The 59,629-nt window shown below is 33.6% G+C and overlaps 8 protein-coding genes across 13 annotated transcripts; 7 read left to right on the top strand and 1 right to left on the bottom strand.

Moving 5' to 3' along the window:
• Positions 1-9,211: 9,211 nt before the first annotated feature.
• On the top strand, positions 9,212-13,912 carry LOC108202542 (RNA-binding KH domain-containing protein RCF3). 2 transcript variants are annotated; one of them, XM_017370991.2, is made up of 8 exons: positions 9,212-9,381; positions 10,652-11,238; positions 11,798-12,190; positions 12,280-12,534; positions 12,655-12,912; positions 13,082-13,140; positions 13,306-13,379; positions 13,546-13,912. In XM_017370991.2, the coding sequence occupies exons 2-7, from the start codon at positions 10,657-10,659 to the stop codon at positions 13,352-13,354; spliced, it is 1,596 nt and encodes a 531-aa protein (XP_017226480.1). In that variant the 5' UTR covers positions 9,212-9,381; positions 10,652-10,656; the 3' UTR covers positions 13,355-13,379; positions 13,546-13,912. The 2 variants fall into 2 exon arrangements, with proteins under 2 accessions (XP_017226480.1, XP_017226481.1); XM_017370992.2 differs by having other exon boundaries at positions 9,230-9,381; positions 10,642-11,238.
• Positions 13,913-16,664: 2,752 nt separating this feature from the next.
• On the top strand, positions 16,665-17,855 carry LOC108202543 (casparian strip membrane protein 1-like). The gene is made up of 3 exons (XM_017370994.2): positions 16,665-16,975; positions 17,162-17,285; positions 17,460-17,855. Exons 1-3 carry the CDS (start codon positions 16,755-16,757, stop codon positions 17,673-17,675), a joined length of 561 nt encoding a protein of 186 aa, XP_017226483.1. The 5' UTR covers positions 16,665-16,754; the 3' UTR covers positions 17,676-17,855.
• Positions 17,856-19,473: 1,618 nt separating this feature from the next.
• On the top strand, positions 19,474-20,614 carry LOC108202392 (casparian strip membrane protein 1-like). Its single transcript, XM_017370768.2, has 3 exons — positions 19,474-19,782; positions 19,880-20,003; positions 20,219-20,614. The coding sequence occupies exons 1-3, from the start codon at positions 19,559-19,561 to the stop codon at positions 20,432-20,434; spliced, it is 564 nt and encodes a 187-aa protein (XP_017226257.1). The 5' UTR covers positions 19,474-19,558; the 3' UTR covers positions 20,435-20,614.
• A 1,694-nt stretch (positions 20,615-22,308) lies between these two features.
• On the top strand, positions 22,309-23,530 carry LOC108202337 (casparian strip membrane protein 1). Its single transcript, XM_017370725.2, has 3 exons — positions 22,309-22,609; positions 22,704-22,827; positions 23,073-23,530. The coding sequence occupies exons 1-3, from the start codon at positions 22,389-22,391 to the stop codon at positions 23,289-23,291; spliced, it is 564 nt and encodes a 187-aa protein (XP_017226214.1). The 5' UTR covers positions 22,309-22,388; the 3' UTR covers positions 23,292-23,530.
• Positions 23,531-28,073: 4,543 nt separating this feature from the next.
• On the bottom strand, positions 28,074-29,544 carry LOC108200699 (NAC domain-containing protein 2). The gene is made up of 3 exons (XM_017368941.2): positions 29,272-29,544; positions 28,798-29,081; positions 28,074-28,715 (listed from the first exon to the last, which is right to left on the bottom strand). The coding sequence occupies exons 1-3, from the start codon at positions 29,435-29,437 to the stop codon at positions 28,305-28,307; spliced, it is 861 nt and encodes a 286-aa protein (XP_017224430.1). The 5' UTR covers positions 29,438-29,544; the 3' UTR covers positions 28,074-28,304.
• A 6,497-nt stretch (positions 29,545-36,041) lies between these two features.
• On the top strand, positions 36,042-39,314 carry LOC108200381 (mitochondrial uncoupling protein 3). The gene is made up of 3 exons (XM_017368506.2): positions 36,042-36,190; positions 36,739-37,152; positions 38,529-39,314. Exons 2-3 carry the CDS (start codon positions 36,763-36,765, stop codon positions 39,069-39,071), a joined length of 933 nt encoding a protein of 310 aa, XP_017223995.1. The 5' UTR covers positions 36,042-36,190; positions 36,739-36,762; the 3' UTR covers positions 39,072-39,314.
• Positions 39,315-40,705: 1,391 nt separating this feature from the next.
• On the top strand, positions 40,706-48,442 carry LOC108200297 (phosphate transporter PHO1 homolog 10). 4 transcript variants are annotated; one of them, XR_001802650.2, is made up of 15 exons: positions 40,717-40,945; positions 41,961-42,533; positions 43,519-43,843; positions 43,942-43,990; positions 44,135-44,206; positions 44,463-44,592; positions 44,865-44,985; positions 45,094-45,352; positions 45,429-45,533; positions 45,611-45,655; positions 45,756-45,905; positions 46,480-46,758; positions 46,849-46,985; positions 47,600-47,917; positions 47,995-48,442. XR_001802650.2 is itself a non-coding variant. In XM_017368404.2 (14 exons), the coding sequence occupies exons 2-14, from the start codon at positions 41,996-41,998 to the stop codon at positions 47,694-47,696; spliced, it is 2,289 nt and encodes a 762-aa protein (XP_017223893.1). In that variant the 5' UTR covers positions 40,710-40,945; positions 41,961-41,995; the 3' UTR covers positions 47,697-48,442. The 4 variants fall into 4 exon arrangements, 3 of the variants coding, with proteins under 3 accessions (XP_017223894.1, XP_017223893.1, XP_017223891.1); XM_017368404.2 differs by having other exon boundaries at positions 40,710-40,945; positions 41,961-42,515; positions 47,600-48,442; XM_017368402.2 differs by having other exon boundaries at positions 47,600-48,442.
• Positions 48,443-55,334: 6,892 nt separating this feature from the next.
• Positions 55,335-59,216, top strand: LOC108200299 (uncharacterized). 2 transcript variants are annotated; one of them, XM_017368407.2, is made up of 4 exons: positions 55,338-56,771; positions 56,866-57,273; positions 57,365-57,924; positions 58,402-59,216. In XM_017368407.2, exons 2-4 carry the CDS (start codon positions 57,015-57,017, stop codon positions 59,029-59,031), a joined length of 1,449 nt encoding a protein of 482 aa, XP_017223896.2. In that variant the 5' UTR covers positions 55,338-56,771; positions 56,866-57,014; the 3' UTR covers positions 59,032-59,216. The 2 variants fall into 2 exon arrangements, with proteins under 2 accessions (XP_017223895.2, XP_017223896.2); XM_017368406.2 differs by having other exon boundaries at positions 55,335-57,273.
• The last annotated feature ends 413 nt before the right edge of the window (positions 59,217-59,629 follow it).

Raw genomic sequence — 59,629 nt, 5'->3', positions numbered from 1 at the left:
CACAATTACACCACTTAAACCACTTGAGCTACACAATCAATTAGTTTTTTTATTCAAAAGCATTAATCACATACATTAAAAATGTTGTGTTTATATTATTTTCAATGTCTTATTTATTTGAGATAGGTTATTATTTGAGTTAAGTCTCATATGTTGTTTGCATGATAGATTAATATCTTCAAATTAATTATTTACGTAAATAAATTTAAAATTTAAAAGAATCTGAACAATTGGGCTCGAACTGTGATTCAGATTTCTAAACATAAATATAATTTATATTCAAATAAAATTGAGATTTCAGTGAGCATCTTTAAAAAGAAAAATTGGTTGACTTTCAACATGGACTATGTCATATTAATTTTTTTTTTAAATTATAGATATAAAAATAGTGACAAAGACATCAAATTTGGTGTTAGAAAATATATCTAAATGGTGTACTTTTGATGATATATGAATTTGAAATATTATGACTTGTGATATAAAGGTTAATTTAGGGTAATTCTATATTTTTAATCAAAAGTCAACCAAATTATAATAAAAAAAACATTTTTGTGACCTACTAAAAATAATTGAGTTATAAATTTTACTTGGTTAAAATAAAATAATGCAGAGATCCAGGTTAAATAAAATGATTCAAACTACAATTAAATTAATTAATCATCTACAAATTAAACTAATAAAATATTATTAATTCCGAACCGGATAATCCGACGTGATATGGTGAAAACTAACATCTGACTAAACGGGACTAAAAAAAGAATAATTTTCCTATAATCCAGAATATCAAGTACCTGATTTGGTCTTTAACAATTGAATATGATATGCTACATTACTCACCTTAAGAAATACGAGTATCAACATATTTAAAAATGTGAGTTTGCGCAAAGCTATAAACGTATGTTATTATGAACTTTATGGGTATCTACTCTCTTTTTTTTATTTGAAATTCCAGCATTTTGAGATCTAAGACATTAAATTAGTATATAATTGATATGAAAATTAAAAGGGTAAGCCACATCAAAGGTGTCAAAATTTTTGTGGGTAAAATTATAAGGTTAGTAGTTCAATCGATGCTTTTATAATAAAATAAGGTATGGGTGCTTTTTCATAAAACACATGTTACAATTTCTATTTATATGTATGCAAAATATGCTAAAAGAGAATGTGTTTGATGATTTGCCCTATCATGTATCACTTAACTATTACACATACCCGCGCTCAAGAAAGAAGAAATAATATTAAAACAACGCGGACCACACATCTTCATCTAATCATGATTTTGGATATCATAATTCACATATCAAGAATAAGTTTTCATCAAAATCATGTTTTTTTTGTCAGGTCAAATCATGTTATATTAGATGAAATGATCTAATAATTTTCAACAATAAATTACATATTCTATTGATGAGGTATAATATAGTTAAAATCTACAAGTACAATCAATTTGAGATCTAAGACATTGAAGTACTATATAATTGATAAAAAAAATTAAAAGGGTAAAGCCACATCAAAGGTGTCAGAATTTTTTTTGGGTACAATTATAAGGTTCGTAGTTCAATTGATGCTTTTATAATAAAATATGGTATGAGTCTTTTACATAAAACATATGTTTCAATTTCTATTTGTACAAAGTGTGTGCAACATATGTTGTAAAATAATGTGTTGATGATCTGCCTCATCATGTATCACTTAACTATTACGCAAACCTACGATAAAAAAGAAGAAATAAAATTAAAACAACGCGGACCACACATCTTCATTTAATCATGATTTAGGATATTATAATTCACATATTAAGAACAAGTTTTCATCAAAATCATGTTAAAATAGATGAAATGATTTAATAATTTTCAACAATAAATTACAGATACTTTTAATGAGGTATAATATATTTAGAATCTAAATGTTCAACATTAATTTCAAATATAATTTTGAACATGTAGATAATATGATAGTGGACTCTATATCCTAACGAATCTGAATATAGAAAAATCAGTTCAAATGGAGTTTTTGATCCATTTTCTTTTAATAATATGGTACTTATTGTTACTATGAACATTATTAGGGTGCAAATAAAAAAAAAGATGTTATTCATGAGGCTTGAACTCGGGACCTCTCCAATACAAATACATCACTCAAACCACTTGAGCTACACAAACAATTAGTTTATTATTCAAAAGCATTAATCACATACTTTAAAATTTTTGTATTTATATTCGTCTCAATATCTTATTTATTTGAGATGAGTTATTATTTCAGTTAAGTCTCATATGTTGTTTACATGATAGATTAATATCTATAAATTAATTATTTACATAAATATTTATTTAAAATTAAAAAAAATGAATAATCGGGTTCGTGCCATGATTCAGATTTCAAAAAATAGATATAATTCGTATTCGAATTCAAATCTAACTTAATAGTTTAAACGAGCACCGATACAATATTATAGAAATTTTAAGTCACGAATGTGAGAAATAAGCACAAAAACTGAGGTTTAAGCGAGCATCTTTGAAAGGAAAAATTGAAGAGCTTTCAACATGGACTATGTCATATTAATTTCTTTTATTATAAAAGGCAATTTATAAAGAGATCACATTATTTTGGAGAACACGAAATAAGATGACTGAAAGAATATTCCTATGTAGAATATTTTTTTATTTTAAACTTATGAATTCAGAATTTGATGTGTAACTAAATCTTTTTTAAAAAAAATTATAGATATAAGGATAGTGACAATACATCAAATTTGGTGTCGGAAAATATATCTAAATGATATAATTTTGATGATATATGTATTTGAAATACTATAACTTGTGATATGAAGGTGAATTTAAGGAAATTTTATATTGTTAATCAAAAGTCAACCACATTATAATAAAACGCGTTTACGAGAACTACTAAAAAGATTTGAGTTATAAATTTTACTTTGTTAAATAAAATAACACAGAGAAATAAGTTATATATATTAAAGTCTTAAAACTATAATTTTTAATATGCCATCATCCAATATATAACATACCAGTTAAATAAAATGATTCAAACTACAGTTAAATTAATCATTTACAAATTAAACTAATAAAATATAATTAATTCTGAACCGGATAATCTGACGCGATACGGTGAAACTAATATCTGATTAAACGGGACTAGAACAAGAATAGTTTTTTATGATTCAAAATATCGAATATATAACTTGATCTTTAACAATTGAACATGATATGCCACATTGATCACTCCTAATAAATACGAGTATCAAAATATTAAAAATGTGAGTTTGCACAAAGCTAAAAAAGTAACTACACGACTAATTGAACTAAATATTTTATGGTCTTATGAACTTCATGATGCCTAACTCATATCTACTCTCTTTTTGCTATTTGAAATTCCATAAAATCATTTGTTTGACATCTGTTTTATAACGATTACATGAAAAATCATTAAAAGTCTTAACAGACAAGCTCAAAAAACTAATTATAGAAAATTAAAATTTTATAACGAGATAATGTTATAACATACTGTATCAAAGTAATATTCATCTAATATTTTTAAATTAACAATAAAAATATAATACATTGAAGTACTATATAATTGATATGAAAAATAAAAGGATAAGACACATCAAAGGTGTCAGAAATTTGTGGGGTGCAATTATACGGTTAGTAGTTCAATTGATACTTTTATAATAAAATAAGGTACGTGTCTTTTTACGTGCAACATATGTTTCAATTTTTATTTATACAAAATGTGTGCAACATATGCTAAAAAGAATGTGTTGATGATCTGCTCCATCATGTATCACTTTAACAATTATGCAAACGTACGCTCAAAAAAGAAGAAATAAATGTAGGGCAACGCGGACCACACATCTTCATTTATTCATGATTTAGGATATCGTAATTCACATATCAAAAACAGGTTTTCATCAAAATCATGGTATATTGGTTGAAATAATTTAATAATTTCAACAATAAATTAAAGATACTTTTAATGAGGTATAATATATTTAAAATTTAAAATTTCAGTATTAATTTCGAATATAATTTTGAACATAGATAATATGATAATGGTCTCTATATCCTAACGAATTTGAATATAGAAATATCAGTTCAAATGTAGTTTTTGATCTATAATTTTTTTTAAAAATATACTCCCTTCGTCCTATTTTAAGTGACCTTATTTGACTTTAACGGAGATTAAGAAAAAAGTAGTAAAAAAGAGTAAATTTAGTTGGAAAGTGGGTAAAGTGGTGGAATATATCAAAATTTAATAATAGATTTGAGATAGTGGTGGTAAGTAGTGAGTGTAATAGTGTTTATTTAATATAAAAGAGTATAAAATAGAGAAGTAGTGTGTGTAATAGTGATAAGTAGTGTTTAAAAATAGTAAGTATAGTAAGTTCATTATTTTAGAGATGTCTCAAAAAGGAATAAGGGTCATATAAAATGGAATGAAGGGAATAGTACTTATTATTACTATTAATGCTATTAGGTTGCATATATTACATATTTCATGTTTACATATTTTGTCAAAAAATAAAACGTAATAGTTACGCTCGAAACAATATGATGACACACGGATATTATTTAAAGCATAATACAAACTCAAGGTCCGTACAAGAACAATATAATGATATATGAATATTATTTACAATACAGCAAAAACTAGAGCCCCGTGCCTCGCACGGGCTTTTATGCTAGTTTACAATAATTAAGGATGAAGTGGGTTTACAACTTCTTACAAATCATGATATTCATACTTTCATATAAATTGTTCTTTCCGTAATAAGTTGTTCAACCAAACAACTTCGTCTACAACGAACACCAAAGTGTCGACAAGCATATCTAAACAGAGACATTAGTTAGTTGCAGAGATTCCGTCACTCAAATGATAGCTGAAATTTAATCCCCGTAATCAGTGGAATACTTGCCTCCGCGCGAAAATGTAAAAGTATAAATTTCCTAATATACCTTATGTAGGTAACCTAATTACCTAATTTTACTAATCTACATGTAATTGGATGCTTTTTCTCTCCCTTTTAGTTTTCCACTTTTTGATTAATTATTTTTATTTTCCTTATCGTTTCAAAAGCATGTTAATTCATTGACAATTAATTATGATGATTAATTATGTCTTGATCATCAATTAATTTAATTTTCAGAATTTATAGAAAACGATTAAATCTTGGATTTATTAATTTTTATTAATTTAATTATTCAGTTGATCTCTAAATAATACTTCAACTAACTAATTGGATTTGTAGGCAGCTTTTATAAAGTGTTGAAGATTCACTAGTAACCTATGGACTATGGAGTATTCTAAATTTCCATGGAGAAAAAATAAAGGAGTTACTTTTCTATATTTTATCACAAGGAGACAAAGTATAATTAAAGTTGTTTGGATAATTTAGTGATAATTGTGTGATTAGAATCCACTTATTAGCCGATGCTTCCAAATGAAACGACTTTTGACCGTCATCTCACTAGTGATTTTACGCTTTTTGATTTTTAAATTTGTGCGTTGTTAAAGCAAGCTTGCTCACAAAGTGCTTTTTGATTTTATTTCCTGACAATATATCTTTTTTTTTTCCGGTGAAATTGTATATTGAGCTGCCTCGTATCATGTTGTACTATACATTTCGATTTCATTTTATATATTATTTCCATTTATGACATGTATGTCAAAATTGAATTAACTTATATTAAAAGGTATTCTAAAAAAAAAACTTATATTAAAAGGTAAGGAGAGTAATTAATATAACTAGAAAATTTGTTGATGAAATCATAAATCAAGCATGACATTATCTTTTTTGGGATACTGCTACGTAGCCAAATTTTGTTATATTTTTTTTTTCATGAAATTAACGTGACGAACACTTATATGATTTTAATTGAATTATTTTATGTATATTGTGGATCTTATTATTATCGTTGTTTTTAATAATAATAATGTGAGTGGAACTGATCAACTATAATCAATTAGGATTTATGATGAGTTTGAAAAAAAAAATTGGATATGAGTCGAATCAGGATCTGGGCAAAAACAAATAAGCCCTTAATCATTGGATCTACATGTTTTTGTTTTAATAGTGACGGAATCAAAATCTCTCTTTACGTTTAATGAGCCCGATACATGTTTTTGTTTTAGTAGTGACGGAATCAAAATCTCTCTTTACGTTTAATGAGCCCGATAAATTGAAATTGTTATATTTCTAATGAAAAGACTTATTTGTCCTCGCACTATATATAACACATGTTAAATCCTGATATATAAATTTTTTCTTTAATATAAAGTTAAGTTGATCAATGATGATGACCAGAGCGTGAAAAATCATTTCAGTATTTCACCGCAAAATCAAATTCGTGAAAGTTTAATTTTCAACTTCCCTTTCAGCGCTTGTCAATCAATGTGATCATGATCGATTACAAGATCGTCGTCTTTTAGTACACCCAATGCATGCTTTTCGTCTTTAACCTGGATTTACATTGAATGCTTCTTTAATTTCTCGTAGTCGTGTTTGAATTGGATTTGAGTTCATCGATAGAGTGGAGCTCGCATGTGTGTGAACAGGGCGTCCGGGACTTTTTTGAGGCTCTTTTTCTATTCCCATCAGACAGCTGACATATATTAGAATAAATTATAAAATGATTACTGAATTTTATCTATTTTCATATTTTGGTAGCCGAAATTCAAATTCATATATAATAATCAAATATTGGTTTAATTCTTTGAAAAGATGACTATGAAGCATTTTTATTTATTGTGCACTAAGCCGAGGGTTTTCACGAAAACAGCCTCTCTATTTTAAAGGTAGAGCATGATCTGCGGACATCTTACCCTCTTCAGATCCTGCTCTAAGCGAGATATACCGAGTATGTTTGGTTTGGTTTAATTTTTCTTAAAAATGATTTTTAATTAGCACCTTTTTGAAATATAAAAGATATATTCAGTTAATATATTAAAATTTTAAAATTTCGGTCATCAAAATAAAAAAATCAATATAATTTAGTTACAGTTTTATAATATATTCTGTATATTTATCCACATTTTTAATACTGAGAAAATGAAAGAAAGAGGGGGAACAACCTCACATGGCAGGCCCAACAACAACATGTTTAGGTACCTGGCCTCAGTTTCAAATATGATGGGCGTGTCCCCTTCTCCATATCTTACTATTACAATGAAAGCAACCTTATATTTGGTCCCATCTCACATGCAAACCTAGTTTAGCAGACAACACTAGCCACACAGGAGACTGTTGCTCAATGTTCCTGTTTCTCCACACTATTGCACCACGTTGGTGAGTTTCGGAATCCTATCTTGTTATGGTTAGCAGGCAAAGCAAAGAGGTCGGATGTTTGAGTTTCGCAAAATGTAAACAAACAGTGATGCTGAATGTTTAAAGTTTGGTAAATGAATGGAGAGGCAAAGAGGTTGAGTGTTGAAGTTTCGTTTGGAATACATGTCAAAACGTTGAAGTTTTTATCCATCACATTAAAAAAATTGTTATATCGGAGGGCTGAGTGTTCGGTGCTACTTATACGTAACTCGACTAATTCTAAAAAATAATTAGAATAATATTTCATTGTCATGATTATTCATTTAAATTTTTATCACGTCTGTACAAACAAATTTACACATAACTTGATTAATTCTAAGAAAATAACTAGAACAACATTCCATTCCACCATCATCACCATCTACTTAAATTTGTATCACGGGTGTTAGAATCAGTTTACACGTAACTCGACTAATTTTAAAAGGTGATTAGTACAACAATCCATCGTCATGACCACCCACTTAAATTCGTATCGAGTTTACGAACCTGTTAATTATTTTCCAAGTTCATGCACTAGATTAGGGCACTTTGGTATTTGAATGGACCATGAAATGCTATGTTTTAGATAAGTGGGCATCTTGTCTATGGATAGTTAAGTTGGCAAGTTGATTAAGGATAGATACATGGATAATCTTTGTGTGATGTTTCTAGTGCCCCCTTCTCATTACACGCTTTTAAGACACATACAATTGGGATATCTACAAAGATATTTACCAGCTTTTTTGTGAGACCACACAAGTAATTAACAGGAAAATGGAAAATGACAAAAGTTAAAATTAAGGGCTTGGGTTCCTGGAAATATGAATTTGTGTAGATTCATGTCGACCCATTTGGTAGGCTTTTTTAAGGATGACCGGCCCAACAATTATAAACTGAAGTACAGGCCTGCAATTCTAGATTGATTTATGCATTCTTAAGGAGGACACTTCTTCACGCAGTGACAGCCTCAAGCCCAGGCCCAGAATGATATTGTTAGGACTTGTTAGCCCAATGTGATGCTTAGTATTCATTTCTTTCTTTTAAGAATTACCCGTAAGAATAAAGATCAGAAAATAATCTCAACGTCATAACTCATAACCCTTGACCATACTTCACAGAACAAATTTTGTGAACAAGTGGAATTAACTATAAAAATATTGGGGCCGTTTGGGTAAACTTAACAGAAGTGACTTCTTGCTTAAACTAGAGAAGTGGAGCAGAAGTGAGAAGTAAATAAGTTAATAAAGTGTTTGAAAAAGAAGCAGAAGCTGTGAGACAAAAGCTAGCATTCTCAGCTTTTTAAAAGTGCTTCTACTTTTTTACGCAAACGGGTCAAAAGAAGCAGAAGCCAGAAGCAGCTTCTGTTAAACAAACATGCCCAATTTACGAGGGTTTGCAGTTTCGAGAGCCGACCCTCAAGATTCCAACCGTCGCTTCTCCGCTCTTCAACTTTCATCATCTCTAATGATTAATCAATTTCGCTCTTCTATTTTCTCTCATATTTATCAGTTTTATCAATAAAAACAAGATCGAATCTTTTTGGAACGTTCACGTCATATATAAAATCAGGAACTCAATTATTATTTTAATTTATCATATCATTCATATATTTCATATATTAACTTTTTTTTTGAAACAAATTTCATATATTAACTTATGATATGTATCATGCGCAAATATGTTTAAAATATATTATACTATTTTTATTTTTGAAAAGCTATCTTATATTCAATTTATTATATAAAATACCGATATTGTAATTTTTTTTCATATTTCGACTCACTTTAGCGAAAAATTATCATAAAAAATATCTCGGTTCAACCCTTTTTTTTTTTTTCCCGAAATAATGTCGGTTCAACCTTAAAAATCTGATAACGCACAGCACAACCTAAGCCCAACCGACTTAAGCCAAACAGCCCATCTACACATTTCAAGCTCTATCATTTCCAGATATTGTTAACTATATAAGCACCTATACTTACACAGTCACATGTACCATTCATAGGTGTAAGTCTGTCTCAGCGCACTCACAAAGACTATCTGATAATCAGCAACACAAGGTAGTTTATTTTTACCCCTTTTGGACACCCCCCACTAATACCCAACTGCTTATATCTATGTTTTTGTGTATGATTGTGTCTAAATGTTCAAGATTCTTGCTTTTTTGTGTTAAAGTTTGTATCTTTAGTAGATCTGTTTGTGTTTCTTGAGTTTTTAATTTCTGGGCTGTTTTTGAATTGTTTGAGCTTGATTAAAGTTTGTGTGATTGTTGTTTGGTCAGAGTGATTTACCCAGATAGGTTAAGTGTTGTAAAGATTGGATTTTTACTGTAAAGAAGTGAGATTTTAAGTGGGATTTGTTAGTGTGTATTTAGTAGGAGTGGGATGAGTGATATATGGGTTTGTTATAGCTGTTTATGCTTTATTGTGGGCTATGAGTTATAGATTTTTTGAAAATTTTGGTTATTTGAAAGATTGGTTTTATTGTAAGGTGTGTACAGTAGGCTTTGTGTGTGTGTGTTAAAAAAGATTGAAGTAAACAATTGAGATTTTGAGTGGGGTTTGTTGTGATAGTGTGTGTTTAGTACTAGTGCAATGAGTAGAGTATGGATTTGTTTTAGCCGTTTCTTGGTTTATTGTATGAGGTATGGGTTTTTCGAGAATTGAGGTATTTTGTTGAGGCCATTTAGGGCAGAATAATTAATATGCAAGCTGGTCAATGAAGGGGTTTGGTTTCTTACAAGATGTTGCTAGTCGTTGATTTTGAGTTTTTAAAGAATAGAAATTTAGCATTTGCTGATAAAGATTGCATGTTTTGGTTGAAAGCTTGTATGTGTTAGAGTTTTAAGTGGGGAGTTTTAAGTGGGGAAGACTGCGGAGTGCGGAATCTAGAAACCGTAGTAGATTTCTCTTGAAGTGGGTTTTAAATTTTTAGGTTAAGAGAATAATGGGTAAATTTGTTTAAGTTTGCTATTTCAATGATATATACAATAATTTTTGCCGTCTACTTTTGCCTGTTATTGTGAAACTGAACTAATTGCTTACCCTTTTCAAGTATCTTATTATCTTTTTCATAAAAGTATTCTTTTTGTTGTTTGCAATTAAGTGCCAGTAACTTTGGACAGTTTAAAATTTAAATTGTTATTTTCTAGTGTTTCTGCAACACTTGCCGGATCTGGACACTGTTCCCTGACTTATTTTGTATTAATATTTGTCATTGTGATTACTTCATTTTCTCATGAAAACCTTGCCAAAAGATCATATCACATATTATATTTGTTGTGTGAGCCTTTCATTTGCCTTATATTATTTTCTTTGAAGCAATATATAGATAGCATGGCGGGTCAGAAAAATGACTATGGGAAAAGGTCCCATTATCAATCAGACTATTCTGGAAATGGTGGAAGCAAGAGAAGAAATCCTACTGATGATCGAGAGTCGCATGCTATTGGACCTGACGATACAGTGTATCGCTACTTATGCCCTGTTAGGAAGATCGGAAGTATAATTGGGAGGGGAGGCGATATTGCAAAGCAGTTAAGGCAAGAAACTCGGGCAAAAATAAGAATTAATGAGACCGTGCCAGGTTGTGAAGAGCGTGTTGTCATAATTTATAGTTCTAGTGAGGAAACTAATAGCTTCGGAGATAGTGGAGATCTTGTTTCACCTGCTCAGGATGCTCTTTTCAAGGTTCATGATCGAATTGTCGCTGAGGACGCACCTGCTGATGATGAATTTGAGGAACCTCACCAAGTCACTGTGCGAATGCTGGTTCCATCAGATCAGATTGGTTGTGTGATCGGAAAGGGTGGACAAGTAATTCAAACTATTCGTAGTGAAACTCGTGCACAGATACGGGTCCTTAGCAGTGAACAACATCTTCCAACTTGTGCTTCAAACTCAGACGAGCTTCTTCAGGTAATGCAGCAGCTTCATGAGAAATTCTGGCCTTGGTTACCCTGTTTTTTTTGACATTGCACTAGGACAGTGTATGACGATATGATATACTCTCTCATTCTATTTGTAAAGTTCAATTACATAAATATAGATCCATAACCACCTGCCACCATTGGGCTTTAAACCCTTAACCTCTTATTACCAAGAGGAGAGGGGTATTCGCAAGATTAAGCCTGGGTTCAGTAAACTATACTTCTAAAGTTTTTTTCGTGATTATATAGTTTTGTATTAATTATTTGCCTCTTTGAACTAGTAATTCTTAATATTTCATGCTAAATACATAACTAAGAAATCTTTAATATTAGAAGTTTTCTTAGGCTTATGTTAGTTGGATCTTGCAACAGTGCATTATTGTAAACATACAGTCTGTTTTTGACTTGTAATCATTTAGTAGTACTAAATTAGCAAGCACAATAATCAGATTCTGATTCTGGAATGTCAATATGCTATATTTTTTTTCTGATGTACATTGTTATATTTTATAGTTGATTGGTTATAGTGTATAAAAATATGGTTTCAGATATCTGGAGAAGGTCCAGTAGTCAAGAAGGCCCTTTATCAGCTGGCATGTCGTCTTCATGATAATCCCTCACGGTCCCAACACCTACTCTTGTCCTCAGCAACTATCCAAAGATCTGAAGGAGCATATATTCCAAGTGCTGGTGCCCCAATCATGGGCGTAGGTTCATTAATGGGACCTTATGGAGGTTACAGGAGTGATGCAAGAGATTGGCCAGCTTCTGTGAAGGAATTCTCACTTCGTTTGGTTTGTCCTACTGAAAATATTGGAGCTGTCATAGGGAAAGGCGGTTCTATTATCAAGCAGATCAGGCAGGAATCAGGAGCATCCATTAAAGTTGATAGTTCGGCTGCTGAAGGCGATGATTGCATTATATCTGTATCAGCTAAAGAGGTGTGCAAAGTTCTCATAACTGTTTTGTGTTTGGATCCTATCTAGATGCTAAACTCTGATATTCAAGGTTTTAATGTGTTATATTTCAGGCATTTGAAGAATCATCTCCCACCATTGATGCAACAATGCGCTTGCAACCTCGTTGCAGTGAGAAAACTGAAAAGGATTCTGGCGATTCTGTAATCACAACTCGCCTTTTAGTTCCAAGCTCTCGAATTGGATGCCTCCTTGGTAAAGGCGGGTCTATAATTAGTGAGATGAGAAATGCCACGAGGGCAAGCATTCGAATTCTTTCAAAGGAAGATCTTCCCAAAGTTGCACATGAAGATGATGAAATGGTTCAGGTAAAGCCTGTTAATAGATAGCAAGTATAAATATATTAAATCAAATTATAAGGTCACTGCTTACTAAAGAGAAACAGCTGTACAGTGCAACCTATTAATTGTCATATCCTTATTGGCCAGATTACGGGTGACCTTGATGTTGCCACCAATGCTCTCTTGCAAGTAATGATGCGCTTAAGATCCAATACATTTGAGATGGAGGGAGCTCTCTTGGCCCCTGCTGTCCCCTACCTTCCGATGCCAGTGGACATGTCAGACAGCCCGAGATATGAGAGCCGTGATAGTAAATCACGTGGGCGTGGATATTCATCGTCTAGCAGATATGAATCTAATGATTATCCCCCGAACGATGCCTATGGTAGTTATGGTGGTTCACAGGTAATCTGGATGCATATCAAATAACCTTACAACATATTCACACTGTTATCTACACTTCCATATACTTCTCTGAACTTCTGAAGGAGATGTTGGAACAGCTTTTATAATTATAAATCAGATGGCCAACTGCTATGCCAATATCCTAACAGTTTTTTTTAAACTTCATCAGGGAGGAGGAAGTGGCTATGGGGCATACGGTGTCTACTCTGGACGTTCTGGAGGTTCTGGGTAAAGCTTTACGGCCTTCAATTCATTTCCCACGCGGCTAGATTCAATATTTACTGCATGCTATTACCTGATATTCATTAATTTGTATATTCCCATGTGAATTCTTTTGTTTGTCTGTTCGTTAAGTGAAACCCCTCAAGTCTGATCATATATCCGTGTTACCAGGTTGTATGGTGAATCCCCTGTTTCCTATGGGAAACATCATGGTTATTAGAGACCCTGATCCCTAGAGCCTGCAGGTAGATAATGTCTCTTTTGTATCAGATATTAGTTAGCAAGGTGCTTTAAATTCATAAGTAGTCAGATCTGAGATAGTTATGGAGAATTTTTGTTCTAACACCGAACATTCTCTATCTTGATTTCTAATCTTTTTTGTCTGTTTCCTTCCCTCTTCCATCAAAACAGCTTGTGATCCATGATGCCTGAAGCCAGCCCATTATACCTTTGATGATGCCTTCAGCCTAAACCAGAAGACCAGAAGACCTGAATATGAGAAACTATGTTCAATTTTGGCCCACCTTTGTTATTTAGTTTCATGTGGAACTAGAACTTATCAATAGAAATCTATGGCCTTGCACCTAGTCAAACTAAGATCACAAGTATCAAGACCATCTGCTGTCATGTTTTTCTAAAATGATTATTGTTATTTTATTTTCAACTAAGTTTCCTTTTATGCTGTACAATTAATGATGCTGTCCAATCATTTTTTTTCCCCTTAGATGACATTACGTTTTCGTAAAGAATTAAGGATATGGTAGTTTCATTTGATTTTTGTTGTCTGTGTTGTTTTAGTTATTAGTTACTATTTTAAATCTGCAATTTTGTAGCTTGCATGATGCTTTGTTCGTTCTTTTTATATGATAGAATATTATAGAGGTTTTTTCTTTTCCAGTTCTTTTTGTTGAAAAACGGATATCGGTATTTGAGATAATTGTGAGAGAGACTTTTCCTAGAGAGCAATAGTAGTTCCAGTGTTGTCAGTTGTGGTTAGTACTATTCATCTTTCATCATCATACAAATTTGGTTCTGAAATTTTGGTTCTGTATACCAAGTCAGGCATATATGGTCAACTCGTGAACTTTGATATACAGCAACATGTCTATACTAGTATACTATGATGCCACCCTTGGTCAGATTGGATGAAAGTATTTCTTAATCATTATCTGGTAAGTCTTTTTTGGTTCGATTACGGTACGAATCTTGTCATTGACATGTATCACTTATCACTTATCACTTATCAGCTTGGCTTTGGATGATGATTCGAGTTGTCAGATAGTAGCATGTTTTATTTTTTTACATAATAAACAAAAAATTCTTATTATTGCAGGTGCATCATGTAAAAAACTAGGGTAATGACTACCTACTTTTTTGAGTGGTTGGATTAATAGAAACTATGTTTCCGGCAACAAAAAAGAACTTGTATTTGACTGCTTCATTGCCAATAAATCTGATTATATGGATATGTATGAACTATCAACACAAGTTTTCGTAGTCTAAAATTGCATATTTGATCATTGGTTACGAAATATAGGCAAGTCATAAATGTTATTGATCCTTAGATGGCCATGTGCAAATATATCACATAAGTCTGTTATATGATATGTGCAAGAGTCTGGGGAAGTTATGGAAAGTCCATGTTTTTTGTTTTGTCTTTTCTTTGTCACTCTGAATAGGGATCACTAAATATACCCGCATCCTTATTAATAAATTCAATAGGTTATCTGTCGTATATGCAACTTGTGCTTTTGTTGACAATTATCTATTTTGATATGTCAGAGGTTTATAACCGTCTGTTATTTCTTACTATTTTGATCTGTAAAAAGTTTATAACTGTCCGTTAATTCTTTCTATTTTGATATGTTGAAAGTTTTTAGCTGTCGGTTAATTTCTTGGTAGATGCATATTGCTATACTGTCTTTGCAAGCACCTCCAGATGCTAGTGTTTGCCAAGACTTTTGTTTCACATATTGACAATGTATATGGACTAGCCTTAAACTTGAAAAGGCTAGTAGTATTGGAGTTGGAGCATTGTAAATCGTTCAGTCGCATCAGGGGGATAGGTGTATCACTTGCAAGTTCAACATTAGCCTTTATGTCGATAATATTGTCTTCTAGACCTATTACAGGAGGTTCTCTGAGCAGTTTCCATTGATGAAGTCTGGAAGTTTCCGGACTACAAATTCCTGCTGCGGCTACTAGTGGCCCTGTAGTCCAACAATATGCTTAACTTCTAAATATTAGGTATTAGAATAAGTGGATATCGTTTACTGTAATTGGCACTGTATTGGGTGTAACGAGGAGGTTTTCATCTTTAGTGAACCCGGATATAGGTTCAAGCAATTGAATCTATTTTGTGATCAACTCGGGCAGTGGATGCAAGGTTTAACTTGCTACTTCTGCTTGTTTATTTGTTTCTAGAGAACTAGTGCTTGGTTTGGTTAATAGAGACCAAATTGCGGGTTGGTTGCTGGATGAAATGTATTTTATGCAATTTTTTCCATGAATTATGCGGAACTATTCCCACAAATGTAATAAGAGCTCGGCTCGGCGAGTTTGGAGATGAATGCCATATTTTTCTCTAACCTGTCTTGGAGTATTTGCAGTCTTGTAATCCACCTGCTTTAGATTTTCAGTTGACTTGTTTACTTGCCCATTCTGCTCTCGATTAAGAAGGGGGTCATAAAGATTTTGTATAGTTCACTTGTTTGCATGATTATAGAAACCGGGAATCGGAACCAATCAGTTTGCTCTAGCTAATTGTCCGCCCTTTACACGTGACAGGATTTATTGAAGATTTTTAATGCAATCGGTAAATTGGTGAAATTGTTTTCAAGGACTAATCTGGATTTTCAGCAATATCAAAAAAGAAAGAATGTTTGGGATTGATTTGCAAAATTTACAATATTAAAAAGAAAAAAAATATCTTGTTATTCGGATAGCGGAAACATTTCATCAAATATACTAAACAAAATTATACTAAAGATTAACACCATAAAATGAATGAGTGCACTAAAAATAATAGAGAGAATGGACTTTCAAAGACTTGATAGGCGGACAATATTAAAGTAATTAGGGTTTATCCTTGTCGTCTCGGATTCTAAATTTGATTTTCGCTCATTCCAGTATTTATTATTATTATAAATTCATCCAGGTATTTGTTTGAACAGATACATGGTTTATATTTTGTCGTTTCGGATTCCGGATTGGGATTCTCGCTCGTCTCGAGATTTATTATTATAATAAAATAAGTTCATCCGATATTTGTTAAAACAGATACACAACATTCTTCTACATGCCATATTTTGAAATCTGTTGCACTAGGATTAGGTTTGTGATTAAATTATGAAAACTTAAGCAATTCATTTCAGGCTTTTCAACATGGTGTTCTAGGTTACATTTCTACTATTATATATTCATAAGAACCTTATCCACTACATCTGCATTGATGATGTTTCAGTTAATAATCTCTGAAAACCTAACTCACCAAGATTAATTAGCACTCTAATCTTTATATATAAATGTGCTCACATCCATGCATTTGATAAGCAGAAAGCACAACTTAAACTGCTCTGGAAACTAAGAACAGAGGTGCAGAGGCCAGCATTGTGTCGAAAATGAAGGTATCCCACATTGAGACCGGAGAATCTTCCAAGACTCCAGCTCCGGCAGCTGGAATTAACAGAGGTATGGCGATCCTCGATGTCATTCTCAGAATTGTTGCAGTTGCTTCGACGCTAGCAAGTGCTGTGGTCATGGCAACTAGTGACCAGCAGCTCCAGTTCTTCACTCAAGTCGCGGTCTTCAATGTAGAATACGAGGATTTTTCCACTCTCAGGTAACTGCTTCTTTTTGTTTATGTTTGTTTTAACTCTGAGGGTGTATTCGATTGAGATTTTAAAGGTTTTTTTTTTTTTTTTTTTATCATTTATGAAACCTTGGTGTATTCAACTTGGATTTTGAAAAAATATGTCAGAATCTTGAGGTATTCAATTAGGATTTACACGGGATTTTGTCTGTACAGGTACTTCGTGGTGATAAATTCGATAGCATGTGCATATTTCGCGCTCTCTATTCCACTCGCAATCTTGAACATTGCCAGGAGTGCAGCAAAACAGAGTAGAGCTCTCTTGATCATTATGGACATGGTAAATGCATATAATCGAATACTAATGTGTTCGGGTTCGTTTAATCAGATAAGGGCTCATTTCAATCAAAACTTAACAAATGTCATGTTGTGAAAGATTTTGTGCCCAATTTTGTGCCTGAAATATTTTCCGTGGTTTTATAAATGCTAATAATGTTCGATTTTTTGATGCAAGGTAACACTGGCGTTGCTCATGTCTGCAGCATCCGCAGCAGCTGCAATACTGTTTCTGGCGCATAATGGGAATAATTCGGCTAACTGGAACTCCATCTGCAACCAGTTCACTGATTTTTGCCATCGAGCTTCGGGTTCCTTAATTGGCTCGTTCATTGCCATTGTCATTCTCATACTCCTCATTTTCATGTCCACCGCGGCATTGGCACGAAACTAGTGCCTCAAAATTTGCTGCGGGATGTTTGTGCATTAAACTCTTTGTTAGTAGATGGCACTGTATTTACTTTTTTAGAGTTATGTTTGAATCAAGCAAGGCCATTTTTGGCATGCAAGTGAATCTGTTTGTTGTTTGTGAATATTATACAGAAGAGATATTGGCCCAAGAATTGTTACTAAATTTTTTTGCGAGAATTTTTAACAGACGACGAGTCGATATTCTTAGTTCGAAAGTATAAAACCATTAACAAAAAATTTCCGTTGTCCTAAGAATGTAACAGAGTGGATGTGACTCTCTAGCTAACAAGAAGATTGCGGTTTCGAGTCTCTAGATTAAAATCAGCATTATGCGAGAAGGTTATTCTCGATCGTATGGTTCAAATGTTTAAGTGTTTCACAATAAATGGGTTCGAGTCTCCCGGTATCACACCCCCTCGTCAAGTGTCCGAGAGGATGATCAGCCACACTAGGACTGAGACATGGCCCGGACTCCTACGGGAGCGATAAAAATGAGAGTGACGGAGGAAGTTCAAATATTTAACGAATACGCTGCATTGTTACATTTTACTCTTGACTGGAAGATTTTAAGGCCTTTCTATTGACAGAACAGAAAGATCAACTATCTAAAGACCTACTATAAGATCAACAAAGAAGAGAACTGAGATCAGGAGTAGTATGCTTTTTAAATAAACGATGGAGTTAAATACTACTAAAATACTTGATTGTAGGAATCGGGAACCATAACTAATTGGTTGATCCACCGATTTAGGATTTACATGGAATTTATCGGAAATTTTTAGAATACTGCTAAGATATATGGGTTTGTCTAGTGTGTGCCCATGGGCACATGCTAAGCACTAACATTTATAAAATTGAAGGGATTTGATTGGTGTGGTTGTTGTAAATGCAAGGAGGCATCATTATTAAAGAGTGTAAACCAATCAAAATCTCCCAAATTTATAAGTTTTAGTGCTTAGTGTGTGCCTTTGGGCACACCATAGAAAAACCGAAGATATATTATTGACATACACTGGTCCCTTGGACGATGATTTAAAATTTCAGAAGGATAGTGCATCCGATTTATTAAGAAATAACTCCGGGCAATGATGAAAGAAACTCTTTTTTCTTATATTATTGAAGGAACCTGCATGAAAAAACTCGAATTTTTTTAATTAATGAAGCTAAACAATTTGTGCCATTGCTTTACTACTTCCAAAATATATAACCTCTGCACAACAACCACTCTGTACCATTTTTATACCTTTGTTCATGTGTATGGTGTCGTAGGTTTAAGAATGTCTGCATCTAATCCATTTGCCTTTAGTTGCTGTCTTCGCACTTGATGCGGAATTTACATCAACTTCGTATAATCCCGACGGATCTAGGATGTTTTTCTCGGAGGCACCAAGCTATTTTTGTAAAATTTCGTTAAATTTTCAAATTTTATGAGAGCACTTCTATAATTTAGTAAAATTTATCACGATAAAAAAATGTCAAAAAAATCTTACAGAAATACGTGTTATGTCCTTTTATTAGATCCGCCCCGACTTCTGATCCGCTGCATGCATGGCATAAGGTTAACCCCTTTGACTTGAATAAAAAACTCAATGAATATTTTGGCAGTGAGATTAGGTCAATGATTAAACTACCAAAAACCTAACTCATTCCTTTCTGAATTTACAATACAAAGTCCCAGAACTTTATTTCCATGCCACCACATCCAGATTGACAGTGTTTCAGTTGAGAATTTCTCAACAACTCAGCACTCTGACATAGTATATAAATGTTGCACATTCTGGTACATACCATAAACAGCAATCGCAACTTTAATTCCATAAAAGGAAATCAAGAGTATTCGAAAAACAGGCCAAGGTAATATCAGGTATGAAGGCATCAGAGATTGAAACCGGAGAAGCTTCCATGATTCAAAAGTCACCAGCAGCAGGAATCAACAGAGGAATGACGATACTCGATGTCATTCTTAGACTTGTTGCCATTGCTTCGACAGTGGCAGGTGCTGTGGTGATGGCGACCAGTGATCAGCAACTGCAGTTTTTCACACAAGTCGCTGTTTTCAACGTCGAATATGATGATTTTTCTACTCTACGGTATCTGAGATTTTCTGTTTATGTCTTTAGAAACAGAACAAAAAAAAAAAAAAAAAAAATTAAGTCAGCAAAATTAACAATGGTTTTGTTTATGCAGCTATTTTGTTGTTATTAATTCGCTAGCAGCTGCGTACTTTGCTCTCTCTATACCGCTTGCCCTCATGCAAATCGCCAGAAGTGCAGCTAAACAGAGCAGAGCCCTCTTGATCATCATGGATACGGTAAATGCATAATAGTACATCCGCGTTCATTAATTCTCATTAGTACTATCTTTTTTAATGCGCGACAAATTTTCTAAGCAAGATAGGATGCCATGTCAATAGAAATTATTAGTACTAAAATCAGAAACTGAGTGAGGCCCTTTTCATCCACTGGTTCCGCCTCTGATTGCGCGGGGAAGTATTTGTACTAATATTGTTCAAGTTTTGGATGGTAGGTGACACTGGGGCTACTCATGTCAGCAGCATCAGCAGCTGCTGCAATATTATTTCTGGCGCATAATGGGAATAATTCGGCTAACTGGAACTCCATCTGCAACCAGTTTACTGATTTTTGCCATCGAGCCTCGGGTTCCTTAATTGGCTCTTTCATTGCCATTGTCATCCTCATGCTCCTCATTTTCATGTCCACTGCAGCATTGGCACGAAGCTAATATATACGTTTGATTAATTGCAGAGCGCGTGTGCCTATCCTGTACTTTAATAGTCGACGATGTATTAGGTTTGGTGTGTCATGTATGTATTTCACTATTTTTTATAATTACAATCAATCAAGCAAGGCCAAATTTGTACTGCTTTCAGAAAGATTATGAATACCATCGTTCTCTTTCGTATTTATGAATTACTTATTGGTGCATTGTTGATTATTTGATTTCGCCAAATCAGAACAGAGTGAATAGTTCAAACATAAGTGACTACAGGGAGTGATGAACTAAATCAAAGTAAAACAACTTTTGCTGTTAGCACAGCGTCGTAAAAGTATCAGTCAGATGAGCGTATATAAAAACTTGAGATGAACTAATTGATTGCACAACCAAAAATAAACTCTACCTCAGTATGTAATGTTTGCACATAAAAGCCATGGTACTTATGCCGCTGTTATTCATCTGCTACGCATAAAACCATTTATTCTTTATCTTTACGACGTGAGTCTTGAGTTGACACTCACTCAAATATTCAGCCTCATTTCCTGGATTGTCCAACAAAATAGTTTCTGGTACGCCCTCTTGTTTTAGAAGAATAGTTCACTTAACATGGTATCCAAGCTTAGAGCAAGTCCAATACTATGCTAAGAGGTTCCCTAAAAATATTATAAAATAATATGTCTTAGTGATTTAGCACAAGATTTAGCACATGAGCTCCAATAGTACTCTCTATATCCATTCCCTATTATTATAATAATATTAAAAAAGAGGGAAAGAGGAAAAAAAGAGAGAGGGAAATGATGTGGAGGAGAGAGGGAAATGAATATTTTAATGATAAAAATAGTTTAGAAGTGGCTAGCATATTCTAAAAATAGGGAAGGGGAGGCTTGTGCTAGTGATTTAGCACATCACTAGCATAGTGTTGGAGTCCAATTTCATCCCATATTCCCTATTTTTGGATTTAAGACTTGATTTAGCACACCTATTGGACTTGCTCTTATGGACCAAAGACACATTTATGCATGGAGTGTTAGAATATACGATATGATCCTCGTATAGGATAATTGGTCACTTAACAAAATCATAAGCCGCTTAGTTTACAATTCATGTTTGTCATTAGTAGTACTCCACTTTGTAAGAATGACATTTTTCATATCGTCTTCAATATTGGCTCTAGCACATAACCATCTTTATTAAGAAAAGATTATGCACGATTCAATTCAAATGAATAAACTTGTAATTAAAATTATCTATGACACAAATATACATTTATCAGAAAATTTTCATTATAACTCATACTGACAGGGACGGATGTGCACTATGAGTTTTGGGGGCAGTTGCCCCTAGTGGTTTCAAAACTTTGATATATTTTGGAGGTTTTTGGATTTTTAGTGGGAATAAGAATCGGGAATGAGAATGAGAGGTGCGAGAATGGATATCCCATGGACTTTGAAAGGGAATGATATGCACACTAAATGCCATACAATGAATTTGCTAATCCAAACACGAACACATGGGTTTAAGGTTCCGATTCTGATTAACCGGGCTAAGTATGATACTGAGATATTCAGTGGTGACTAACTTGTTTCTTTCCTTCGAGAGTTTAAGGAATCTTCACTTCAACATATAACTTGCACATAAGTTAAGCCGCCATAATCAATATTAGGCATCGATTAATGGAGTTGGATGAGTAATTTTATACACAACTTAAAGCAACTGCAGAGCAGTTAGAATCTCATTAACAATTCAAACCAGCTACTACTCTTGATTTATTAGTATCACTTGTACGAACGTCAACTCAGATACCATAATCATGTACCCTCTCCACATTAATCGCGCCTCGCTGCTGAACTGCAGATTAGTATATAAACATACAGACCTCCTCACATTTCATAACCAACTTGAAGCATAAACACAACAGCTTAACTAACTCATATTTCCTAGAGCTTTTCAAGAATTCAATATGATGAAGGCATCTCAATACGAAGCTGTTGAATCATCCAAGCTCTCGCCTCCTCCTCGGAGTAACAGAGGCATTTCCATATTAGACCTCATTTTCCGAGGTATTGCACTGTGTGCAACTTTAGCAGCTGCAGTGGCCATGGCCACAAGTGAACAACAACTCCCATTTTTCACACGGTTCTTGAAATTCGATGCTCAGTATGATGATTTTCCAACTTTCTCGTAAGTTTCCTCACGTTTTACCTAGTAAATTTTGCTGCATCAGTCTGATATATTAGAACATTTATGAAGAAGCCTGAAATTTGTCTCTGTACAGGTTCTTTGTGCTGGTAAACGCGCTAGCCTGCGGATATTTTGCTTTCTCTATTCCTCTGTCAATCTTGAACATTGCCAGAAAAGGAGCTCAGAGAAGCAGAACCATCTTGATTATCTTGGATTCTGTCAGTAAATTTCAATTGTTTATTCTTTTTACTTAGATCGTGTTTGTGTACTAAGCCAAAATTGACTTGAACTCAGAAATAAGTCAGAAACTGAATTAATAACCCATAAGGTCATTAATAAGTCAAAATTATCCAAACAGACATTTTAAACTCTCAGCTTATCATATTAAGTCACATTAAGTCATAAGTCACAATTTTAAACTCAGTCAAACGGGCTCTTAGTCAAATTTAATAATCTTTGCCAGGTAATGCTGGGACTACTTACTTCTGCAGCTTCTGCAACAGCATCCATTTTGTACTTGGCGCATTCAGGAAGTGGTTCGGCTAACTGGCTTGCAGTTTGCCAACAATTTAACGACTTCTGCCACCAAGCCTCTGGATCATTGATCGGTTCTTTTGGCGCAGTGGTCATTCTTATCCTGCTCATAATTATTCAAGGCACAGCATTAGCGCGACGACACTAGTACCTTCTTCTGCAGATTATACACATAATGTGTGTTTTAAGGCAGGTTCAGAGTTACCAATTGTTGTGACAACCATGTTACCTGAGTGTGTGCTTATTTGTTTCAAGTTGTTATGTTTGTAATTGTGCATTATGTTTCAGTAGCTGTTGTTTTTCGATTCCTGGACAAGTTATCAGACTGTGTTATTGTAATTTGTAAAGTGTATCCACTGTTTTATTGAACTGTGATTGAAGCTCAAATGTCGAATAACTTATAAACTACAATCACAATACTTATTCGAGATTAGTCGGTACTAAAATAAGAAATATTGAAAAAATTTAAAATTAGTTACAAAGGTATACTTTATAAAAGTAATATAGTCCATGCTGAGCCGTGAAAAAACGTATAGAAATGGTGTGTGACTTGTGCATACGAGTTTTGTACTGTTCACAATGTATATATGGTTCAATCTATATTACATAATACCTTCATTAGTTGAAAAAAATGCTAGTTTTGTCAAAAAAAAGTTCTCAAATTTTTTCTTCCAAATCTTAATTGACAATTTACGGTTGGTTTCACTCACATTAATAATTAATAATAAATTTTGTATATACATAGATCACTTAACTAAAATTAGTCATTTATTTTCATTGAAATCTATACTATACTATAATAAGCCAACATGAGTATAATTTGTAGTCCAAGGTTTTAGTTATATTTTTTGGTTTGGTACTCTCCTTTTGGTACTACAAGTCTTCAAATGTGGAGTCTATTAGTATTATAAACAGTTTCAAATACTAAAAAAACTCATAACAATACATTATCATATAATATTTCATTAAAAAAGTTATAATGATGTTATAAATAAAATTATAAATGTACAATTTTGAAATTTTTTTAAAAAAGAACCTTCGTATAACTCCTTTAAACTTTGACGTGTTCAATTTCAATATAACCATTACATAATCCTTTCTAATTCTAATCTTAAAAGTTACATGTTGTCAAAAAAAACCAAGATTACAAAATTACGTTGAAATTCGATTGATTAGATTACTGAATCTTTCAAAAGGTATTACACAATCGGCAATGTTTGGAAAAGATTAGAATTTTATATTTTTTTATTTTTTAAATCTACGTGTACTAAATTCGGATTAAATTAGGATTTCTCCATTTTTAAGTAATCGGGAGAAAATATAGTCAGTTGAATAATATAATTTAATTAAAATTCAATTCATTAATACTAAAATACTAATAAAATGATTTTAAAATTTAAATTATAAATAATAAATTACGAACTATATACCCGCCCGTGCTTCGCACGGGTTAAAGGCTAGTAAAATATATATACGTGAAGTAATGGGCTGTTGGTCCAAACTACCACGGTATCCATCATTAATGCCCTAAATATCAAGATTCGGAAAAATGATCCCCAAATACCGATACCATTTAGTGTAGCGTTTAATTAAGTTAATCCTAATAGAACGTTACACAACGTTTCGCTCAGGTTAAAACAGCAAAACTTCGCCTAATGTAGCATCTCAAATTGAAAATGTTAGATTATCCGGCGTCACTAACTAATATTTGGGGTATTGTTTTTAATTTTGTTGTTCTCGACATTACTTCCAGAATATATGAGAACTCGAGCCATTTTTCGGAATAATGAGTGGCAAAGTTTTCCTCTATCATCATTTTTGCTACTTTCACGGGAGATCGATAAAAATAAACTTTCCTACATATATACAGACAGAAGTAAAGACAAATGTTCGCAGCCGCAGAATCAGTCATCGCAATAATTATATCCATAAAATTTGACTGCTCAGTAGTTAATTGAACCAATAGTTGTAACAATCGCTGGATGATTCGTTATCCTCAGTTTAACTTGCGTATTAACTTCGCTGCATTAGATTACACAAGAAAGCACCAGAAGTCTTGATTATTAAACCTTTTGGTCATTTTCACTTACCTATACGCACATTTGTGTACACACCCAGACATTTACATGTCTATAGGTGAGGAATCACAATTTCGAAGTAACTAGATTAGGATTTGTTAAGTGAATTTAAAATTATGATTTATGATTTAAACGTGACATGTGTGATAAATTAAGAGTTTTAACGTTTATTTAGATAATTGACAATAACAATATAAATAATTTTTGAGTAATTTTTGACTTGCTGATAACTTTCATTAAAAAAGTTCAAAAAGTCAACTCACTGAAAAAATTATCTCAAATTACTTCTGGTTTAAGTGACTTTTTGACTTATTCTGACTTTAATGAATTTCGAACTTATGACATAAACCAAATTTTCAGCTTTAAGCTTCAGACTTGGATTCGGACAAACATGCTCTTGAAAATGAATGAAAATTAAACTTTGTAAGTATAATCTAAAATCCATAAATTAGAAAATCTAGAAACATCAGATACGATATCAAATATCAGTTAATTTAAAATTTTGAAAAGTTAGAAGAATAACTCAACAAAAATATGTATTTTTAAAAATTTTAACTAACAAAATCGGATTCAAGAGAAAAAATCTTTACTAATTTTTTATGTTATGTTCCCTTTATCCCAACAGATTCTTTATGTTATTTTTTGATACTCATTTTAAGACTCCTATAAGATATAGCTTAATAATATGTTTTCCTAAACAAAAGTTTGACAATCAACTTTTATTAAAAAAATTAAAATTATTATAAAATTATGTTGTATAAAATCTCAAATACGTGTAAACAATCTATACTATACTATAATAAGCCAACATGGGTATAATTTGTATTCCAAGGTTTAGTTATATTTTTTGGTTTGGTACTCTCCTTTTGGTACTACAAATCTACAAATGTGGAGTCTATTAGTATTATATTGTTAAACAATTTCAAATCCTAAAAACACTCATAACAATCCATTATCATATAATATTTCATTAAAAAAATTATAATAATGTTATAAATAAAATTATAAATATACAATTTTGAATATTTTCTTTTACCAAGAACCTTCATATAACTCTTTTTAACTTTCACGTGTTCTATCTCAATATAAACATGAACCATTATATAACTCTTTCAACTCTAATATTAAAAGTTATTGTTGTCAAAAAATAAAAATTACAAAATTATGTTGAAATTCGATTGATTTACTAAATCTTTCAAAGGTATTACACGATCGGCTATGTTTGGAAAAAAGATTTGAATTTTCTGATTTTTTTATTTTTAAATCTACATTACTAAATTCGGATTAAATGTACTAAAATCCTGTGTGTGTATTAGGGTTTGTTTATTTTCAAGTAATCGGGTGAAAATATAGTCAGTTGAATAATATAATTTAACTAAAATTCAATCCGTTAATACTAAAATGCTAATAAAATGATGTTAAAATTTAAATTATAAATAATAAATTATGAACTATATACCCGCCTGTGCTTCGCACGGGTAGAGGCTAGTAAACATAAGTCGACAGACGGGTAATGAAAATTTAAATTAGTATACAACCATGGCCATACGGTATTGAACGACCCATGCATGCACCAACGGCTTTGAGACAATCCACAGCCATCTTCAACTGGTCCACGCGGGCAATGCATCATATGATACAACCTTGTCTATTTTCTGATGTTCTTGTCTATCTATTTGACCTTACTATTTATGACCACAACACGACAAAACTCACTAACCTCCCTCCAATCCCTTTGCAGCTCTCTGCCACGTGTACTAGATTCCAAATTTCGTTTTGCAACTTACATACTCTATCCTCTCCATTATTTACGAATACGAAAACAGAATAAACATTCCATTTTTTTCTTCGATCATGCGAATATGGGCTTAAGGAATATATATCTGTACAAGCCTTGAATACGTGTTGATCTTTTCTGGTAGGGGCTGGAACCAAGTACTCGGCAGCTAGTCACGTCCACCCGGACCGGCTAAGACTTAAGAGCTCCGAGCTCGGATTTAAAACTGTTTCAGACTTTCGACTGAGAAATGTCTATTTGTATAATAAATAAGTAATCGATTTAAAGTTAAAAGTAAATCAAAGGTTAGTTTGAGATTTTTTTCTAATATATCAATTTTCTATACTTTTTTTCAAAAAAATTAATAATAAATCATAAATTATCGATAAAATTACTTTTTTTTGCCAGAGATAAAATTAATTTTATTTTTATTATTAGATTGTTAATAATTCACAAGTCATTATAAGTCTAAATTATTTAAACATACATCTTAAATTCTCAAACTATCACTTTAAGTCATGTTAAGTCACAATTTTACCATCAGCCAAACGCACTCGAATTTCAATCCCGACTAACTATCCTTATATACTAGAAATTCTATTATAATAACTCTACAAATAATTTGAAACCATCTAGTCTAGTATTTTCTCGTTCTTTTGATACTAAAATCTGCTTCCTGATTCCAATCTAATCAGGTACTTTCTTTTTTGTCTTATACTAAAATATTAATTTCGCTTTGATCTCGTCGTTACAAGTACATATTATCTTAAGATCTTGTAATTATAAAAAATTATTAACTATTACATTATATTAATGTTTTAAAATTTATATACTCATAATTTAAGGGAGAACTGATAACTTAATATTACGAAATCCAGCTTCCATATATGGATATTGTAGATGTATTCAACGCCCTTCTTGGACTTTCTTGACATTATGCTTTTGTTTAATTTTCGTCAGCATGGCTGCAGTTGTTTATGCACTGAGCTCGTGACTTCAAAATTAGGCCAATTATATGTGTGAATTCACTTCCACAGGACAGGAAAATCACCAAAAGGTTAAGATAAGATGAATCTTAAAAAAGGGTGCATTACATGTACTGTTTGCTTCATTTGAAACCAATTTTACAAATTTCTAGCAGCAACTAAGGCACATTTGTTTTTTTTTTCTAATTGATTAGAGACGCACACGTGGGGAGTCGAATTCCCGACCTCCGCAAGGGGATACAAGAGCTCTACCACCACACCAACACCTTGTTGGCAACTGAGGCACATTTGTTGCCTCTGAATGAATCAAACCTAGCCCTTTAGAACTCGAAAATCGAATTCACGAAAACTGACTGCTGGTTCAACATGCTACTTTCATTGTTCACTTGAAACTTGACTGAATCTGCATAGGCCTGCGACATTTCTCCCATCTCAGTTGTCCGCGAAGGCGCCATAGTCATTATGTTGTGGGCATCGTAGCTCGTGGTTTCGTTTAATAGCTGAGAAATCGAACCGAAGTAGTCCATTTCCCAGAGATGAGACAATGAGCTAGTCCTGGGAAATTCCAGTTTTGGTAGATCATTAGGACAAGCCATTTTTGGCAGCTCATTAGCACAAACATTTTCGACAGAGTAATTATTGGTCCGAAAATCGTCTACTCTAGGCTCATCTTCGCAGACTCTTGCTGTGTTTTTCTTCTTGTAGATCCTACAGAGCACCCAATCATCCAGCTGCAGAAACAGAACCACTGTCAGAGATCAAGAAACGAGGTATTTATCGTGTAAAAGATAAAAATCGAGAAAATCAACTCACCCTCATGCTCGAACCGTGCTGTTTGTTAGGAGACGATCTGGATTCATTAAGTCTGTACTCGTGCATGATCCAGTCAGTTTTTGTACCTTTTGGCGGCTTCCCCTGGTAAAAAACCAGAGCTTTCTTCACACCAACGTACTTCCCTCCACTATATATCGCCTTATCCGTGCCCGTGGCCTTCCAGTAACCCGAAACAGCCGCCCTGTTAGGCCGCGCCCCGTTCGGATACTTCCTGTCACGGGGGCTGAAAAAATACCATTCATTTTCTCCAAATTCCGCCTTCTCTGCACATTTCAAAACATTATCAGACAATCTAGTCTTAAAAACGTAACAGAGCACCTATTCGCACATTTCAAAACATTATCAGACAAATTAGTCTTAAAAACGTAACAGAGCACCTATTCGAACCAATACTTAACTATCACGGGATAACCTAGTCATAAAAACGTAACAGAGCGGATTTTCAAAAATTACCCGGTAATTCCCACGGATCGAACTTATAAATGTCGACTTCTGGGATAATCGAAACAGGGCAGGGCCTCGACGAGGCCTGATTTCGAAGATAAAACATGATCAACTCCTCATCTGTCGGATGAAATCTGAACCCAGGAGGAAGATTCGAGCTAGAACTGATTGTCATATTTAAAACACAAAAAATAAAAATCAAAATCAAAATCAGGCTAATCACAAGAACCAGAGGAGATAGTATATAAGAGAATTTAGAAAGATGAGTGTTTGAAATGTTTGAAAGGAGGAATGCAGCCAATTTATTGAGAAACAAGCTTGTCGTTTTGCATGATTACATCATCGTTTGATGGATTCGATTTGATTGGTTAGTTTATTGACTTGTTGCATTACCTCGTATGATAAGATGTGTCCTGTATGAATGTGGGAAGAGATTTAATAAATTCGATATTTTATGATTCGGATAAAATTGTTTATATTTGTTTAAATCATGCATGTTACATTGCACACTTGCTGGAGTTGCTGCCAAATTAATAGACATCATCTATTTTATCCTTTAGGAGGAAAAGGAATATCCCTTTGTTTATCTTCTTCTTTGCTTTCTTGTGGCTTTTACATATTGTTGTTTCATCTTTGCTTAGCTAGCTTCCATGCTTTATCTCTTTATCTAACTCCTCTTTGGACTTATTATATCTACTCGAGAACTCGGTTCGACTCGATTTGCGATTTTAATATAATAATTTTGAATTGATTTACTTTTATTGAATCATTATGAACCCGATTTATTATTAAATATGATGATTAATATTAGTGAAATACGAATGAGTGGAGAATGAAAATTGTTTCAAGATGAAAAGTAATTCAAATTGGTAGATTTTGATACTAATTTTCATACTTTACAATAATTTAAAAATTGGTGATAATTTGGAAAATTGTTATTAAATTAAAATAACTAAAATCTTATTCACGAGTTATATTTGATATGATTTTGTTAATATTTATATTAATATTATAATGCGATTTGGAGTTATATGCATACCACTTCAACAGTCAAAAGATTCATGCGCCCATGAATCCATATAATAAAATAAATTTAGTCAAAAATTCAATCGGTTAAACCAAGTGTATGTGAATGTTTTCTTTCACCCGAGAGGGGAACAAAACTGTAAATATTAAAAAAGTAGATATTATTAAATATAAATTACCAAAACTTCAAGCACTCCGACGAACAAGTCAATAAAACAAAGAGTGTGGCTTGCTTAAATAAAAAAGACTTTCCCACTAAGGAAAGCCCATCTGTCCTATTATATTATTTTATGGATCCTGTCGTTGTATATGTATCTTAGTAGCATATATTTAACGAAATAAGATTATTATAGTTCAATTCGAAGTTTTTGACGTCGATTGATCGGATTTTATGATATCATTTTGCGGAAAATTATTTCATTTTAGGCTTTCCATGTACATGGTGTTTTTTTATTAGACTTATTCTACTATCATTCGTGTGTTGAGGACATGCCGTCTTATTTTATTATAATAATATAAACTCCAAGCTTTTAGCAGCTGTCAGCTGCTATTAGAAAGTCGACACGTGTAATTCACTAAAAAAAAAATTTTAATTAACAAGATAAACATGAGAAAAAGATTTAGGTTGAGTTGCTTGTGGTACTTATCGAGCCACATCATGTGTAAATATTTCGAATATTGTTACTGGCTTGTGAGTTTCAAAGATTTAAAAGGATAATTAATTGGGTTCGAGCACGTGTAATCAACTTTAAGATTAGGATTAGATGAGTTCACGTGGCGTGGTCAAATCCCCTAATTAGAATTTCACATTCATTAAGCTTAATTAATGTACTGTTTGGGGTTGCTGTTGCAGACAGCAACAACAGCTTTTTGCTGAAAAGCAGGTGAAAAACTGTTTGGTAAATCGAAAAACAGCTTTTCCGAACAGCAGCTTTTAGCTGAAAAGCTGCTGTTAGAAAAAGCAGGTCCTCCCATGCTTTTGGAAAAAGCTGCTTTTCAGCTTTTGCATAATGCTGTTATAGATTTCATTATAAAACCTCACCAAAAACATTATTATTTTTTATATTATAACTCAAAATAAGTAAATATCAAAAAATTACCAAACAGTTATCTGATTTCTACAACAGCACTTATTTTACCAGCACTTATTCTGACAGCACAGCAATTTTTAACAGCACTCCCAAACAGACCCTTAAGTCTGAATTAAGCTCGCGCCGTCTTTCGTCATCATTTTTTCATCTTAAAGTTTTTCATTACAGATAAAGGACCTCTTGCATAAAATAGGTGGTGTTTGGCTGATCACATTAAGCCGATTTATGAATTTATAAGTTATAAATATTTATTTGTACCGTTTGTGTAAAAAGTCAAAAAACATTTAAAAGATGTTAGAATTATTAGCTTTTGTTTTAGTACCTCTGCTTATTTCCCAAACAGTTTAATCACTTATAAGTCACTTCTACTTCACTTTTTTATTTTAAGCAAAAAATATTTATTTTAACCTCAAGTCTTAACCTGACTTCTACTTCACTTTTTTATTTTAAGCAAAAAATATTTATTTTAACTTCACCCAAACGGTCCCACACTCTGTTACTCGATTTCTTCCACATATGTTGAATAAGTAAAATTAATATCCTTTAATATATTTTACTTTTTTTTTTTGAGTAAATATATATTTTACTTTAATTATTAGTTGGTCAGGATTTCCGAAATACGTGAAATTTTCAAAATTTCTTATGACCGGAGGGAGATAAAATAGCCATATATACCTTACGATTTGATTATACTTTAATAAATAAATCTCCATCGCATTTATTTTTATATAACTTTTTTACATCACTTAAGACGTATTTTAAAAAATTTATAAATTTATTTTTTAAAATATTTTTTGAATAAATCTTACAATTAAAAAAATTAAAATACGCGCCGAGCCTACTAAATATATATACCGGTTAGGATAACAGGAGTATCATTTTAATTATATCATATGTGAGGTGGTTTTAATTATTGACCAAAATTATACCCATGATCCATTTTTCGAAGAGGAAATAAACTTTATATAAAATGCATAATATTTCAAAAAATTTAAGCAAGGAAGTACCGAGTAGTCTAATAATTGTGTTTATCGAGCAAATAACAAATTAAAGTGTGTTGAGTGTATAAAACTACGTATACATTGTATCTGAATCGGCACCTTTATTGACCCTATCAACTTTCCCTTCTGTTTATTTTCATCTTTACCTCTTTTGTCTTTTTCATGCACCAATTCATCAATCATCATCTCACCATTTATCACCACTGAGTGCTGTCCAAGCGTTGTCAAATTAATTTTATTTTATGTATAAATAATGCAACAATTATTGTTATCGTTTTTTAGTCGACGGAAAAAAAAGTGTTTATTGTTTATAAATGATAATATTTTTTGATAATTGTTTATAAATAATAATTAATTTATAATTAAAAGTTAATTTTTAATTTACTGTCCAACAGGCTCTATAATTATATTATCGTTGTTAATATTAGTAAATATATATTTTTTCAATTTACTTAACATAAATAAGTTAAGTGATTTTCAAACAAACCCTATAATTATATTATCCTTGCTAAAATTTAATATTATCCCCATAATCTCATAATATAATGAGATTTCAGTAGAATTGATCATCTGATTATCCACGACGCAACTATAGATACTTTCATCAAATAAATAAAATTTTTGATATCTTGTTTATCCAAACAGTACGAATAAATTATTTTTTATTTACAAGCCACAAATCGATAAAATCATTGATTATTAAACATACTTCATAATTATATTATCCAAATAATCTCATAATATACTGAAGTTCTAGTAAATTTTTATCATATATACAAATTAAATCGAATACAAATTTATATGAAATAGTCCTACACAATTATTTTCCGTCTCAACGAGAGGTTTTAGTCTACAGACTCTACACTAACCTAATCTGTACTCGTGATCGGCTAATTATCTTATATTTAAATTTAAATAATATTATGTACTTCTATCTTTCCCACGTGCGATATAACATGTGACTGCGGCATGAGCAAAACTTCTAAAGTCGCACACTAAAAAAACTGAAAGAATCAGTAAAAGTAAGTTCCTTATCTATCATTTTTTTCGAGGATACGACCTCAAATATTATTAATAGAAGACATCAAATATTATTAACAGAAGAGATAATCTCGAACATCATTTTATAATCTATCACGCTAGATCTTGCAACGTTATTCTCTTCTTAATTTTTTTAATATCGGATCGTGTAGCGTTTTAAAATCTTAAAAACTATTTCATATTATAACATTTCGTATTAAAACATTAAATCGTGTTATGTTTCGTATAATTTTTCAAACATAAACATAACATCATATAGCGTGTCTTTCCAAAAATCAAAATATCGAATTATTCAGCGTTAATAATTGATATTCCAAACTTTTTTTTGCCAACCCTAATATTTTGAATATTATTTATAAAATTTGTGAATAGATGTTCTCTCTTCTGCCTATCTTATACATATATTACACGACTTTATAATGATTTCAACGTGTTAGCTGTTAGTTGTGGATAATTTCAACAAAGTTGGTTTAGCAACCTTTGTCTTATCCAAGCATGGGAATTATTTGGAGGCGAGTGAGTATAATAAACAAGAAATTTAATTTTGTTGGATAGAATTCAATTTTGCAACTATAAATTTCGGAATGACGTTTGGCTCGGTTTGTTAATACATCAGCAACAAATGGACTCAACTTAATTACCCATTTGGAATTTTGGATAATGATTTTGGTCATCACTTTATGGATAATTTTCTTTGGTCGTTATTTGCAAGTCTTGGGTGGAATGAGTTGGGATGATCAAGTATGGTCACACACTTGCACGCTTGTAATATAAAAAATTATTTTAAAACATCAGTGATTTTAGCAATGAAAGTCTAAGATTATCTACTCATTTTTATATTTCTTCCTTACACTCGACACATATTTTAATATTGATGAAATATAATTTATAATTAATTTTTAATTCTTTTTTGAACGAACATTTATATATTAAATTTTTATTCAAGAAAAGATATCCAAAAAAGGAATAAAAAATTATTTTAAAACATCAGTGATTTTAGCTGGGTAGATGAAGGTCTAAGGTTATCTACTCATTTTTATACTTCTTCTTTACACTACTCGACAAGTATTTTAATATTGGTAAAATACTGTTTATAATTAATTTTTAATTCTTTTTTGAACGAACATTTAAATATCAAATTTTTATTAAAAAAAAATCTTAAAAAGGAATTATAGAAGTATATCTTACAGAAACATTAAAATGCGTGTCATGTCCGCGTCCATAATGTATACAGTTGAGGGGCTTTTTTCGTAATGTTTATGATTAGTTTAGAGGGTTTTTTCTTATTTATCTTGTAAATTAGTACTCCTTTCGCTCCTCCCATTTGTTAACATTTTTTCTACATTATTATGTATTTTAGAATATACATAAAATATAGTTTTATATCATAATTTTGAATTCTTGTTTTCTAAATATAAGAACAAACGTGAACTTGTAAAATTTTTTAGGTCAAAATATTTTTGCATCTTCCTAAAAGGTTTGCTGGACTTTGACAGCCGTAAAGGGTAAAGACTGCTCAACGCCTATTTCAAGTTTCAACAACTTGAAAGGCAAGTAGTAGTATTGGAATGTTGATTACACATGCAAAAGGCCCAAACTTAGAATTTTATCAATCAGTGAGCAGGAGATATGACAATCCAATCCGAGAATACAATACTGAGGTTAAAAATATTAAGGACAGAGGAAACTGCTTCTGTAAGAATCTTAGTAGTACAAGTTAGGTCAAAGCACTTCTAAAAATAAAAAAATAAAAAAATATAAATACATGTCATAAATACTATATAACTATATAACATGGCTTTTTTTTTTATAGAAATATATAACATGACTTAGTCAGGAAATTCGAACTGTAACATAATTTATCAGTCATGAAATTCAAGTATATCCGAGATCCTTGAAGATACAATTCAACTTGACTTCGATTTAAGAAAACAAATATGAATCTTAGTTTGAGTTTAAGCACGCTTAATCTAAATAGTTCAGATAAATATGTACTGTGTTTATATTCGACTCAAGTTTGAAGTCAAATCATTTATAATTATAAATAAGTTATATTTAGAATTTTTTATAACTGCATATAATTGTAAGCCAATAACAATTTTTTTTTGGTTTTACAAACCTTAATTGTAAGTTTGCGAGCACACCCATTAGGTTTGGGTGTAAATTTTGTTTGGTTTAGTGAACGTTTTTTATTTTATTTTTTCAAAAAGGTGAATGTTTTTAATTAATTGCTTTATTGATACGACTTGAATTACATTTTTGCTCTGCAAACTGCATTTTTTATTTTGTATAAATAATTTTATATTTGTTTATATAAACTATTAATTTTCTATATTATATCTCAAAAGATATAAATATCAAAAGTATATGTTTTTCTAAAATTATATGATTTTCTAGTTGAACAAAATTAGATGTAACCTTCACTTTTCACAAAAGAAATTTAGAGTATTTAGCTATATTAATTATTCAACACGACACACATATATACTAAAATATCGGAAAAACTATCTTTTGATATATCTATGATTATTTAGATATTAAGAAAATATCAAAAATATTTAATAATTTTTGAGGTTAACGGATTTTAGCAAATATTTTGATAGCAAAATTAAAACAAAATTTAAAACTCAGGTATTTTCGATATTTTCTTTTTTCACGAATAGTTTAACCTGGTCGTGACACGGACAGTCTGACACAGAGAAGCTGAGCACTTGGGCATCTCTCGCTCTCTCCAATTCCACCCTCAAATCTCAGATACCCAACTGATCTGTAAGTATTGTGTGTATTGTTCTTTCTTCTTTTACTGGGCTTCTTAAATTGTAATTTTTATGTTCTTTTTTACCCATTTGTATGTTTAATTATATATGCAAGATTTTTGATAATGTTCTTTTCTTTGTGTATTTGTGCTAAAGTTTGAATCTTGTTGTAGCCCAGGTCCAATATATTGGTGGGTTTTTAGTATTTTGATCTGGGTTTTTTGTAATGTTAATTTATTTTCCGGTTTGACATGTAATCCGAAGCAAACCGAACCGCGATACAAGCTAATTGGAAAGTTTAAAGTTTATAAATTTGTTGACTTTCATTGTTGTTTGTTGGGATGAGGTTAGAATTTGGAAATGTAGGGTTCTTATGAATACGGTTTTGTCGAAAGATTTTGGATTTTTGGTTATTTCGTAATCATACTATTGAATTGTTGCACGATGGGAACTTGTATCGATGGATTTGAGTCATTTAACAATGATAATATGATGTGAATGATAAACTTTTTGAATTGATATATGTGCTAAGTAATGTGATGGTTTTACACTTGTAAACAGGCTGTTTGAGGTGTGGTGATCGTAATGAAACCTCAAGAAAATGATCAGAAACGTGATAAGAACAACAATGTAATGAAGCTAACAGTAACATCTCTATCAGCAATGGTAGCAGAAACCTCGACTTTCCCCTTAGACATAACCAAAACAAGGCTTCAACTTCACGGTGAGTCTCTGTCCCATTCTGCTGCTCGGCGGACGTCCGCATTCCAGATTGCAGCGAAAATAGTTCGGAATGAAGGTCTAGTTGGGCTGTACAAAGGCTTATCGCCGGCGATTATGCGGCATCTTTTTTATACGCCTACAAGGATTGTTGGATATGAACATTTTCGAAATGCATTTGTCTCGAGCTATGATCAGGAACTTTCGTTTTTGAATAAAGCACTTATTGGTGGATCTTCTGGTGCTGTTGCTCAGGTATTTTTTTATTCTTCATCAATTAGCAAATTATATAGTCATATAACTGCCGCTATATGCGTAAATCCTTGAGCATATATCTGCTTTAGATGATTTATTAAACACTGATTCACATATACCTAATATATAATGTCAGTATCCTCTCAAAATTAAGTCATGGTAATTAATCAACCCTCCCCCTCCCTCCCTCTCCCTTCTCGCTGCTAGCTTTTTCAATCAACTTGACTAGAGCTTTTCTATTTATCATCGATTTTGCGCCTGAATGGTTGCTCTTGCTCTGGCTTTCCCTTGCCTTCTTCTCCCTCGGCTTCCTTCCCAGAATCCGGAAAACAACGTAAAAAAATTCCACATGGACATGATGTTATTAACAGCAGATAATGATAATGCAGGAGAAGTAACACATATTTTCACATAACACAGGTATTGATTGTATGTCCGATCTAATAACTTCCTGTGTTATCTAAAAAGATACATTTCTTCTCCTGCATTATCGTCATAATCTGTTGTTAATAGCATTATGTCTGTAATTTTTTTACATCGTTCTCCAGAGGTTGAGAGAGACGTAAAGGGAGAGCTCACTCAAAAGCCAATAACTATGCTCACACAAGTAACATTATGTTAAATCATGTTGGATCATGTCTCGAATTCCTGTAATACTCTGTTTGGTTGGAGGGAATGGATTGAAAAATTGTGAACTAAGTATAAAGAACACAGCAAAAGATGTCAGAGGAAAGAGCGGGAAGATTTAGTGGTGCAAAATTTGTACGAAGAGGATTATTGACAAAAAGAGTAGGAAGGAGATTTAGGAATAGAATGGAGAAAAGAATGAAATCATTCAAAAAATACTACAAATATCATTTCAATCCACAATTTCATTTGCCCAAACCAAGCAACATAGACTTACTATCACAATTTGAGTCAAATTTATGTGTATCATTATCAAGGCATGTTACTCATTCGTGCTTATTATTATCATTAGTAGATGTGATTTTAATTGAACAAAGATTAATTGTAATATGTAAGTTGTAACTATGGCCACTTCTGAACTTCCGATCTTTCTCTTTGAACTTGGGAATTCAATTAATAGAAGAAAAAACACAATTACAAATAAAAGAAATCTAGTCCCACGCTAGTTGATTGATTATTATCTGCACATATTTTGGGTATTTTGCACTACATTAGATTTGTATGTGCACGTGGAATAAAGATTCGGACGCATACCTTAGTTTAAGGGAAGAACATTATCACTAGCTAAATAGCTATAAGCAAATTGATTTCCTTTTATCTGAAGTTTCCATGCATAGATAATGTTTGGTTTTACAGAAGTATATGGACGGTACCAGATTCTGACTTGGCACTAAGCACTAACAGAACAGGTATTCGCTAGCCCTGCTGATCTTGTGAAAGTGAGGATGCAAGCAGATGGTCGGTTGGCTAGCCAAGGTCAACAACCGAGGTACTCTGGCCCATATGATGCTTTAAGCAAGATAATCCGGGCAGAAGGTGTAAGAGGACTTTGGAAAGGGGTCTTTCCAAATGTTCAAAGAGCATTCTTGGTCAACATGGGAGAACTAGCATGCTACGATCACGCAAAACGGTTTATCATCGGCCACCAAATCGCCAATGATAACATTTACGCCCACACTTTAGCTTCTATCATGTCAGGCCTTTCAGCGACCACACTGAGTTGTCCTGCTGATGTTGTGAAGACAAGAATGATGAATCAGGTTGTAGGTGAAGGAGGAAAGATTAAATATAAAAACTCTTATGATTGTCTTGTGAAGACAGTGAAAGTTGAAGGATTGAGAGCACTCTGGAAGGGGTTCCTTCCAACATGGGCAAGGCTTGGTCCATGGCAGTTTGTGTTCTGGGTTTCCTACGAGAAGTTCAGACAAATTGCCGGGCTTTCTTCCTTCTAGTGGATACTGTGATACATCCCACTTATATAGTTCTAATCCTACCATCAGTAAAAAGAGCACTCCATCAGAGATTTCAACTCTTCTATAAGGGTAATTAATTTTTTGCAGTTTTGCTCTCTTTATAGAGTAAAGGCATTTTAGTGTGCTAAGAGTATTTTCTCCCTTATTTCCCTGCTTTTGTGCCCGTAACTGACTAGAACTATGCTAGAGTAATGAATTCCTATATTTCCCATTTCTAACTGAGATTCAGCTGCCTGTGAAGGTTATTGCTTTTGTAGCAAATCCAGATCTCACTGTTTTGATTCGGTAACAGCATCCTCTCATTTAGTACAATACGTACTATTCTTTTCCCCGGACTTGGAATTTTCACAGAACTAATTCAGTTTAATTATCTGAGAACCGTATTAGGCCTCCGTAAAATCTATCCTCGGTCTACCTTAGCTCCAGTAAGTATTTTATGCTGCCATGACCGTATGTTATGCTGCCATGACCGACTTCTTGTTTTTTGTAAATATATATTTCAGTTTCGGAATTAGCAGGAAAATTATTGTAGTAATGATGCAAGTACAGAGTCAGGGCCTGAGGTGCTTGCATCTTCTGAAGTTAGATAAGTAAAAGAAGTCAAATTATTGGTATGGAAACACAAGGATTTTGTTGATAGTCCATCAGCAGAGGTAGAAATATGAAAATGACAATTATACATGCAGTGCTGCTCTTCTCTTTTTCTTCCTAAGCTAAACAGGTTGGTACCGAACATGTTGAATAATTGTCAATTATGCGTGTATTCTTTAAAATCTGTGTACATATCTAAAATGAACCAAAATAGTATTCAGACTAAACACTCGAAATAAACATTTACGCAAGAAACCAAAATTCGGGTTTTGATTAATTCTGAGATACTGCCTACTGGTGTAAAGGGGGAGTCGAGAGGTCAGCATAGATGACAAATCTCGATCGATATTTAAAAATTAATTACAATATGCTGTTTAAGTTGTAGTTTTTTAGTTCAAGATTCATGATGGCGGAACCTGAGATTCAGAATTAATAAGTTAATCTACCGATTCAGGATTTATTGAAAATTTATCGTAGTTTTATTTTATAAATCTGAGAATTTTAGTTAAATTCGAATATAATTGATAAAATAATTTTTGAAAATTAAAATTATTTTAATCATGATTAACTAACAAATCCCAAAGAACTTTAAAATCGATTACTAAGAAGTTCTAACTTCAGATTTTAGTGAAATTAGTGAACAATCATCTCGAAATTCATTTAATTTCAAAAATCACCCTATCAATAAATTTCAAAACCCGGCTATCTTACAATAATTTTAAATCTCGACTATTTTAAAATCCCGAATCCAGAACTTCTCACCTTATTGACATTAAAAAACGCGGCAGCAGAAAACAGGAGAAATCAGTTAGCATTAAGCACGCCCAGCTGCAATGCACAGAGGAACGGGACACGTGTCAGGAATGTGTGCACTGAAATTGCACCGGCGAATCAGATAAACACTCCACGTAAATCCCTCTTCTTTTCAACTGCACGCTACCGCCTTTCCTCATCTAATATTAATTTCATGCCCAACGATATTTCAATTATTTAAAACGACTTCCTTTTAAATAAGTTTGTATACAGAATTTCACGAATTTATAAAATAATTATTCTCACGTGTTCTCGTGCCAGCGGAAATTAGATTTTTGGTGCGGCAGGGAGTAAGCACTTAACAGAGCTCTGCTGCCTACAGCTGTTTTGTCGCGGTAAAATTAGATCAAGTCTATAAATAGCGAACTTTTCGAGCCTTTTTCATTCTTCGCACAGCAGATTAAAGCAGCTTCTTCAAGCTCATTTTCTCCCTCCTCTCCTGTAACAAGGTTCTCTCTCTCTCTCTCTCTCTCTCCCTCTCTCATCTCTCTCTCAACACACACACTCTCTCATTCTCTCAATACTCTCTCTCTCTCTCTCTCTCAATACTCTCTCTCTCTCTCGCTCTCTCTCGGTCTCTCTTCTCGAACTTGAATTAATTCGTAGTTGCTTTGATATATGTGCGTGTGTATATATGTTCTGAATTGTTGCTGCTATAGTGCTATACGTAGTTGTTGTATACATACTGTTCAGATGTTGAAGTTTATGCAGGCGATTCGAGTACACGCAGTACTGTTTACTGTTAAGTTTCTTATATTGTTAATGTAGATGACTAGCAAACAGTAATGTAGAGTTCAATTCGTTGAATAAGAGACATACAGATGTGATTAATGTGCGAGAGTGTACATTTTAATACGCGAAAACACGTGAAGGTGAAGGATATGAGTGAGTGTGTAGTGAATCGAATAATTTATTGTTAATGAAGAGTAACAGAATTCTAGTGTAATTTTATATATATGGAAATGTTTGTGAATTGGTGAATGGTACGAGAGAGTGTGTGAATCAAAAAATTGTGCGATTATGTGTGTGTGAAGAATAACGGAATTCTGTTAGCATTATTTGAACTTATGGAATGAAATGGAAGATTATAGGAATATTCTGCATAAATGTTGTACAAAAATTGTTTTAGTTTGATTGCATTCTCCTCGCGGTCTGTTTAACTAAACACATTATAGGTGAATTGCTCTTTAGGAACGGTCAAATTTATAAACTCTTACAGAATTGGAAGATGTACTATAATTAACAGGATATTCTACTAGGCTGCCTTTTGCGTATATAAGTGTATATGCATTTTTGGATAGGGAATATGATGTTAACATTTTGCATGTAATCATAAGTTTAATCTATATTGATTGTTACTGGAAATAAAGATTTTACGTAGTTAATTAACAGTAATCTTGAGTCTGGGCCCAACTTTATCTTTGATTCTAGATTCAAAATTAATACCATCAAATTATTTGGCAGTCAAGTGCTGGGCATTGCAGAAACAGACGTGCAAGATGAAGTTTGGAAAAGACTTTAAGAAGCAAATGGTGCCTGAGTGGATAGAAGCCTACATGGACTATAATGGTCTTAAGAAAATATTACGAGATATCCGCCGTGCCAGGCAAAGCAAGGGGCCTCCAACACCATCAAGATTGTCACATCAGCAGTCAATGCTGTACACAACATTCAGTGGTCTTAACCCACGACCTAATAGTGTCCATCAGAGTAAAGGTGATATTGAAGACCAGGTGATAGATGTTAGCACGACACAACAAGAGGGTTCTACGAAGTTATACAATACTAAGTTTCTCAAGTCCAATGAAGAAGGAGGTGATACTGAAGTTACATTCTTCAATAAACTTGATTATGAGCTCAACAAGGTCAATATATTTTATAAGGACAAGGTAGAGGAAGTTATGAAGGAAGCAACTGAGCTGAACAAACAAATGGAAGCTTTGATAGCACTACGGATCAAGGTTAAAAAGCCAGATATTGCTAAAAGTAATTCTGAAGCTGTGAAACTGACTTCTCCAGGTAGAGAAAAGATTCCAGGTAACGTAAGATTAATAACCACTAACAGTTATATGCATTTCGTTGTAGTATATACACTTGCATGCTTAGTTTGCAAAGATAGCAGATAAAAAGTTGTGGATTGGGGTCAGAATAATGGAAGAGATATTAGTAGTAACTGAATCTAATTGCTCTAATATGTACTATTGTAATTAATGGAGTATGTGTAAAAAAACAGTCTTACTAGCATAGAATTGTTCCGCATGCAGTAACATCAATAAGGGTTACTAAACACATAATTGAACATCTTCAATTAGCATCGACAACCAAGACCAAGTAATGCAATACTATGTGGTACTTGTTATAATATATATGTTATATATATCTGGTTTGGCAAGTAATAAGCAGATGATAATATTTCCGTCTATTTTTTCCTGGGGGACTTTTACAACGTTTTGGGGTCATATTTTTTCCCCATGTTCTCTAATAATATTCTCTGTTTCTATTTGTCCGCTTAGTCATGACTTCTGGTGTTCACTAGAAGGTCTCCCTGACCAGCCAACTTATATGTTTTGAGGATCCACCTCTATCATATTTCCGGAAAATAAGATGTTCTTCTGCAAAATTTAGTTTTACTTATACTAATTCTTACTCTTACAGTTATGTGCATATTAATCTCTTTCTATCTGGATTCTGGTATATGGCTTAGTAACCTGAGCTATTCATGGTTGCAATGATGGAGAAAAATAAGAGATGTGTACGATCTATAAACAGGCGGGTATGACTTCACATTTGATAGGTGGTTTAGAAACACTGGACTTCATTAAATTAGGAAAGCCTATGTAGACTTTCAAGGATATAGAAACAAACAAAGTTAGCATGTAATAATTTTTTTTTTACTAAGATAGAGAAGTAAGATGCGCCTGACCCTGGATTTTAGAGGAGAGCTGAATAGCTGACCTCCCATTATTCCCTTCTTTTTTCATTTTGCTAAATTGTAATTAGTGCAGTAACATTGTTCATGCAGAGGTAAAACCTATGGATTTGACACCTGAAGTAAACAAGGCTACTGCAAGCACACAAGGGAGTGCAATTTCCGGAGAAGATTATGGTACTCGTCATGGAAAGATGGCAGATTCTGCCATACATCAAGAAACTGAATTGGAAGTCCTTGATCGCGTAAAAATGAATAATGCAATTGAAGATTCAATAATAACAATAAGAGGCTTACTCAACGATTCAAAGGGGAAGGAATTGAACTTTAACAAAGAGGAGCTCAGGAAAGCTGAAGAAAGGTTGAAAATTGTCTTTATCGAATTTTACCGCAAGCTACGTTTGCTAAAGCAATACAGGTAATATGAGCATGGAAGTGTTTTAACAGATTCACTAGTTCCTTTTCATTGCCTGAAGATTTTTGGGTCTTAATAATTTCTGCGATTTACTGAAACAGTTTCATGAACCTCTTAGCATTTTCCAAGATTATGAAAAAGTATGAAAAGGTTAGACATCTGTGAAACAAACTTTATTCTCATTAAAATTCTGGTTTCCTAGATTTGAAGTCTCTTATATGAAATCTCTAGATCCAGACATTGATTTGTTACAGAGAACTAATATGCTCTTTGTGCTTTTTTGCTTCTATTCAGATTGCATCCAGAAATGCATCAAGATCATACATGAAAATAGTGGACAGTTCTTATCTGGGGAGTTCGGAAGAGGTTGTTCTTTTGTTTCTGATTCTTAGAACATTTGGAAGTTTGTTAGTAAAGTACATTTTTCTGTAAGTAAAGATGTAAAATAATCTCAAGCAAATGATATATCTTATTATTTTTTTAAAAAACAATTAGAGTCATGAAATGAATCACAAACATGAGTGTACGTGTGCATAGCGCATGCAGTATACGAGCAACATTATCCTACATGTCAAGATAAGCAAATTTCCTGTTTATTAACTTCATTGTTTTTCTATCATAGGTCGCTTGTCTCTTGGACAGAGTCGAAGATGCTTTCATCAAGTACTTCTCAAGATTGAACCGTAGGGAAGGCATGAAATCACTGAGGCCAAAATTTAGAAAAGAAAAGCACAGAGTAACATTTTTTTCTGGTAACTTACCTGTGGGAACCTTCTGCACTGGATGCATTGCATATGTGTGTGTGTGTAACAGTAACAGTATACTGTAACCACTTATTAAATGTAATCATTGCTTACATTTTTAGAACTTAATATGGATTCAACAATATTTAACTGCTGCATCTCATTTTTTCAACCTTTTTTTTCTTTGTCATCCAGAGCGTAAGAAATATGTCGCAGTCATAGTATTTTAGGCTTCATCTTATATATTATTGCATTCTCATTCATATTCATATACCTTTTAGGATTCTTCTTTGGTTGCGCAATTGCCCTACTGGTCGCTGCAATTCTACTTATAGAAGCTAGGAAAGTACTTGACAAAGAACAGCAAGCCAAGTACATGGACAACATTTATCCACTTTACAGGTTAAAGACATTCTCTTCCTCCTGAACAGAACTTCTATCGAAAATCTTATAGCACTTATTTGTTAATAAGCCTCTGCTCTGATAAAACAATTTAAAACTTTGTGGCAGTTTCTATGCATACATTGTCCTGCATATGCTATTCTATTCTGCTAGTATATATTTCTGGAGACGCTACAAGGTCAACTATGCCTTCATATTTGGATTCAAGCAAGGAACTGAACTGGGCTATCGGGAAGTCTTTCTCCTCAGTACTGGTCTGGCAGTTCTTGTGCTTTCCACTTTTCTGGTGCACTTGCATATCAAAATGGATTCAAAAACTGAGCACTATGAGACTTACGTTGACCTAATTCCCTTGGGCTTAGCTTGTGTAAGGATATAAATCTAAAGTGATTGATATGATATGGATGACTCTACGTTATACTTTTTCTCTTCACTGCCTGCAGGTTGTTCTTCTCATTACCATCTGCCCTTTCAACTTCATGTACAAATCAAGTCGATTCTTCCTTATTCGATGTTTTTTCCGCTGTATTTGTGCTCCTCTATGCACGGTAAATGAGTAATAACTCCTCAATATCTAATCATGCCTCTTCTGATATGCTCAGAATCGAGTTTTCATTCTCTGCAGATAACTCTTGCAGATTTTTTCTTGGCAGACCATCTCACTAGCCAGGTACAAAATTTCCCACTATTTTCCACCATCTTAGCAGCAACCTGCAATTTTCCTGTAGCTTTCTGTTAAAATAATGATTTGTGGTTCTCCTTGACCTTAGGTTCAAGCGCTAAGGAGTTTCGAGTTCTATACTTGCTTTTATGGTTGGGGTAAATATGTCAAGGGAGAATCTAAGTGCCACGAACTTGATGTCTACAATGTTTTTTATTTCATTGTAGCAATTATACCATACTGGATTCGCTTCCTTCAGGTCTTCACATATTTCCTAATTGTATATTTGTATAGATTTTCACCCCTTCTGTTTCTACATTAAAATGCTTCTGACTTAGAATAAGTACAGAAAATTGTTCTTGTCTGGCTTACATTGACAAGCATTTATACAAGTGAACACTGTTGTTTACCTATGTTATCCGGACTTGACTGGAAGTATCAAACATAGTTATGTGTCCAAGTGTGGACTTGGCAATATCTTGAATGGTCTGAGTGTATCTGTTATGCATGTAGATTCACAACCAACAACAGACCAGTTCTCTGTTATTGTTATATAACAGTAATAGAGTTTCTTTGGCCGTCCTTAACTTGTGTGTCATTTGCCCTGGCATGTAAGTAAAGATTGTGTAGCTTCACTTCTGCTTCTGAATTAAGTCACCAAAGTACGTATGGAAATTTAGAGTTAGCTAAGAAATTTGTCGTGATTTATATATTTATAGTATGGCAGTCTCCATGAGAATTTTTTTCTTGATAAGTGAATCAACTTACATTCATTATTGCATTCATTAACGCAATTAAGGAGCACCTTACAGATGACAATACATGTTTTATAGTGCGTGCGCCGACTGTTTGAGGAGAAGGAGCCAGTGCATGCTGTTAATGGTTTCAGATATTTCTTAACAATTGTTGCTGTGGCCATCAGAACCGCATTCGAATTGAAAAAGGGAACAACTTGGAAGGTGTTGGCCTTCATAAGCTCCATTGTTGCAATAGTGTTCAACACATATTGGGATATTTTTGTAGATTGGGGCCTAATGCAGAAGAGATCTAAAAACTCATTTTTGAGAGACAAACTTCTAGTTTCACACAAGAGTGTGTACTTCGCAGCTATGGTAATTTCTGATGTAGCTAAATCTGACCATATTGTATTTTGTTACTACTGACTTGTTGATCCATTAATATATGCTTTGGATGTTGTGCAGGTTGTTGATATGATACTGAGGTTTGCTTGGCTGCAACTGGTATTGAAATTTAATGTGATTGCTTTGCGTGGTGACGCCATAACAAGCTTATGTTCCTGCCTAGAGATCCTTCGTCGTAATATTTGGAGTTTCTTCAGGTATAGTATGACTTGAATACAGTGTAAATTATTATCTGCAGCCTTCCTTTCCTCAATCCTTTTTTCCCCTTCTCATTTTACTTCTGTACATTGGGTTGGAATGTAGTCCCATAAATGATATGGCCTGCTATTTTAGTATTTCAACAAATTTAGTAAGCTAAATTCTATAATCCGGTTATGTTCTCAGAGTTTTTCTTGTTCTGGTCTACTACAAAATTTAAATACTCACTCACAGATTCCTCCACTCCACCGATTCTTAAAAATTCTCGATCTCTTATTACCAGGGGGGGAAGGGAGATCTGTAAAAATTAAAATTCTCGTGGAGATATAGATTCCCTCATTTGTATACTGCACAAGTTGTAAATTCTTATTGCTATAAAACATGGTCATGAAAGCTCGTGGTTGTCCTACTATCACTTTTTTTTATGCTTGTTGACAACCTCTGTTTATCAAGTTTTCATGTATGTATTATTCTAAAGGACCCCTAGACCAAATGCACATTCCGTATTAGGAATAGTTCTGTGTTATGCGCATGTGTGATGAATTTCTCATAACATTTGTGTATATAAATTGATTGTTGTTTCCTAAATCCTTTCTTGACCACCTTTTGGCAGGTTGGAGAATGAGCATGTAAACAATGTTGGCAAATATCGTGCATTTAAGTTGGTTCCACTCCCCTTCTATTACTATGATGATGAAAAGGATGATTAGGTAATTGTGTTTTTGGATCCAGAAGCGAGAATTGGCTCTGATTTATTTTCCTCTGCAAGTATCGTCATCAAGTGTCATTAACGCACCAAGCAATAACTCTTGAAAGGTTGCAAATAAGGAATACAATGATAGAAATGATAGCAAAGAGTCCCCGACTGAAATAGGTTTTGCAGAAAATTCAGTCCCGCAAATGGGGCTATCTAATGAAATCACGTTATAAGGTAAGAAAAAGAATTTGAGTGTCATGTCATGACATTCTTGGAATGCACATTGTATTCATCCATGTCAATTGTAGCAGACGACATGATGTGCAAGTCAACTGAATGTCGTTACAGTCTGAATAAAGATCCAAGTCACTCTCATCCTCAGAATAAGTATCATGAAAATCCACTCTACATGGCATGATACTTATTACAAGAATTCTTTGCAAGTGTAAGTCGCCAAGGTTTGGTGGCTCTGATGGAAGAACGGCTTTTACATGCTGCAGTTTTAGCTCATGGTGGACATGGTATGTGCATATACGTTACCTTCTCTTTATTTCCCCAACTTATTTCTCAAGCGCCGAAAAAGAAAATTACTACATCCTACTTCGATCTTTCTAATTCAAATAAATGTTCCTTGTCACTAAATATAGCACAACTCCAATGATGCATTTTCCTTGGCCCTGAATATAGAGCCAGCTTTGGGTGAGCTTATGACTTATGACTTAACGTGATTTATTTGATAAGTTGGGAGTTTAAAATGTCTGTTTGAGTAATTTTTGAATTGTTGATGACTTATGGGTTATTAAAAATATAATAATAAAAATAAAATTAATTTATGAGTAACTTATAATTTATAGATAGTTTTTATCAAAAAAAATAAGTCACTGAAAAAAGTACCTAAAACAAACTTCTGGCTTATTTCTGACTTTAAATTGTCTTCTGACTTATTACACAAACATACATTTTTCAGCTTTAAGTTGGAAACAGCTTTAATCCCCAGCTTTAAGCTGGGGCAAACAGGCTCATAGTTAATTTGAGATTGAATAAATTTTACACAATATCTTCAGTCGGTCATAATATATTACAGGTTCAACAAATTTTATATAATATTCAACGAATCCAAATTAACCAATTTTATGACCATAAAATTTAGTTTACATGTAGAATGAAAGTAAATTACCCTATATTATTATTATTGCTACCAACTCATTATATGAAATATGATTCTATTTCATATTATTATGCCACATACACTTGCTTGTTACATGTTCGGATATTATTTATTTCCCTATTCTATTCTTTTATCCATTAATTAAAATATATTTAATTTCAAATATATTTGTTTCTAAATTTATTTTATCAAAAATATTGAGTAAATTTGTAGTTAATTAGTTATTAATAAATCTATCATCCACAATACTTGTAGAAAATTCGGAATATAATTGTAAGAGACTTTATTAATTTATGATAATTAGTATCATATTTCTTTTGTTATTTGTAAATCAAGTAATTTTTTTTTTGAAGAATAAATCAAGTAATATTAAAAATAAAACTAATTAACGAAAACTGGATGGCCAAGTCATGCTTTATGATTTTGTATATTGAAAAGGTGAGGTGGGCTATGACCGGACTAGTCCTAATTACTGTTTGGAAAAGATTTCCCGTCTCATCCGGTTCTTCCTTCCAACAAAATAGATTATTATAGTACAGTGGCAGCAGGTATAATATAACGAACGATCTCCTTTTTGTTTTATAGACGTGGATTGGTTTGCTAACTTCTTGTGTAAACGTGTGAATCGGATGATGAATCGGAATCATCGTTGCAAACGCCATTAAAGCTTGAGAAGAAGCTACTGTATTAAAGCTAAAATGTGTATTTACATTTCAGAGAGAGAAAACTAAAAGCAATGTTTTAGAGAGAGAATTACAGAGTAAGAAAAGTGAATCACAATTACAAAACTAACTTGCACTATATACACTGTATCTGTTACAAAACGGTTATGATAAGTGGTGGATGTGATATGCAGTTGTGATATGCAGGCAGTTGTGATAAGCAGGTGCAATAGCCCCCCGTCAGATTGAAGGTGGATGAGAGACATTCAATCTGGACAAGAGATGCCAATGAGCAGCACGTCCCAGACCTTTGGTGAATATATCAGCAAGCTGGGAAGTACTAGGAAGATATCGTGGATGAATGAGTGAAGACTGGACTTGTTGTCGAACAAAATGACAATCCAAGGCGAAATGCTTGGTTTGTGGGTGAAAGACAGGGTCTGCAGCAATGTCCAGTGCAGCCTGGTTATCACTATGAATAACAACTGGTAATGCTTGAGGGACTTGTAGTTCATTGAGCAATAAAGTGAACCAAGAAACTTCGCAAGCAGTATCTGCAATGGCCCTTAGTTCAGCTTCAGCTGTGGACCGTGAGACAACCTTTTGTTTGGTGGAGTGCCAATTCACAAGGGAAGAACCTAAAGTGAGGCACATGCCAGTAATGCTCTTTAGCATTCCTGATGAATCCAAAGTAGAACCCCAGTCGCTATCACAATAAGCTTCGAGCTTAAGAGTGGTTTTTGCTGAGTAAAATAACCCTTGATAAGGAGTGCCTTTTAAGTAGCGTAAGATACGCTGTAATGCTACCATGTGAGGGACTCGAGGTGCCTGTAAGAATTGGCTCAAATGGTGAACTGCATAGGTAATATCGGGTCGAGAAACAGTTAAGTAGAGTAGTTTGCCCACATATTTGCGATATATGGTAGGCTCAGTCAGAAGTTCTCCATCAGTAGGAGAAAGCTTGATTGTTCGATCAACTGGCAAAGAAAGAGGTTTGCAGTGTTCCAGACCTGCTTCGACAAGAAGGTCATGAATGAATTTGTGCTGATGCAAGTACAACCCTTCATCAGTTCTATGTATTTCCAAACCAAGGTAATACTTGGCAAGGCCCAAATCCTTAATGGTGAAGGTGGAATGAAGAACACTCTTGACATGGCCTATGAACTCATTACTACTGCCAGTCAGTAATATGTCATCGACATAGACTAAAGCTGTAACAAAGATATCGTTTTTCTTGTAGACAAACAAGGAGTAGTCTGCGACTGTTTGAGTAAAACCAAGATCCAGTAAAACGGAGGCTAGTTTCTCAAACCATACACGGGAAGCTTGTCTCAAACCGTAAATAGATTTGATAAGACGGCATACCATACCAGAGCCATGAAGAGGGTGTCCTTGAGGGAGCTCCATATACACTTCTTCAGATAATTTACCGTGAAGGAAGGCGTTGTTAATGTCTAACTGGTGAATGTCCCAGTTTTTGACAGTGGCAAGAGCCAAAACAGTGCGTACGGTTGCCATCTTGGCTACTGGAGAAAATGTATTATGGTAGTCTTGTCCCTCGATTTGTGTATACCCTTTTGCGACTAATCGAGCCTTGAACTTATCCAAAGAGCCATCTGACAAATACTTAACCCGGAATACCCATTTACAACCAACAACTTTCTTGTTTGAGGGAGGTGGAACAATCTGCCAAGTGTTGTTTGTTTCAAGTGCATTGAGTTCTCTGGTCATAGCATCGACCCATCTACTGTCTTTAAGAGCCTGATTGTATGTGTAAGGTTCAGGTATGACAGCATTTGTGTTGACAGAACAAGCATATACTGGTATGGGTGATGTATAACTAGAAAAATTATACTTGAGGGGATCAATGGGACAATCTAGTAAAATAGTACTGGCCATGTTGGCTGATGATGTACTAGAATTCTGTTTGGTAACTTCATAATCTTTCATCCAAATGGGTGTTACCCTACGTCTAGAAGACACACGGGGAGGAATGGTGATGATAGTATCATTAGCAGGAGGAGATGAATTTGGCGAGTCTGAAATAGAGATTTCAGGACTAAGTGTGGAATCAGATGATTCTTGTGGAGTGAGAATAGAATCAGATGATTCCTGTGACTCCTGTGGAATGGTTTCTAAAGGAGTAAATGAAAAATCATCATCAAAAATGCAGGCAGGGGATGGAAGAGGTACAGAATCAGTAGATTGACTATGAAAAGGAAAAACATTTTCATTGAAAATCACATGACGACTGGTGTGAAATTGTTTGGTGGTAGGGTCGTAGAGCTTGTAGCCTTTTTGTGTCATGGAATAACCAAGAAACACAGTAGAAATGGCACGAGGGGAGAATTTGTCTGATTCGTGAACAGACATATGAGCAAGACATCCAAAAGCACGCAAATGAGCATAAGAAGGAGGCTTATTAAACAGTTTTTCATAAGGTGAAATGAAGCCTAAAACTGTTGTTGGGATACGATTAATCAGATAAGTGGAAGTGAGAATGCAGTCACTCCAAAAAGACTTGGGCATACGAGCTTGAAACATTAAGGCTCGGGACATTTCTAACAGATTTCTGTGTTTCCGTTCTACCCTCCCATTTTGTTGGGGGGTATGCGGACATGAAGTCTGATGAATGGTGCCTTGTGAGGCCAAGAAATCTGACAGATCATTACTAACAAATTCACCACCATTGTCTGTCCTTAGGCATTTAATTTTGACAGAAAATTGGGTTTGAACGTAGGCAAAAAAATCTTTGAGAGATTGATTGGCATACTGTTTAGTTGGCAAAAGAATGGTCCATAAACCACGAGAAAAATCATCAACTAATGTTAAAAAGTAACGACAACCATTGTAAGAAGGAACCCGATAAGGGCCCCAAATATCACAGTGAACTAATTCAAAAGGTTTAGTAGTAACAGAAGAGCTATTTGGAAAAGGAAGATGGCATTGTTTAGCCATTGGACAAATATTACAAGGTTGACATTTGTCACCAGTACGTTTAACGTCTAAACTAAGAATTTTAGACAAAACTAAAGGAGGAATGTGACCTAGTCGCTTGTGCCAGACGACATAGTCTGAAGTTTGAGTTGTGAGAGCAGTGAGAGAAGGAAAAACTGATGATGTAGACATATTGCATAACTGGTAGAGTCCATCAACAAGATTACCAAGAACCAATTCCCTCATCTGGTATTGGTCCTGCACATAGCAAGATGTGGAGGTAAAATGAATAGTGGAATGAAGCTGTGAAGACAACTTACTAACAGACAAGAGATTGAATGCGAAGGAAGGAACAAGAAGAACATCTGTGATAGTCTGTGATAGTAAATGAATGTAAACAGATCCTATATGGGTAACTAAAGTGTCGTGACCATTGGGAAATTTCACTGTCAAAGGTGTAGTGAGTGTAGTAATATTAGTCATGCAAGTAGCATTGCAACACATGTGATTAGTAGCACCCGTATCCAATACCCAAATATTATGAGCAATTTGGACAGAGGAAGACAAAGAGAATGCAGTACCTGCAAATTGAGCTGCAAGACTGTATTGTCCAGAATTGGTAGAACCAGTGGAAGGCACAGGAGAATTGCCACTGAAACATTTCATGAGAGAGTTCAGTTGGGACTGCAAAGCATCCATTTTAGCAGTTAAAGGATCACTCTGATCAGAAGCAACAGGAGATGTAGTTGAATCAGAACTGTGAGAGGCCTGTAGAGCAGCAGCTAGCCTTGCTTTAGAATTCTGATTGAACTTTCGTTTTCCTCGATTATTTGGATGATTAGGATGGTCTGCAGGATACCCAACCAATTTGTAGCACTTTTCTTTAGTGTGGCCTTTAATGTGACAATGCTCACATTCTTGCACAGGATTTCCAGGTCGACCACTAAAGCGATTTGGAGTATAATTTCCTGGTGTAGTCTTTGACATGTTGACCATCATGGCAACAGGAGTTACAGAGTTATGCACTTGCCTCTGTTTTTCTTCCTGTTTCATCAACAAGTATGCCTGACTAACTGTAGGCCATGGTTTCATCATAAGAACCTGACCACGAGCAGCAGTGTAGCTTGAATGCAAGCCCATCAAGAACTGAGTTAAGTGAGTTTTCTCAATTTGAGAATCCCAGACTTTATGAGCTCCACAAGTACAGGGGATGGCAGGTTCCAAGGCCTTAATTTCATCCCAAAAACCTTTTAGTTTGTGAAAATACAATTCAATAGAATCATTTCCTTGTTCAAGTCGAAACAATTCACGCTGCGTTTCATAATACTGCTGACCAGTAATTGCTGAAAAACGCTCAGCGAGTTCATTCCAAACATTTAGAGCACTATCCATATAGGTCAAGCTGTTACCAATGTCATCGGAGACAGTATTCAATATCCAAGTAATTATCATGTCATTGACACGGTTCCAGTGGACGAACAATGGTGAATCAGCAGGAGGAGCGACAAAATCGCCAGTCACAATAACAAGTTTATTTTTAGCGGAAAGAGCAATTTTCATAGAACGCTTCCAAGAAGCATAGTTTTCAGATCCTACTAACTTTTTAGAGATAAGAATCATTCCTGGTTGATCATTGTTATGGAGAAATAGTGGATGAGAATTATTCTCAATAGCTTGTGTGAGAGATTGTTGTGTGTTGTTGACAGTTGTGTTTTGAGTATTCATGACTGTGTGTTTGCCTAAAACTGCATCTACATATGAGGAATGATGCATTCAACCGAGACAAAAGTAATTGCAGAACGAGAGAGATAAGCGAGATATAGGAGAGAGATAGAAGAGAGATTCATGGAGAATATACAGGAATCAAAGCTTACAAATCAAGGCGACGACGATCGAGAATCGATCAGGGGTGGCGAAGGCGATGTAGATTCGATGACGACGAAGAGAACACGAGATCAAGGCGGAAGAGAAACTCTGATACCATCTAAAGTTGTTGCAAACGCCATTAAAGCTTGAGAAGAAGCTACTGTATTAAAGCTAAAATGTGTATTTACATTTCAGAGAGAGAAAACTAAAAGCAATGTTTTAGAGAGAGAATTACAGAGTAAGAAAAGTGAATCACAATTACAAAACTAACTTGCACTATATACACTGTATCTGTTACAAAACGGTTATGATAAGTGGTGGATGTGATATGCAGTTGTGATATGCAGGCAGTTGTGATAAGCAGGTGCAATAGTAAATACTCGAATTGTAAGTACCACTGGTACAGTCCTTTTAGACTTTACAGGAGGAATTTTTCATGCATAAAATGTTTTCCACATTCGCTTCACATTGAACGTTGATTATATATACTTATTCTATTTTGATATAAATTCTTAAATATAAACTAAATAAACTAAAATACAAAGAAATTTGTGGATACGGGATAATTCCTAATGGAACAGGAATGGGTAATGGGTTAATAGATGGGTGGTGCTAGAATTGATTTGTATTTAATAGTATATATTTGATAAACATATATATAATTAATTTTAAGAATCCAAAATATATATTCTAAGCTACATTATATATATTTTAGTAATACTTTCTCCGTCCCATTAGTTTTTATATATTTGTTTTGAATTGCTCTACGCACTCTTATAAGATATATTTTTATAATTGTATGTTTTGAAAAAAAATTAAATTCAAAAAAAGATCTTAATAAATTAAAATGTATGTTGTATCATGTCCTCCAATATATACAATTAAGAGAGATTAATAGATTTTATTTTTTAATTATATATTACATATAAATTTCGGTCAAAGTTATATTAGAAAGTTCTAACTTTTCTAGGCATTAGTATTTCATTTTCACATACCTTTTTCAAGATTAGTGATATGTGATAGTGTTACATTAGGTATCCATCACTTTAGACTTTTTGAATCGTATACATACAATTTTTTTTGGTAGTTCATATCAAAAGTTATTAATTTCATTAAAGATTTATTTATGTAGAAGAGTTTTTGATATCAAATTTTTTTTACTTATAATTATATAAAATCTGATAAGATAAATATGATTGATCTATGTATAATATAAATTATTTAATATACATTGGTAAGATTTAATGCATGATATTAAAGGGCTGTGAGATCTGGGCTGAAATCTCATAAAAACTGGACAACTACAATTACATATATTTAGTTAATTTATTTGTTATTGGAACATATATGTGTATATGAAGTTTTTTTTTATAAATATTATTATTTTATCGAGATTTTACCATTTACCATCATGTTATATCTCCATTAAAAGTTTAAAAGATTTGATTGTTGATTTTGGCTGCAATTAATTATATTAAGCTGCCGGCCGCTCACCATTATAAAATAAATTTAAAATAGATTATTGTTTAAAATGTTTACATTATTTTTAAAAGTAAACCACTATATAAGCAATTAAAAACTTCTTTCTAATAGATTTAAAATCATGATTTTAATGTTATCTTTTCTACGTATTAGAAATCTTTTGATTTTTAATATATAAAATTCAAAATTCTAGAAAACTAAGCGAATAATTTGAACAAAGGCTACAACGCATATACATTATTTGTATGAAAGAAATTTATAATAAATGAAAAAGAGAATTAAGAAGTTGCACTTAAAAACATTAGCTAGCTCACCTAGCTGGTTCACTTTTCAGTCTGGTGTAAGTTTGATCTGCTGTCATAAGATTGTAATAATATAAAGTTATAAACTAATGATGTGATCGATGAACTCATGCATGACGTCAGGCTAGTTTATATCAAATTAACAATAAGCATGACTTGTATATATATACTAAATAGGAGAAAATTTACATATTAACTTCTTGGAATATACTCTTTTTGGTCATCTACTCCTCTTCTTGAAAATTTACTCTTCTTGAAAATTTACATATTAACTTCTTGGAATAGGCTACTTTCTGTCAAGTTACATAAAACATCACTTTTCCTGCCTTATCATCATGTACTGGTCTAATTTTAGAGATTGGTGTATAGGAATACTGTTAAGTCCAGTGGCTTTAGTCTTATCCTTAGCTGCACTTCTAGGGGCCCTGATCGTATACTTGGGTTTAGTTGTAGTAAAAATCCTTAAGAACTTAGTTAAGTATATCAGTTTAGACTACAATTCGATCAGACATACCTCTAAGCAGCGGGAGGATGCCTCTGTATTTTTACGCCCAAGAAATCACATGGATGCTGCATTGTATGATGCTGTTTGTAAGGATAACATTGATGTCCTCAAGCAGATGGAGGGAAGACTTCGCGTCGGTCGTCAACTGACTCCTACAAACAATACGGTACTTCATATTGCATGCCAATACGGGAGTATAAATTGTGTAAAACACCTTTTGAGTGTCCATGGTGAACTAATCGAAAAGGTTAACTTAAAAGGTGATATCGCGCTTCATCTGGCAGCAAGACAAGGACACTACGACGTGGTTGTAGCACTCATAAATGCAGCTAAGTCTTCCATTCAAAAACCTGAATCTACCAGCAACGCGTCTATAGCTCTGATACAATCTCAGGTTAGTAAAAAAAATATGGAGCATGAAACTCCCTTGCACGATGCAGTACGGTACAATCACAACAACGTGGTTCAGCTTCTAGTAAATGAAGCTCCAAATGCATTCCATTGTCAGAATAAGCGAAAGGAATCTCCACTCTACTTGGCTTCTACTAGGTGTAATATTGATATTATTACAACAATTCTTTGCACTTGTGTTTGGGCGGTGATTGGCGACGATGGTCCTGCAGGAAGGACAGCTTTACATGCTGTAGTTTTAGACGATGGCAAACATGGTACGTGCATACATTTCTACAATCTTTCAATTTCTTCCAATTTTTTTCCAAAGCCTTAATTCTTTGCTCAATCTTATGATTTATCTTGCAGATATTTTACGCAAATCAGAATGTGTGAAACTTCTAACGGATAAACGTAAATATCTTATAGAAGAACAAGATGACAACGGGTGGACAGTATTTCATTATGTGGCATGCAATGATCTTTATACAATAGTCGAAAATCTAGTAAGTGAAGACTGCAAGTCTGCGGCATACGTGCGGGATAAGAAGTATAAGAGAACAGCTCTTCATGTAGCAGCATATAAAGGAAACGTCCGTGTGATGGAGAAACTTGTGCAATATTTTCCAGATTGTTGGGATATGGTGGATAAAAATTGTCAAAATATAATGCACATCGCGGTGGAGCAAGACAGGAAAGAGGTGATTAGATATATTCTGTCGCAAGGTTGTAAAGCATACGGTAACCTACTGATGCAGAGGGACAAAGATGGAAATACGCCCCTCCACCTGATTACCAAGTTAGGTTGTTATGTCCAAGAACTGATGGATGAAAGAACGATTGATTGGGAAGTACTGAATGGCGAAAATGGCACTCCCCTAGATCACCTAATACATCGGGGAAAAGAGACTGCTCCTCTAACAGATCAGGTATGTATGTGAGGTAGCTTATATTACCTTCTGCATTCCACCAGACTAGATCAGGTTTGTTTTACACCCTTTTGACCAAATTCCGTTAAAGTTGACTATTACCGTTTGCGGTTTGCATGAATTGGAGTAAACATTAAAGATTTATGTAACTATAATCTTAATTATAATAAATCTTTCATGTTTTATTTCTTCATGCTAAAAGTAACATTTAATTTGAAGACCAAATCAAATTTAACTAATACTTTCGCTTACCTGTTATACTTCTCCCACTAAATGTCTCCCTTACTAGAATTAGGTTAATGGCTTGATTCTGAATGTTATGATGTGTTGGATAATGTTTACATTTGTAACAGCTCTTATTTTAGATCATCTAAGTAATTAGTCCTTTTTCTCTACTGGTCAATTCATGTCAATCAACCAAAAGCGACTCTCTTTTCATACCTAAACTAACCATAAATGAGTGAGACTATTTTGCAGGCCATGCTTAGAAGAACACTTGTTGACGCCAATGTTAAAAAGCACTGGCACTTTTTGCAAGCACTTGAAGAGGGATATACGCAAAATGAGGAGGATACTAAAGAAGTCGAGCTGTATAAAAGATGGATCAGCACTCATATGGTAGTGGCTGCACTCATCACCACTGTAGCCTTGACAGCGGGTTTTGCCATGCCAGGCGGCTTTGATGGGAATCAAGGACAGTCCCAAGGATCCGCAGTTCTTTTAAGAAAAACAAGTTTCGAGGCGTTTATAGTAACAGATACAATAGCTCTGATTTGCTCAATGTCTTCATTATTCCTCTTCTTCATGACAACAATGTATGAAGATGTTGGGAGAGTAAGAAAATTGTTCTTCATAGCTGTGCTGCTCAACACGGCTTCGATCATCACAATAACGGTGGCTTTCATAACCGGGACATACTCTGTCCTGGATCACTCATCAGCCCTTGCGATTAGTATTATTGTTATCGCTTGCTCATTCCTTGGCATTGCCTTTCTGGTATTCATTAGCATGTTAATTACTGTAACCAGGATTCTTGCCGCAGATATTAGTGATAGTGCGATCTCCGACTATCTATTGTCCTCACAAACTTGGCAAGTAGCAGAATGAAGCAGATTCTGTGCTGAGAACCTACTTCTTTACTCAACTCTTATTTATTATCATTGTATCCAAAACTTTTAAATTCTTGATATGTCAATCCTTTCAGCTTCATCAGTGTTGTAATCATCAAGCTTAGTTATGTAAGTTTAGATCTCCGGGGACTTCAATTTTACACTGGAGTTCTGCTATACAAAGTTCAAACATACTATTACATCTCATGTCATCGACATAGATTATTTATGTGTCCAGACTCCATCAAAACAAAATCTCTGGATATCATTTTCCTATAAAGAGATTATAGACAAATACTGCAACAAGACGGTGCGGCGGTGATTGATCGGGATTAAACGTTGCACAGATGGATGCCGTCTCGATTAATCGTTAATCCGTCTCCCGTCTCGATTTCCCGAGAAATCATTAATCCGGACCGGGACCGATTCCGTCTTGATTATCGATATTAATAGGGATTAATTGTGTACAAACAAATTCCATCTCGATTAATCATTAATTAAGATTAATCACTATACAGACGGTGCGGCAGTGATTGATCGGGATTAACCGTTGCAGATACAGCTTCTGTCTCGATCAATCGTTAATCCGTCTCCCG

The sequence above is a fragment of the Daucus carota genome, chromosome 9, assembly GCF_001625215.2.
Source record: "Daucus carota subsp. sativus chromosome 9, DH1 v3.0, whole genome shotgun sequence".
Lineage (NCBI taxonomy): Eukaryota > Viridiplantae > Streptophyta > Magnoliopsida > Apiales > Apiaceae > Daucus > Daucus carota.
Note: the sequence above shows the minus strand (reverse complement) of the source record. Positions and strands in the feature narration are given on the sequence as shown.

Coding starts and splice junctions, on each gene's coding strand:
- LOC108202542 (XM_017370991.2), top strand. CDS start 10,657: ATGGCGGGTCAGAAAAATGACTATGGGAAAAGGTCCCATTATCAATCA. Junction 12,535..12,654: donor AAGATGATGAAATGGTTCAG/GTAAAGCCTGTT, acceptor CTTATTGGCCAG/ATTACGGGTGACCTTGATGT. Junction 12,913..13,081: donor GTAGTTATGGTGGTTCACAG/GTAATCTGGATG, acceptor AAACTTCATCAG/GGAGGAGGAAGTGGCTATGG.
- LOC108202543 (XM_017370994.2), top strand. CDS start 16,755: ATGAAGGTATCCCACATTGAGACCGGAGAATCTTCCAAGACTCCAGCT. Junction 16,976..17,161: donor GAGGATTTTTCCACTCTCAG/GTAACTGCTTCT, acceptor TTGTCTGTACAG/GTACTTCGTGGTGATAAATT. Junction 17,286..17,459: donor TCTTGATCATTATGGACATG/GTAAATGCATAT, acceptor TTTTGATGCAAG/GTAACACTGGCGTTGCTCAT.
- LOC108202392 (XM_017370768.2), top strand. CDS start 19,559: ATGAAGGCATCAGAGATTGAAACCGGAGAAGCTTCCATGATTCAAAAG. Junction 19,783..19,879: donor GATGATTTTTCTACTCTACG/GTATCTGAGATT, acceptor TTGTTTATGCAG/CTATTTTGTTGTTATTAATT. Junction 20,004..20,218: donor TCTTGATCATCATGGATACG/GTAAATGCATAA, acceptor TTTGGATGGTAG/GTGACACTGGGGCTACTCAT.
- LOC108202337 (XM_017370725.2), top strand. CDS start 22,389: ATGATGAAGGCATCTCAATACGAAGCTGTTGAATCATCCAAGCTCTCG. Junction 22,610..22,703: donor GATGATTTTCCAACTTTCTC/GTAAGTTTCCTC, acceptor GTCTCTGTACAG/GTTCTTTGTGCTGGTAAACG. Junction 22,828..23,072: donor TCTTGATTATCTTGGATTCT/GTCAGTAAATTT, acceptor AATCTTTGCCAG/GTAATGCTGGGACTACTTAC.
- LOC108200699 (XM_017368941.2), bottom strand. CDS start 29,437: ATGACAATCAGTTCTAGCTCGAATCTTCCTCCTGGGTTCAGATTTCAT. Junction 29,082..29,271: donor CGATCCGTGGGAATTACCGG/GTAATTTTTGAA, acceptor TGAAATGTGCAG/AGAAGGCGGAATTTGGAGAA. Junction 28,716..28,797: donor AGCACGGTTCGAGCATGAGG/GTGAGTTGATTT, acceptor CTGTTTCTGCAG/CTGGATGATTGGGTGCTCTG.
- LOC108200381 (XM_017368506.2), top strand. CDS start 36,763: ATGAAACCTCAAGAAAATGATCAGAAACGTGATAAGAACAACAATGTA. Junction 37,153..38,528: donor CTTCTGGTGCTGTTGCTCAG/GTATTTTTTTAT, acceptor CTAACAGAACAG/GTATTCGCTAGCCCTGCTGA.
- LOC108200297 (XM_017368402.2), top strand. CDS start 41,996: ATGAAGTTTGGAAAAGACTTTAAGAAGCAAATGGTGCCTGAGTGGATA. Junction 45,353..45,428: donor TTCCCTTGGGCTTAGCTTGT/GTAAGGATATAA, acceptor CACTGCCTGCAG/GTTGTTCTTCTCATTACCAT. Junction 46,759..46,848: donor GTGTGTACTTCGCAGCTATG/GTAATTTCTGAT, acceptor GATGTTGTGCAG/GTTGTTGATATGATACTGAG.
- LOC108200299 (XM_017368406.2), top strand. CDS start 56,436: ATGTACTGGTCTAATTTTAGAGATTGGTGTATAGGAATACTGTTAAGT. Junction 57,274..57,364: donor TTTAGACGATGGCAAACATG/GTACGTGCATAC, acceptor TTTATCTTGCAG/ATATTTTACGCAAATCAGAA. Junction 57,925..58,401: donor CTGCTCCTCTAACAGATCAG/GTATGTATGTGA, acceptor ACTATTTTGCAG/GCCATGCTTAGAAGAACACT.